The sequence below is a fragment of the Theobroma cacao genome, chromosome 3, assembly GCF_053813885.1.
Source record: "Theobroma cacao isolate CCN51 chromosome 3, ASM5381388v1, whole genome shotgun sequence".
Taxonomy (NCBI): domain Eukaryota; kingdom Viridiplantae; phylum Streptophyta; class Magnoliopsida; order Malvales; family Malvaceae; genus Theobroma; species Theobroma cacao.
This window is the reverse complement of record NC_142641.1, coordinates 32,601,811-32,667,921: the sequence shown is the minus strand read 5'-3', so window position 1 is coordinate 32,667,921 and position 66,111 is coordinate 32,601,811. Positions and strand designations below refer to the sequence as shown.

Genomic DNA, 66,111 nt, shown 5'->3' with positions numbered 1-66,111 from the left:
CTGGTCGGATGAATTTGGTTTGAATCAGCTCGTCTAGTAGTTTCCTTAGCTCTGTTAGCTCTAGAAGAACCATCTTGTATGGCCCTTTTGCAGGTGGCTTGACGATTGGGAGTAATTCTATCTCATGATCAACAACTCATCGAGGTGATGGGCTTTAGGTAACTATTCTAGCATCATATCTTGAAATTCTTTCAAAACCAGCTTCACTTTCTCGGGTATTGGATTTATACTATTTTCGCCTTTGTAGATAGGCATGGCCACATAAAAGGGCTCTCTTTTCTTAATCCCTTTCTTAAACTAAATAGTCGATGTAATTCTCTTCCCACTCTTGGGTAGAATTATAGTTGTTGTAAATTTTGCACACGTAAGTATATATATTGAACAAGTAATATAAATAGTAAGTGCATTATTCAAGAAGAACTCAATTTAAGAAGTTGGGTAAAAGTCAGCTTATTCCACCACCTTGGGTTAAGCAACCACCAAATCTTAGGTTAAAGCCATTACAACATCATCGTAGGAGGAGGGTACTTTCATACTTCAAGCTTTTTTCATGTAAACTCAAACCTCTTTAAAGGGTGAATGAAGACCTCAACCAAAGTCAAGCTATTGACTATAAAGAAGCGTTTCTTGATAGGCATCCAAGCTATATCTTTTTAGATTTAGTTGTTATTTAGTTAATTTTTGTTTTTCTGTTTAAATAAGTTGTTATAACCTTTCCCTAGCTTGTTTTGTTAAATATGCAAGTTTGGAAAGCATGAAGATGAAGACAAAGAAAATTAAAGCTTTCAATGCACTGCCACAATTGATAGGGGAGTTTATTTTCCTTATTCTTTTTGGCTTTTTACATTGAGAACAATGTGCAATTGAAGTTTGGGAAAGGGTTTTATTGTTATTAGTTTTTGTGATGTTTTTAGGTTATTTTATTTTAAATTAAATTTTGTTTTTAGGATTTATTTTAAGAATGCTTGAGATGATAATTACCTGTGCCGCGATAGTACCACTCCTAGGATGATATTGTGATATCTTGCTATTTGATTCTTGGTTTGATGTAGGCATGAATTGAGTGATTCTGTATTCCTTTGTTAGTTTAATTGTAGAATGTGATTTCCAAAAATCGTGTATTAAGAATCTTTTTGCTTAGAATTCTTATTTGATTTAGAGAAAGATTATGTTAGTGTTAATTTTTGGTGAAGTCAAGAATTCTAGAATTTGTTTGATTCTTTCTCGGGGTGAAATTCTAGACAACACTTAGGATGGGACATGATTTAGGCTATCTTTGGAGCATTTAAGCCTTTCAAGCTAACCTTGTTAAACTTTTATTCTTAGTATACCCCTTTGAGCCTAATTTTCCTTTTCTTTGTTTAACCACATAATAATAAGCCTAGCCTTAAAATAAAATTTCAAATTTGCAACCCTCACTCTTAAGCATGTATATTGTTTTAGGAAATTAAATTGAGCTAAATGTTGAAAAATGTAGAAAAATGGAGTTGTTGAAAAAAAAATTTTTAATTATTAGAATTCACCCCACTACATACAATAAAAACAAATAAGTTTGGGGGTATGAAATTGTGATAAAAAAAAAAGAAGAGAAAAAGAAGAAATGTTGAACAAAAAGAAAAAAATTGATGAAAATGTTGTACTTGGTGAAGGAAAATAAAGCTCTATAAGTCCTAGAATAATTATGTGCTTAGGGTGATATTGAGCCACACTATATCCTTTATCATATTTAGACTCTAGCCTTTTATTACAAGCTTAATAAAGACTTATTGATTTTTGAATAAGTGTTAGTCTACATTAATGAAGAGAGAGAGATGAAAAGCAAATCTACGGAACTCTAGCACTTAGCTAAATTTTGCATTGGCATAATCTCATTTGGATTGTATGATATTTTTTGTAAAAAGATCGTTCACACACACATAAATATTGTGAAATCCATTTGAGAATGAACTTGCACTTCACTTGAGCATGATTTAATTATTATCTATGTTTCACCTTATGTTAAATTATGAGATAATTTTTTAGGGGAAAATGGGGAATTCATGCTTTGGCGAATTACATCTCTAGCTTGTTGTTTTGTTTTTAGTTCTTCCTTTTGCTTGGGAACAAGCAAAGATTCAAGTTTGGGGCTATTTAATGCGTGTGTCAATTACATATATTTAATGAAAAATTAAATACCTAATTAGGCTAAGTTAGACTAGATTTAGAATCGGATTTAGGTGTTTTAAGTTATTTTATTAGTTTAGTTTAATTTATGTTTAAATGTTTATTTTAAGTTAATAATGTTAGTTTTATATTAGTTATGTTTATTTTTATGTTTTTGTAAGAGTATGATCGAAAATAACTTCAATTAGTGAAGAAAAGTGCATAATAGACTAGTGTTTTGTCTATACATGTTTCGGTTTTTTGGGAATAACTCTAGCTACATAAGCCCAAATGGCATGATTATTGTACCTTTGGAAAGCTAAGAGACAAAGCTATAACTATGATGTTTTTTTTTTGTCGAAGTGGAAGCACTACACTAGGAGAGTTGAAGTCAAGATAGAACTTTTGAGAGTAGTGGCTCCCAAAATGAGAGCCGCGACGCTCAAGGTGTTTTTCAAAAAATAAAGATCTTACATGATTTTGGAATGTAGGGCTTTTGGAGGCTATTTAAGGGGGTTTTTTTAGAGGTTTTTGGAGGAGGCAACAAGCAATTTCTTTGGGGAAAAAGAGTTAAAAACAAAGTAAGAAAGTAAGAGAATTTGAGGAAGAATCAAGATCACAAAGCTTTAACTATCAGTTTTCTCTCTCTACTTTTGTGTTTTCCTTATTTCTTGGATTTCGATTAATGGTTAATTTTCTTTGGATGAAGTTTTTATTAGATATTATAAGTCAGACTATTCTTCTACGATTGTGGTGGCTTTCAACATGTAATTTAAATATTTGTTTCTCTTTTATTTACTATGAATAAGTATAGTTTTGCTTATTCAAATATGTTCTTAATTTTTTGATTGTCTAGCCAATAATTAACTGATTTAAGAATCTAATTGACACAACTCGCATGTCACAAAAGGACTCCGAAAAACATTAACACCCCAAGTGTTAATTCTTTGAGACAAAGCATCTACTTAGATAGTCAAAGCACTGATTACCAATTCATAATTGCTAGCAACCCTTCTAGGCACAAATTGTTCAGATGAGCGTTGATAGTTATAATAATTCATCACTTCAGCTCAACCAAAAGTACCTAAAAATAATAAAAAAAAAACTCAAATTAAAATTAATCTGTGAATATCAATATTATCAAAACAGTGCCAAAGATGTCTCTATGATGAGCTTAGGTTCAACAAGCTTTGTCGGCTACATAAATTATGCAAGTTATTGATTAGTAACAAATGAGACTTGAATGAAAGAAGAATACATAATAATTCTTTTTGGCTAATTAAGTGAAACGTCAAAATAAAGTCATTGTCACCAATCTAAAGCTTGCTCCTCCTCAAGCATACACATAAGAATAACTCACAAGCCATATTTTCGGTCACTATAAATCACACCCCTTAAAACATCATTTTTTGTAACATATGAACATTTGAGTTGATTAAAGAGCCAGTACCAATGAATATCTCAAAATTTTAATTAGCTTCGAGAGTCACTCATGATAAAATGTCACATTAAACAAGTTATATTTTCAAAGAAAAGAATGCCACTCCTGAGCAGGACATAGGTTCAAATGCAGTCACGTCTTATCTTCTAATTTTTTGAATGGTTCTAGAGATTCTATCAGCTTAATTTACTCCTCAGTCGGCATTGGGGTCGCATAAAGCCGTTCAATTAGCCTATGCATGTGGTCATGTTCGGAGGGGACCATGAAACGTAGTCCACACAAACCGACTATTCCATGTGCAGATGCACTCACAAGAGACATGCACTTAGATTCTCATTGCCCTACAGAATTCCAGGGGAGACAATCCAATCCATCAAATTAAATAAAAGAATTATCACCAATAATATATAAGAAGAGTTCATCAGCAAGAAAATTCTTTTCAACTATTAAAACATTCCTTTCAGCCTTTCTTATAATTCATAGAAATTAACATTTGGTGGTATTAAGAGTTCTAACAGAAACAACTTGAGGAGAGTTAGCAACTGAAGGAATTACTCATTTAAATCCTAAGCGATGTGCATATTACAGACAAAACAAAGTTTCCTTTTTTATATATTGTGTATCAGATTTCAAAATTGCTCCACATTGTTGTTACTAACTGGATATTTTATATTCTCTAGAAAATATCAAACTTCTCCATATTTTTGTTATTAACTGGATTTGGATTAGATGTCAAACTACAAAGAAAGGTACTAGGAGTATTACATCACAATTATACCTTGGACAACCGTGTCGTTAAAACTTGATCCTGCACAAGTTCAACTTCTCATTGCCTATCACTTGTAACGCTTGGCCCTAGATTCACATTAAAATCATAGGATATATATAGGTTTTATTTTTGCCGAAGACAAGTGACAATCCCTAATTTCTATATGATGTTATTTTCTGACAAAATGTGCTAGTCATTTGTGTGGCAGCTCAGGGAACAAGAGCGGTATCATGGGCGTAAAGTGTGTTCTTGAGAAGGTTATGGTAGGCTTTCTAGCTCTCTCGTCAACATCAACATTGCTCATAGCTGCAACCCAAATGGCTTGCTAGTCTCAATCTGTTATTATTGTGAAAGGAAGATTGACAGTGACTGCAACCAAAGGGACCCAGCTCAAATTTTAGATGCAGCTGCACATGATTTTCTCCCCATACAATTTGTTTCTATCCATTCCTCTAAACTGTTTTCTGATATGTTCTAGTTAAAGAGAGGCGGAGATGTAAATATGACAGTCTCAGGGCCTTGGTGGAATTTTTCAAGGTTTCAAGACACAATCCTTATCTGAATAATCTAAACAAGGAGAGGTGCAAAAATTATAGGGAACACAATACCAAATGAAAAAATGATATGGAACCTATTTCATGTCACTGCAAAATTAGAGAGTTTGGTCATAAGAAGCTCACCATGGATCTAACATCTTAATATAGTTAATAGATACCACAAGGATGCCGTGGTCATACCCTTCAGGGGACCATAGCGTTATCAAAAAGACATTCATTTGGGTTGACATTCTACTTGAAGCTCCATTTCCGGTTGACAATGCATGTAGCAAATCAATGTTGTCTTTAATTAGACAGAATTGGACAGAATGAGCCTAAGAATAGAGTATTGGAGCAAAGGCTCACCTCACATTATGAGTTGAATTTCCTGGAGTGTAGAGTGAGGACCAATAGCATCCTCGCCACTGATTGGATATAAGGGGACTGGTCAGTGAAAATTTTGTACACCCTCGAATAGGTGTCAGTTCTAGCATAAGAGTGACCTTCCTCATTTAATTTCTATCTCCTCGCTTGATGTATCCAGCTCATTCTTCCAACTCCAATCCGTTTGAAGATGGAATGAATTGAACTAGGCTTAACGTGAATGAGAAGAACACTGGTGAGGGCTTCGTACTTAAAGTAGAGATACTGGGTTCATTCTACTGCTTGTCCATGAGAACTGAGGGCTATTCAGGAGCGAACTCTTAGCTTACAAGTTAGCCCAACGGGCTGCTGCTTGTGAGTTGTAGATCCACTTCTTTCGTAGTTTAGAAAGAAAATATATTTATTTTATCAAATATCATTGGCTATGGCATGTCTATGTTTTATCAGATTTTGATAAAATTTCAACAACCGATTCTCTAGCATAAACCAAACGTAATTCTCTGACCCCATCATCCAAAGTTTCTCTAACCAGAAAAGAAAAAGGAAAAAGTAATAGAATTCCATTGCTAAGTACTTTTGGGGTTTGCAATGTACATAAAGCTCAAATATATGCACATTTAACAAGGAAAAATATACAATAAGTTTAAACTGAATGTCCATCCGTATAACTTAAAAATTAAGGAAACTTTGAAAATCTAAATGCTTGTTAGAAATATATAATCCTTTGTTTAAACTCTTATCAAAAAGAGATTGTAGAGTTAAATAGTGAATCTTGTTAAGATATTTTAGGCATTGGCTTATCTCCAAAGTGTAGTTCTGATTGCTCTCATTACTCTATGTGTGGTATTATATTTACTGTAAAATAATTTTTGGAGGAAAAATAAGTTAATAGCTAAAATCAAATATCTACACTAATAAATATTTTTAAATTTGGGTTCTTCACGTACATAAGACTCCAAATATATGTACATTTTGTTAAATTATATATACACGTTTAAAATATATTAAAAAAAATTGCTCTAAACCCTGAGTCATAGTATCATTATGAGATTATAATATAAGTTTTTGAGCTAGCAAAAGGAATTGACTTTGTTTTTGTATATATGAGAAGATTTCTCTCATAAAAATAAAACAAAAAGGCTCAGCACAAAGTGACAGAACCAAATGTACATTCTTCTTCTATTATATGTACAGAACCATATGCAAAGTCTATAATTTCTCTCAACATGGTCAAAAGAGTAAAAGAAATTTCCTCTTAACCAATTCTGCAGCTTGGCCTTGGCATTTCCTTCCTAATAAAAATTTTTGGGCTTGGTAGCAATCAACCATTATTTTAATTCCACCGCCCCAATTTGTAATTCCCCCGAACTTCATACAAACTAATATTAACTTCAAGGTTGCCATTCTTGACAGAGTGTACCTTGAATCTGTTACTGGCTTACTGTTAACCCTTAGCATTGATAGTGGAACTTCTTTTTATGCTTATCGGAGATGAAGCTAGGAAGCAAAATTCTCGGATAAATTGGGAGCCACCTCTTGCGTGGATGGTGGAACTTGTTTACCGGGCAGTAATGGAAAAATACAGTACTACCATCACAAGGATTTCTAGAACAATTTGAGAAATGGTAAAACTTCCTATCCTCTATGACATTAACTTGCTCATATATTAAAGGATTTGTAGAACAATGAATCGATTTCTTACATAATTTTAACAATTCTATATAGTAGAACAAGGAGAAAAGAACAGCAGCTAGCTTGTCTTCAAATGCATGATGCACAATACCATACATTTATCGGCCGTCATTGGAAATATGTTCTTGAATTCTTGCATATATCTAGTTTAGAAAAATTGATTGTAGTGATCCATAAATCACCTTGTCTAGTCAAGAGAACACAGGACAGATTGTTTATGTACAATCTCCATTAGATCTTTGGTACCAATAAATCCGTCATCCCTATATATGCTTCCTCATTGCAACTAAAGGATCAATGTATGCTGCATAATTTTTGGAGAGTACTTATCAAATACTATAATCTGACCTTATAAATTCACAATGCAAACTTTCATCTACTCTAAGTAATTCAAATAAGAGAGGGCAAAGAAGGTAAAGTTTATTCGCTATCCCATAGTTAAATACCATCCGATGCAAGTTTTCATTCTCTATAGCAGATGTACAGGAAAAAAAAGCAATACAAAGCAAAACTGCTTTAAGGCCTAATATACAGGGCAAAAACACAAGGATAACTCTTAATTACTCAAAACTTTCCTCACATTATAATACTGCATTTTCCTCAGAAGTTAGTTATTTCGTATCACCTTTAAATTTTAGTTTACCCTTTTTTTTCAGTATGTACAGTAAATCAAAGACCTTCAGTAACTCCGCATATGTTATTAGTTTCTGAGAAACTAGTATCCAGAAGAGAGATGACAGATTCAAAAGCACTAACCAAAGCCTTCACCTTGCTCGACTTGGTCCTCACAAGCCTACTTGCAGTCTCTTCAATCATATTGTTGTACAAAATCCCTGAATTTTTCTTCTCTTTAACATCATTGTGTCTCAAAGAAATTTTGTCAGATTGGACTTCCTGGCCAATATCAGCTTCTTTTCCTACAGATTTGTTCTTGCTTGTGTAACATTCACTATTTAGGATATTACCATTTTTGTTGTCACCAAGCACTCTTGGCCTGAACTTAAGTTTCCTTGGGGTATAGTCCTCACCTCTACCATTTTGGTTATCAGAATTTCCATTGTCAACAAGAGCTCTCCTCCTGAACTTGAGTCTTCTTGGAGTAAACTCCTCACATCTACCATTTTGGTTATCACCATTTCTGTTGTCAATGAGCACTCTTTGCCTGAACTTGAGTCTCCTTGGAGTACAGTCCTCAACTTCGCCTATTTGGTTATCATCATTTCTGTTGTCAGCGAGCATTCTTCGCTTAAATGCAAGTCTCCTTGAAGTGCAATCCTCAAGCGGAACTTCAATCACCTTTCCTCTCTGAAAATTCAGCTTTTCACCTTGCAAATGTCTATTATTTAAAGTGGTTACCAAAGCCCTTTTAGGTCTACCCTTGCACATCATTTTTGAGCTGCTTTTTTGCTTTTTTGCAGCCACTTCATCATGTTCAGATGAGTCATCACTATGGATAGACTTGGATGATGCCAATGACAACGAAGAAGTTAAAGATGGTTGAGTGACATTCAATCCATATGGAATGGATGTCAAGCCTTTCTTACCAGGAAGTAAGGACAAGGATGGAGGCAATCCACAGGCATGAATTCCTTTTGGCCTGTATATCATGTTCTTCTTCTCATATGATTGGGGAGATTGGCCTGTAGGAATTCCGTTTCGAGTGTGTTTCACGCTCTTGTCCTTAGAAAATGAAGATGGCATTGTGGACAAATCACTGACATGAAAACTACTTTGAAGGGATTTTGCAGGCTTGTTCTCAGGATTTGACTCAATTATGTACAAAGTCTTCTCAGGAATATCTGAAATGCTCGTTTGCTTAGAATAAGATTTCTGAACATTCTCTTGATCTGTCAAATGAGAAACTCCTGTTAGGTTCTTGGACCCTATTCCATCCTTACCGCAGGACTTCTCAGGCTTAATTTTCTTTGAATTCTCCTGCTTCTTTGAACGACAAACTCCTCTTGACTTCTTTTTTCTGGCATTCATGCTTGAAACACTGGTACTGGATTTTTTGGGAGACAAGGAAACAGATGATGGCACTACATTTTTCTTCTCACCAATCATAAAGTTTCTCATTCCTTCACTTATTGTCATTTCACCTTTATTTCTGCCACCTGAAACTCCTAATGAAGTCATGGACATAACATTTGTTTCCTTGCTTTTGCTGCCTTCAAGGTTCTGTTTGCCACTCGAACATGCCTGTTTTAGAGGAGAATATGGCTTTGATTGGGGCTTCAGCTTTGAGTCTCTTGCATGTGCAACTGCAAAATCAGTTTCCCTGAGAAGTAATGGCACTTGCTTTTGTGAGACAATTTCTTTATTGCTCCATGATGATACTTCCCTTTCAATGCAATCAGGATCAACAGGTTTCTGGCTTTTGGAATCAGGAGAAGGCTTCTGACTAACATCTGGTTTCTTATCCCCTTTTGATAATTTAGTTTCTGCATTTTCTTCATCTGGGACTTCACCTTCTTCTGCTATAGTTTTGATGTCAACCAGATCATCAGGAGAGGGCTTAAGACTGACAACAGAATAGCCTGGTTTCTGGTTGGTATCATCAGAAGGCTTGAGATTAATTTCTGATTTCTTTCTATCTGTTAAATTTGTTTCAGTGTTTTCCACATGGCGTCCTCCTTGTCTTTGTGCACTCTTAATGACAACAGGATATTCAGGTTCCTCGATATTGAAATCAGGAGAGAGCTTAAGACTAACTTCTGATTTCTTCCTTCTCTCCCCCAATTTACTTTCAGTTCTTTCCATAGTTTGGCCTGCACCTCGCTTTGCTGTAATAATTTTAGGCATAGAACTCCTTCGACTCTTTGACTCTGTTTCAAGATCACACCTTGTTCCATATTTGCAAATGTCATGGCAAGAACCCTGTGAAGTTCTGAGATAACGTGAAATAGCTGTTACTCCACCACTTGGCATGATAACCTTCCCAGTAGAGTGCCTCCTTGTGGAAACACTTTCAATCTCATTTATCTTTGGGGTAGCTGGGATATCAATTATAGCTTCTACCTTCATTATGACTTACAAGCCTGCAGTAGATCAAAAGGATTTTGTTAGAAGCACTTACACAGTCCTATACACAGACACAGACAGCCTTGAAGCAAGGTGTTAAACAATTGTCTGACAAAAGTAGAAAGAAATATTATCTCGTCCTGCTAAAATTAGAAAAATGTATTCAGCCTGGAAAAAGGAATAGAGTTAAGAATGTCTTCAGGGATCTTATGATACTCACAATTTCTAAATAAGTTATGCAAAGTTGGAGCCACTACTACAACAACCTCGCAAAGGAATGTATGAAACAAATTAATCCATTCTCCTCTACCTCATATGAGTTCATTCAGATTTTCAAAGTGCTTAGTTAAATAATTTGTTTCCTCAAACACCTGCTGAATTCAAGGCATTTTAACAACAATTAGGCCAATTTTTGTTTCTATTGTTCTTGATGCAGCCAAGAGCCAGATATCACAGTAGATTGAAAACAAGACTACAACCCATAAAATCGTTGGTCCTTCATGCCACAGTAAAGCAATGATTATTAGAGGATAATTCATGGTGAGGAAAGCCTATTCAACCAGATTATTGTTGCAATACCAATTTCAAGGATAAAAAGTTTTTTTCTTTTGCCAACATTAAGCATGGTACAACCACATAGCAGCCGAGAAGAAAATTCATGAAATCCTAAAAAGCCTTTGCTCTCAATTTTGGTGATGGCTACAAATTTCCACAACAGCTACTACATTTTATGTTGCACTTCAATTGCTCCACAATATACACCAGGTAATTCCATGTCCTATGGTGGCAATGACTAATAATCTACGGAAAAGCAATGTCTCCAATCATTTTTGTCATAAACTTATCAAAGGATTGACAGACAAATTAAAAATGGAGGTTTCAGAGTAATTATATCATCTCAATGCAATTTTTTGAAACAATGCAAATAACCTATAAGAATAAAAAACAATTTTGCAATTCCCTGCACCAATATATTGATCAAAACTATATATTTGACTACAATGAAAAAGAAAAAAGAAGAGAAAACAATACACGACCATTTGAAGAAAAAAAAAAAAAAAACTTTCTCATCAACCAAACACATTCATGACCAAACAAAGAGAAACCCATATGTAATTGACATGCCAAAAGCTCAAATTCATATTCAGAACAGAGACGAACTATTTGCAACCCCCACATATTCAGAAGCCAAAAAATTTAAAAAAAAAAAGAAACCAACCCAAAGCCACAAGTATGAGAAACATTGCAAATAAACAACTGAGAAAAGGTTAATGTGCAAAAGCAAAAGGCCAAACCTTTGTGTTTTTGCAAGTTTGAAATGATAGAAGAAAGGGTTTGTCAATGCAAACATTCTTTAGGCAACAGGAAAAGAAGGAAGAAATTAGCGGCTGCTGCCGTTTCGTTTCGTTTCTTTTCTATTTTTGACAAACGGAAACGCGTTTGTTGAAAACAAATCTCGTTCCTTCAAAATGAAGCCTTAATCTTGACTAAGCTAACATTAGTGTTTCTTTTGGATATGGAGTTTGCATGGTCCTTTTCCCTTTTGTGTTCTTTTTTTTTTTTTTTTTTTGCGGGAAAAATATATACAACGTTGGCAGAAACAATGTTTCATAGAGAAAAAGCAGGGGATCTCACCATGAAAAAATGATCTTTGATAACGATGAATCCTTTTGTTGCATAAAAAGATATATATTTTATCTATAATTCTTTAAAAGGCACATAGCAAATACAGACAAAGCCTTCATTATAATTAAAATAACATACAAATTGATGTACTTGTCAACCATGAGGATTATTTGAAATTGATCTTAAGATAGCAGAAGAATAAGGGTAGCAGAATGACTAGCCATCAGAGGTCTGCTGCTGTGCATAGCCAAGCAGTAAAAAAATAATATGCAAAACGCACCGGATCAATAAAAGACTGAGGAAGAAAGAACAAGCTTCAAGGTGCACCGTTTTATTAAAGATGTAATTAATTAGGATTCTTTAAATTTTTGTTAAGTTAGTTAACAGAGGATTAGTTATACTATTTTGTCTTTTTCTCCTCTATACTGTAAATATACAGACCTTTTGTAACTTTTCTCTGCAAGGAATGAATCTGAAAATTCCTCAACATTCCCATGCCGTCATACAATGTCTGACATGGTATCAAAGCCGATGGTTGCTGGAAAATGAATTTCTTCATTCCTTGAAACGGTAGCTCTTTATCACTGGTAAGGTAATCTCTCATCAGATCATTTGCCATTTCTCAACTTGGTTTACTCGATCCATTGTGAGTTGATATCTGTTTTCATTTTAAAAAAAAAAAATTATGTCTGAATCAACTGAGTCAAGTTTTCAAGGGTCACAGACCATGTCTCAAACTTCACCCATTGGAGATCCCCAATTTCCTTACTTCCTTCATCATACTGACCATCCTAGGTCAGTCATCATCAACCCCAAACTCACCACTACTAATTATGTAACCTGGAGTAGATCCTTCCTTCTAGCTCTCTCAATCAGAAACAAAATGGGTTTCATAAATGGAACTATCTCTAAACCTCAACCAACTGATCCTTTGTATCCTTCTTAGATACGTTGCAACAATCTCATAGTGGCCGGTTGCTTGACTCTATCACACCTCCAATAGCATCAACCATTTTTTACATGGATTCTACTGTGGACATCTGAAATACTTTGAAGCAGAGCTTTACACAGCTTGATGACAGCAGAGTGTGCAATCTGCAATATACCTTAGGCAATGTGACCCAAGGAACACGATCTGTTGATTCTTATTTCATTGAACTTAAGGGTATCTGGGAAGAGTTGAGAAATTACAGGCCTTTGCCTCATTGTGTGTGTGGGAAATGCAGTCCTGAATGTTTCAGAAGGTACTCTGATCAATATCAAAAGGACATGTTTTCAGATTTCTTGATGGCTTGAATGACTTTTTGTCAGCTGTTAGGTCTCAAATTATACTCATGGATCCTATATCGTCCCTTGACAAGGTGTACAATCTTGTACTGAGAGAAGAAGCTCAAAGGAACCTGCTATTTTAGACCCAACCTGCCTTAGAATCTTCAGCAATGTTGACTGCTAGTGATGGAAAGAAAAGACTTAAGAAAGACTTGACTTGCTCACATTGTGGGAAGAAATGACACCTCAAAGAGAAATGCTACAGATTGGTGGGCTTCCCTAAAGATTTTAAGTTTACCAAGTCCAAGACAAACTCCAAGAAAGGGAAGTTTGTAGCAAACAATGTTACCAGTATGTATGAAGATGAATCTGCAGTGGTACAACCAGAACAGGAAGAAAATTCAACTGGAAATGGAACTATGTCCCAAATATCAGTCATCAAACAGCAAGTTAGCAAGCTAATTGAACTCTTAAATGAGAATGGCATCACATGTTCTGATGGTAAGGCTTCTTCACAAAACAGTCACCAAAACAAACCATCCTTGGTCAACTCAATCTTTACAAGCACTATCTTAAATCATCACTGTTTCAATTCTCAAAATAACATGCCATATGATTTTAGACACATTAATAATCTCATACTTAAACAAAATACCTAGATCGTGGACTCTGGTGCTACTGACCATATCTGTCATTCTTTAAACAAATTTGTCTCAGCTGAACTAGTTATTGATTGCTTTGTTCGATTACCAAATAATGAGAAGGCACCTGTTTCTCACATAGGAACTGTTAGAGTAACCCCTCTGTTAGTGCTTAAAAATGTATTATGTGTTCTTAGTTTCAGCTTCAATTTGATATCAGTAGGAGAATTAACCAAGTCAAGAAAAACATATCTCCTTTTCACTGATGCATATTGTATTATCCAGGACCTTCAATCATGGACAGTGACTGGGGTAGCTAGAGCATCTTCAGGGCTGTACTTGATGCAGGATAGTCAAGTTGAACAGGATTTGTCCCAATTCTCTTTCAAAAATCTTGTTAAGAATTCATTTGTTTCTTTTGTTGATTCCTTCAAGTCAAAATACAAGGACTTTGATTTATGGCATTTCAGGTTGGGACATGCCCCAATAGAAAGGATTAATGTATTGCACAAAAATTTTCCAGAGATTAATTGTTCAAATGATTTGTTGTGTGAAATCTATCCTTCAGCAAAGCAGAAGAAGCTGTTATTTCCAATTCACACTCAAAGCACAAAAACAGCTTTTGAGTTGGTACATATGGACATATGGGGTCCATATGAAGTTTCAACTCTTAATGGTCACAAGTATTTTTTGACTATTGTGGATGATTTCACACGTTTTACATGGGTGTATCTAATGAAAAACAAATCTGATGTTGGAATCATCATACTTGCTTTCAATAACTTGGTTGAAAAACAGTTTAACAGTTTTATAAAATGTCTAAAAACAGAAAATGGTTAAGAGTTTAAACTCATTCATTTTTACAATGAAACCGGTATTGTACATCAGCTATCCTGCACTGGTACACCACAGCCAAATGGTGTTGTGGAGAAAAAACATCAACACATTCCAATTATAGCTAGAGCTTTAGTGCATCAGTCTAGTGTTCCATTAAATTTTTGGGGTGAGGTAGTCTTAACAGCTACTCACATTATAAATAGGGTACCAACTAGAGTCCTTTCAAATAAGTCACCGTATGAGATGTTATTCAACAAACTTCCTTCATTTGATCACTTCAAGGTATTTGGTTGTTTGTATTTTGTATCCACACAAACACAGCATAGAAAGAAATTTGACAGCAGGGCTAGTAGATGTATCTTTATAGGATATCCTAATCATGTTAAAGGGTACAAGGTATATGATCTTGAAGCACAAAGGGTCCTGGTATCCAGGGATATTGTTTTCCATGAAGATGTCTTTCCATTTAAATGTTCAAAACATACCAGACAAGAATTTACATTTAATCAAACAGCTAGTATGCATGCCACTCCTTTTAATATTACTGATCCTGATTGCACAAATTTCCAATCCCATGACCAACATCAAGCTGAACCACATCCTGATATATCCTCACCATCATTTAAACAGCCTACCACATTACAATTCAATAAGATATCATGTAATTCACCTTCTATTGATAGTCTGCCTACTGCAGACAGTACTAGTCCAACAGAAGCAAATTATGACATTGATCCAAATCAACCAATCAGGAAAAGTACAAGAACTAGAAACCTACCAAAGTACCTGGAAGCATACCAAGTTGATCTACCATCACATGCAAGTGCTGTTACTTCACATCCCATAGCCAAATTTGTTTCTCATCACAATTTATCACCTACTCACAAGGCCTTTACCATTTCATTGACAAGTATTCAAGAGCACAAAACTTACCATCAAGCTGTGACACATTCACATTGGAGACATGCAATGGCAGCTGAATTGCGAGCTCTAGAAGACAATGATACTTGGAGCATGTATCGTTACCAGTTAATTACCATTCTGTTGGTTGCAAGTGGGTATACAAAACTAAGCTAAATGCTAAGGGAGAAGTGGAAAGATTCAAAGCAAGACTTGTTGCCAAAGGCTACAGTCAGGTAACTGGTTTTGATTACCAAGAAACCTTCAGTCTAGTGGCCAAACAGTCAACAGTTAGAATTTTTCTTGCTTTGGCAGCAACAAACAACTGGTTATTGTCACAGTTGGATGTAAACAATACTTTTCTACATGGAGACTTAGATGAAGAAGTGTATATGGATCTTCTTGAGGGTTATGTAGTTCAAGGGGAGTATCTTGAAGGTTCAAAGTTAGTGTGCAGACTGCACAAATCCTTATATGGGTTGAAGCAAGCATCTAGACAATGGAACACTAAGCTTACATCTTCTATCATCCGGTATGGTATCAAGCAATCAATTTCAGATTATTCACTTTTCACCATGAACACAAATGATGGTGAGTTCATAGCATTGTTGACTTATGTTGATAACATATTAATTGAAAGCACTTCTGCTCAAACTGCTGCAGCTGTAAGGAATTATCTAAGTTCATAATTCAAGCTCAAGGACTTGGGAACTGTGAAATACTTCCTAGGACTTGAAGTGGCCCGATCACCACAGGGTATTTCAGTTTACCAGAGAAAATATACTCTTGACCTGTTAGAAGAGTATGGTCTGCTTGGGGCTAAGCCTGCATCAACTCCTATTGATTACAATACCAAGTTGACTAAAGCAAGCCAAGAAGAAGAGATAATAGACCCCACAAGGTACAGACAGCTCGTTGGAAAGCTTCTCTATTTAACATTCACAAGACCTAACATTTCATTTGCAACGCAAACTTTAGCTCAATTCATGGATAAACCAGCACATGATCATTACATGGCAGCATACAAAGTATTGAAGTACTTGAAAGGAGCACTTGGTCAAGGAATTCTAATGGGAGCAGACTCAACCTTGAAGATTTCAGCATACTGTGATAGTGACTAGGCAGGTTGTCCTAACACCGAAAAATCCATCACAGGCTACTGCATATTCATTAGAGAGTCTTTAGTGAGCTGGAAGTCCAAGAAACAGCAAGTGGTAGCTCAAAGTTCCACCGAGGCAGAGTATAGAGTTATGGCATCCACATGCTGTGAAATCATTTGGATAAAAGGCTTATTAGAAGACTTTGGAATTGATCACAGCAAAGTAGTGAGACTTCATTGTGATAATCAATCCTCAATCTACATCAGCAAGAATCTAGTTTTCCATGAAAGGACAAAACACATAGAAATTGACTGTCATTTTTGTAGACACTAAAAAAAATTTATAATAAAATTTTATAAACGAAAATAAATAACAAATAAAGAAAATGAAAATGAAAATGAAATAAATGAAATAAAAAAATAGAAGAGAGATAAGGGTACGATTGGCAGGGTGCAGACACACCCTGCCAAGCACCATCTTCTCTCTGTCAAACGCGAAAACTCGCATCTGGCAAAGTAGTGGGAAGACACCCCTACAGGAGCCAAAAATCGAGTATAAAGGAGCGGCAATCGGTAACCTTAAAGAACCCTAGTAACCTGCAAAAATCCTAGTTCTTTAGCAGCCAGAAACAATCCACAAAAAAATAAAAAAATACCAAACAATACCCAAAAATACAAAAACAAAATGTGTGCAGTGAGAATGGGTTGCGCCGCCGGTTGGGGAGTAAACTAGAGAGAGAGATTTGGGTCTTTGGGTTGGCCTGATCGGTGTCGAAGAGAGAGAAAGGGTCAAAGACCGATCGACACCCAAAAGGGAAGCCGAAGGGTAGTCGGTTGGGGTGTCGCCAACTGTAGAAGTCAGATCCGGCATTGGGGAAGCCAGATTCGGCTTTTGGGAAACCTGAATCGGAGGTGAATCGTCGGTATCGAGGAAAAGAAAATTTAGAGAGGGAGAAGAGAGAAATTGGAACGATAGTGAGAGAGAAAGAAAAGATTCGACCGACGGAGGGAGGTCCGACGCAGGGTAGCAACCGACGGTAGGAAGAGAGCGGCAAAGAGAGTCCCATTGTGGGGTGGCCGACTGTTTGGTAGAGAAAAGGGAGAGAGTTTGGGTTTTAGAGAGAGAAATAAGAGGGAAAAAATGAAGAAAGAAGGGAGGGAAAAGAGTTTAAATACTTAGGGTTAGAAGCATTAAACGACGTCGTTTTGGGCAACAGGTGGACAGTAGGCCTTGGAGCAGATCCACGGGCTTCCAGTGACGGGTTGGCTGAAGTGGTTTGGTCATTTGGGCCAGTTTAGCCCAATCAGGTAAAAATTTTAACCTTTTTATGGATATGTTTGTGTTTTAGGTAGGCCCATTTTATATGTTTTTAGGAATATTAGGCAGAATTAATTAATTATTATAGTGTAATGTTATGAATTTTTAGATGATATTTTAAACTAGAAAATTTATACAGATATGAGAATATGGAAATAATAAAGCGTAAAAAAATAAAAAAATAAATAAGAAAAGAATAAAAAATAATATATATATATATATAATATTTTAGTAAATGTTTAGTTTTACAAAGAACTTATGTTTAGGAAAATATTTATTACAAATGTATATTAAAAATATAAAAAAATAATGATAAAAAAGGGGAAAATGATAATAATATTCCATGACATTAACTATAAGTACTATGAACCGATGATGGGATAATCGTTCGGGACGCGAGAAGTTGCAATCCCGGACCCATATTCCCTAGGTTTGGAATCCGAATCAAGGCTCCACCACTATGATGGGAGGGCCTCGATTTCAAGATCCCGAAATTTTTAATAAATAAAGAATTTGACTATACAAAAAATTACTCAATAAAAATAATAAATAAATAACAATAGATAAAAAAATGATAAAAATAATAATAATAATCCAAATATATAGTAAATAATTAATTTGTGAAAATGCAATATGCATGACATTAAATAAATAGAAAAAATAAATAAAAAAATAAGGAAAAAATCCAAAACAATAGCTAATTTAAAATTAATCATTAAGTATCTAATGGTATAAACTATAGATTAATAAAATGTTATGTAAAAGAAAAATAAAATTTTGTTCACTAAAATAACATGGAATTATAAACAATTTATCTAATTATAAAAGGAAAATATAATAACTTAGAATAAAAAATGTAAAGTACGAAAAAATAATAATAAGAAATAAAATAGAAAATATGATAATAAAAAAATAAAATGAAAATAATAATTAAATAATAATAAATGACAAAAAAATAGATAATTGCATTAGCATAGCATATATATATATTGCATCATGCATATCATTGCATATAAATATTTTTGTTTCCGAGTTTAAGGCCCGATAATGGGATCTTCCCGAGATCTTGCAAAGGCGGGTATTCCTCGAAAAGTTTTCTAGATGAAAAGGTATCCCCGGGTCCCACCAATATGATGGGAGGGCTCGAGAAACATCTTTAATAATAGGCTTTTGCTCGTATTAGGTTCATTATTCACGAAAATATTATTTTTTAAAGAAAAATATACGATAACCCCGATGATGGGAATTATTCGTTGAATTTGCGAATGCGAGTTTCTCGGATAATTCCCTAGGTGAGAGAACACCCAAAATCCCACTAGTATGATCGGCGGATTCGGGAGAACGTCCTTAATAAAAGGTTATTCATCCGAGATTTTTATCTCACGCCATGCATCTCATCTTTCCTCACATTTGCATTCCATTTTAGGTTAAATATGAGATAAAATTGGAGATATAATAAGCAAGTTATAGCTAAGGAAATAAAATGAACTTAAAAAAATAAAGCTTAATAGGATGATCTAAAAATGGTACCGTTCATGGAACGGGTATTCCGAGGGTGCTAATCCTTCCCCGGACGTAACCGTACTCCCGAACCTAGGTCTCGAAAAAATGTAGACCAGTTTAAGGTTCTTTTCGGTGGGCTTAAAATTAATTTAAGGCTTCATCGATTAGAATTGAGTCATTAGATGGCCAATCGCACCTAGTAAAAAAGATTGGTGGCGACTCCTAATTTTTTAAAGTTTTTGTCACGACCCGGAACTCCCATCGAGCCCGTGACAATCGCCGCGACATCTCAATCGACATTCATTACCCGGAATGTCAACCGGAACCCCGCAAGGCTTTAATATCAGCTTCTCATTTCCCCTGTGGGTAACTGTTGTCAAATACCACATTCTAAAAGATTTTAAACTGTTTCCAACTTAAACAAATAAAATAATAATTTTCGTCTCACAAGGGTATTTTGGTCATTTATTCCAAAAATCTCCAAATCAGTTAAAAATATAGTATGTAAGTGGAAAACACATATTTCATAATCAAAAATAATTTTGGATGTCTAAAACATTCGTTTAAAATGGAATTATGATTGATAGAATAAAATAAAAATATTAAATAAAATATTTAATTTTCACATAAAACAATAATTTAAGAACACTGCATAAATAATTTTTACAGCGTAAAACCAAAATAAATTCCTACATACCGTAATGCAGATAACCAAAGTATAGAATTTAATTTACAGTGACACGTGGGCCCACGAATGACCAAAAATATCAAAAGAAATGAACCTACAGTTTTTGGATGTGGCAAGTTCAATTGTAATCCTCGCCGATATCAGTTATCTACAATCTATTGTGAACTTGAAATGGGTGGAAAGGAGAGTGGTAAGATTATAAAATCCCAGTGAATAAACAAACATCACTCAAAATATCTAAAGTCGAGTAAAAGGAGACTATTAAAACATTTCATCAAACTGTAATTTATCATCTTTCAACTTATTTCAATCAAATGAAATCAATTTATTTAAAGCAAGTAATCAGTATGACTTATGAATTTCTTAAAAAGTTTGGCTCATGCCAAAAATTTTTATCATACTCAGTTATCTGGGATACCTTGGCCGAGGGCTATCCCAACTGAGTCTGCCAAGGCTATTAGAAAGTCATGTTTTTATTTTGAAAATATAGTCGTTCATTGGCGTTGGCCGAGTTCCCCTTCACGTGGTGGTTTTGCGTGAAGTGAACTCTAAAAGTTATACCTCGGGAGTTACCTTACTCGCCTTTCCAATCGAGGTAAAAATATAACAGGATTTCGTGCCCCTCTAATAGGCTAGTCCACAGAACCCAGCCCACTGCAGTAGGTCAAACCCACCATACAATAAATTTGACAGCATGACAGGGCTAATATATTACTACCCAGCCTGCAAGGGTAAAATAAAGCAATTCATACAATTCATAAAAAACACAGCCCAGCCAGTCATGCCAATACAATAACATAAGCCATTAATTCAATTTTAAATTTACAACATATCAGTGGTCTCCAATTACTCTATTTTCAAAATTGTTATTTCGTTTCAAGACAATTTATATAATATTTTCATTTAAACTCATTTTGTTTACAAAATATAAAAATTTACCATTTGAACTCATTTTCATAAAATTCATCAAAATCGAATAAAAATATACTTTAGATAATTAAAATGATGGTAAGGTTACTCACCGTGTCTAGAGTTGGGATTTTCGAAATACTCAGACTACTGGTCCTCGGGTGCAATTCCCTTGCCTTTATCGAAGGACTCACCACCTTGACATAGTACAAAATCGAGAAATTCACCACATTGGTACTAAATTGAAATTAAATTAATTTAGACTATTAATGCTTGATATGGAATGCAAAAATGTCTAAATTTTTACCTAAACGCGGTGTTAGTCTATTTCGGTCTTTTACCCGATAAATCGATATACGCATCCGTTTAAACTCCAAATTAATTTTTTCAGTTTCTATACCTCAATTGCACCCAAATTGACTTAATGTCCCTCAGTGTGGTGCAAATTATCAGTCTCGACAGCAAATTACAAAAATACCCCTAGTGGGTAAAAATTCGTATTTTTGCTTCGAAAATTCTCATTATTTTTCTAGGCTCATAATTCATCATTATTCATCATAATTCCTCAAATAAATATCAAGATCAGCAGCCAATATTCCCCTAGAAAATTTGGCATAATGGGTTTCAATGGGAGAAAATTATATCTCTAACTTATTTTTGCTATATTTCAATATAACCTAACTAAAATCACTTAATTCAATTAAAATAAACCAAAACTCAAGCTCAAAACTCATCCATGGAGGTTTGGCCAGCATGGGTGTCCATACCCACTTTCTAATTTTGCATGGAAATGAGAAAAAATGCATGGGTAGTGAAAATCACAAGAAAAATCAATGAAATTTACCTTTTTAATGCTTGATTTCTTGATTTCTCTTGATTTTCTCCAAATTTTTTCAAGTAGGGTTCTTATTTCTTTTCCCTCTTTTCTCTCCTGGTTTGGACGGCTGAAGAAGATGAGAATTCTGAAATTTTTACCTTTTTAAAGGCTAAAATAATATAATATTATTTTATTTTATTTTTTAATGTTTTATTAATTCCTTAAATTCTAGCCATCCATTTGTTTCCAAATTTTCACCATACTCTTGTCCCATATATCCATAGCTTAGATAAAATTCTCAGACTTATCCAGAGTCTTCGTGGAGTAATTTTTTGAAATTTACACTTTTGCCCCTGTAAAAGTCAAAAATTACATTTTTGCCCCAAAAATTGAAAATTTGCCCATAGACATATTTTTCATCCCTTATAGTCATAACATTCTCCAATTTATCAAATTTGATCTAAATTCTCTCAAAATCTTAAATTTTATCTGTAAGTGGTAAAATTACGATTTTGCCCCTACACTCTAGAAATCACCGAAATTAAACTTTTTCACTGCCAAACCCTCAAATTATACTCCAATAAGTCAAATGGGGCCAAAAAAATCTTTTCTAAAAATTCCCATTGTGTCCCTAGGTGGCAAATGACCATTTTGCCCCTAGACAGTGAAAATTTCGATTTGACTCCAAATTGATTCTCAAACTCAAAATCACCATATTAAACCATTCTGGAACTTTAATATTCTTAATCTCATTTTAAATTCTCTATTTGATCTAGTTCGAGGCTTAAATTAACTTAATTGTACCATTTGGTACATTATCGTCTTTTAACGATTTTTCTTTCGAGGCTTTCCAAGTATGCAAGCATATTGTCAATCATATGAATGACATGGCAAGTATTTTATAAGGTCGGACTTGACAGTTTTCACTCACGTCTGGTGGTCAGGTTCCCGGACCCGCACGTTACGATAGTTGACGACTCCACTGGAGACTGCCGAGAGTCGAACCATTAAATAATAATAGGCTATCCAAGGCTTTAAATAATTCAATGTTTCCTTAGTATTAATGAGTTGCTCTGCATATTTTGTTCAATGTATTTATTTATTTCGTTATTATTACTTTATTGCTTTTAATAATTACAGGGATTTAGGACAGAGGGACATGAGATTATTGGTCCAAAATTGATATGTTCCTTCACGCACACAACACGATTTGCATTCATGCATGAGCTCTCTACCCGGGCTATGTCCATATTTAGGAGGGAGTTTAGTAGCTACGCTCTCGTGAGGTGATAACCTCCGCACGGGCTAGTGAAGACTCCCACTCAGATCGAACCTAGTCTGTTCGAAGCCTGTAATGGGTGAGGACTATGGTGCCTTACTAGTTCGCATTGACGACAGTGAGGAACGATTTGGGAACCTTTAGCTTCGTTTGTAACCCAAACTCAGCATATAGAAAATTGTAAGTAGCCTTCCTTTTGGTAGAGTCATTCCAACATACTGTGAAGAAGGTACCCTTAAATAGGAACACATGAAGGATTACTTCTCAGTCTCTCTATTTTGATTTCTTGCATAACATTATGAAAATAAAAAAGAAAGAGAAAAATAGTAAGGAAAATAAAACAAACAAAGTCTTTTTTTTTTAATTTCTTTTGTTCTTTAAAAATTATGAAAATAAAAAAAAGAATAAAGAATTAAGACCAATATTTCTGTCAAAAAGAGGAAAAAGAAAATAAAAAAAAAAGAAAAGGAAAAACAAAGATCTTCCATTTAAATAGGAATGAAAAAAGAAATAAAAAGGGTTTTTCATTTCTTTCATTATGTTCAAAAAAGAGAAAAAGAAAAAAGGGATTTTAATTTTGAATAAATCTTCCATTTTTCATTTTTACATGATTTTTAAATGGTTTTTGTTGTGCTCACATTACATGTACAGTGTTTAAATTTTCTTACATTTTGAGGGTATTTCATTGCATATCATTTCATCCATTCATCAAAACATCATTGCATTTCATGCATTCATACACAGACATATTTGCATCAATATCCATACATTTATCTTTCTAGAACCACATAGTTTTATTAGGTTTGAAGGAAATAGAATAAATTCACATTTATGGAAAACATCTAGAAAGGTTTAGTCAAATTTCAAAATTCATTTTCTAATTTATTTGAGTTAAAGGGGTTGAAGGATATGGAACATCAATTGGAAGCAAGGATAAGTGCATTAGAGCGCAATCAAGAAGAGTTCGGACATGATCTTCAAGAGATGAAAGGACAGATTGCCAAATTGATGGAAATAGTTGAATGTCTCAACAGAACCAATGGGATTCACCCTCAAGAATTCCAATCGCTTCAAACCGAACCACGCCTCAAGCAGCCATTGAAGGAAGGCCAATTTGTCCTTGATAGGACCGATATTTCACTTAGTGACCCAAGTAAAGATCAAGGTTTGGAAAAATTTATGAAAGGGATGGACGAGTTGAATATGCAGATGGTTGAATTGATGACCTCAATATACAAGATGGGACCTCTAGGCCCTACACCACCTCCAAACAGTGGTTTTCCACCAAGCACATACTTCCAACCTACCACTTTTCGACCAACTTTTCAACCCATGAACATCGGTTTGCGTCCAAGTTTTCACCCTTGCCCAAACACCTTTCAACCACCTTTTCAACAAGCTCCTCGAGCCCAATTGTTCACACTATCACCTACCACCCCTGCTCCTAACCTAGGTGTCATCAAAAAACAATACAAAAAGAAACTACATAAACAATTGGATCCCATTCCCATTTCTTATGGAGAACTTTTCCACCAATTGGTTCAGGATCACCTTGTTGCTACTATGCCTATAGAACCTTTGAAACCTCCATATCCAAAGTGTTACAATCCAAATGCAAGATGCGATTATCATGGTGGAGTCATGGGACATTCCATTGAAGATTGTACTGCATTCAAACATAAGGTACAAGCATTGATAGATGTAAAGTGGTTTGATCCAGCAAAGATGGTCGGACAGGGTGATAAGGTATCCAAATAGGCATCTAGGTGGCAAAAGTGGACTTTGTTAGGACTTTTTCTTCTTGGGTAAAAGTTTTTAAGGTGTTAGGATATTTAATGTTTAGACATAGTTGTGCTTAATTTCTTTTGAAGTTTGGATTTATGTTAGTGAACAATTATTAGAAAATGAATTTGTTCCTTGAATGATGCAAGAAAATTATCACAATTTGGATCAAATGTGTCAATGATTGACTTTTCAGATTCCATTTAAGCATACTCTGAATTTTGTTTCATAACAACAAGGAGGATTTCTCAAAAAAAATAATAAAAATAAAATAAAATACAAAAAAAAACCCACACCAAAAAAAATGAATGATGATTAATGGAAAAATAAATGTTTACACAACTTAGATTATGTGGTAATCTCATCATGCATAAAAAGTGCCCCGAATCATTCATCATCTATTGACTCATAAGTCATCTTGTCATGCATTTAAACATCCATTGATTTTGACACCCATGCATTTATCATTCATCCACCTTTTTGTAAGCACTGTCATTTGACTTCACTATATACAATGAAAAAAGAGGCAACAATGTCATTGGTTTCATGGAATGAAAGATCTTTTTCCAAGTATTGTATAAAGAAGGAGTACAATTAGGAAAATCTCTAGTAAGGAAGAACTTATCACCCAATCTAATTTGTTTCCATTTTGTGAAAAGATAAAAGCTCGAGAAAGCCTTTTGGCTGTTTGTGTGATACGTGGACTCAAATTAGAATCATGGGAGATGAGCAGTGAAAAAGATTGGACAAGATTGAGAGCGCCAAGACGAGATAAAGAAATAGTTAGAATGGTTAATGGAGATGATCACTAGTAAAGAGGATAGATCTTTTGAGGGATCATCAGGTTCGCAAAGACAGAGTCAATTGCCGATAAAAAGGCAAACTGTGTCGCTTCTGGGGGCAAATTTCTCTGACCCAACTCCTATTCCTGACTTAGATAACCTTGAAAAGCAAGAAAAATTGAAAGGAGAATCTTCTGAGCTAAAGAAAGAATTGCAAATGCAGCAAAAGCATGACCTTTTGGATGAGCGCCTTAAAGCTATTGAAGGGATGGACATCTATGGTTCTATTGATGCAATAGATTGGTGTTTGATACCTGATGTGATCATCCCACCTAAGTTCAAAGTACCAGATTTTGAGAAATATGATTGAACTAATTGCCCAAAAGCTCATATCGTTATGTATTGTCAGAAGATGGCTGCACATGCATATGATGACAAGCTCCTAATACACTACTTCCAAGACAGCCTCACTGGTGCTGTAGCAAAGTGGTATGTCTAGCTGGATCGCAATCGAATCCACACATGGAAGGACCTGGCTCGGGCGTTTGTAGCTCAGTATAAACATGTTTTGGACATGGCCCCAGATAAGCTTTCTTTGCAGAACATGGAGAAGAGAGACACTGAGAGTTTTAAGGAATACGCTCAAAGATTGAGAAATGTTGCTGCACAGGTTCAACCACCTCTCACTGAAAAAGAAACAACAATGTTTTTTATTAGTACTCTACCCCCACCATACCAGGAACTTCACTGACATAGTGATTTCAAGAGAGATGATTGAGAATGCAATTAAGAAAGGTAAAATCAAAGAGAATAGTGTCATTAGCCTGAAAATTTGTAATGCCTCAAAGAAAAAGAGAGGGGAGGCACGAGTTATCACATGTGAAGAACAACCATGGGGCATCAATCCATACCATCTTCATTCTGCATACCAACCTTCCTACCCCGCTCAGAATCATATTTCCCATAGCCTGTGTCCCTATCAACCAATTTCGTAACCAATTTTTCATCTAAGAGCACCCACACCTTCGCTTATGCCTCAATCATTGCCAAAACCCAACCTTCACCAATTGCCCATGTCAATCTCGAAACTTTTACCTATACTAATTGAGAATCAATATCTCAGTCTGGTGCCAATGAAGATAATTCTAAACCCATCGACCAGGAATTATGACCCTAATGCTAAATGTGACTATCAAATAGGGGCAATTGGACACTCAACAGAGAAATGTAGGTAATTGAAAGAGAAAATTGAAAATCTCATCAAGGATGGCAGTTTGACTCTTGAGCTTATGGAACGTTGGAAATCGGCTATGCCATAGAGTGGGCTCTCGTTAGGAAGTTGAAAATGCCTCAAGTCTCAAGAAAAAAATAGATGATTCGGAGTTTTTATTTTGTAGTTAGATGCATGGAATGAGTAGAATTCTTGTTAAGAGTTGTAAGTGTTAATGTTTTTGTTGAATGAAAATTGTTAAAGTTTTATGAGGTGATACGATTGTTTCAATAAAGGTTTTATAACATCTTTTCAAGATCATAAAATCAAAAAATTTCTCAAAAAAAAAAGAGAAAGAGAGAAAGAAAGAACGGTCATAAACGAAAAAGGTTTTAGGCAATAAAATGTGCACATGATCTCGAAAGAATTGATGGTTACTGTTTGGAACAAACTTGTCCATGCAAAAATTTTCTAACCATTTCTTCAAACACTTTGGAGCCCAAGACCATTCAAATAAGGATATTCAAGAACTTGAGTCCAAAAGGAAACAAAGGTTTGAAGGTTTATTAACCATATCATGTGATACCAAAAGACAATGATCTTTGTCTAGGCAATCACCAATGTTATAATTGATTGTTTTGCAAAATTTTTCTTTAAAAATCAAGCAAATCAGGCACTTTTGTAAAGACTCTGAATGTGGTAGGTTAATAAATATCAAGACTATGTTAAAGTCTCAAATATGCCAAAACCTCTCCAATTTCTTTCAACTGTATGCCAAATGTAAACCTTTCAAAACCATCCTTGATCTTATTCTCAGGCATGATGACCAAAAACAAGATTACCCAATACCTTCAAGACACCTTGGCTTTAAAAATAGCCCTCTTTCCCCTCTCATTTAGCAAAAGTGTTTCTTAAAAGAGTTGACCATGAGAAGGTGTTCTGATATTAGATCTTTGAAGGCTTCTAAGAAACCTTTATTGTTAAAAGTTGTCTCCTGAGCCTTCATTTGAGTGGTTGATTAAGAAAGAAAACATTCTTGATGAATCCTTTCACTTTGGAAAGGTTGATTCAATCTTCAGTTGTGAAGTGAAAAAAAGAAAAAAAAAAGAGAAAGAAAGTGAGAGAGTGGTAAGGAAAGTTGATAGTGACATTATGCACTTGAAATACTCAAATGATGTCAAATGTCAAAAGAAAAAAGAATGAAAAAATCGAGCTTTGATCTTAAAATATTCCTTTCTAGGGAATTGCTCTTCAATATAAGTAACCATAGTTGAGAGGATAAATGGCCATGTTTCATTTTCCATTCACAAATGAGAAATTATCCACTTGCTACCCTTTTGAGCCTATAACATTGTCTCTAAATGCACCTCAACCAAGGATCACCTCCCACATTGGGGGGCAATTATGAAGAAAATTTTTTGTCAAAAGCATGGATGATAGAAGATTCATTTTGAGGGAAAAACGAACATCTGTTATATTATGGGGAACAGATGCGAAGTTGAGTTCTTGAAAGTTTTGAACTCAATCCATCAACATGAAGATTGAAAAAATGAATGAAGAAGAAAAAATGAAAATGACAATTGAAAAAAGAAAGGAAGAAAAAAGCATAAAAGATAAATGGTGGAAAAAGCATGCTTTGAGAAAGGACAAATGTCTTAAAAAGAGTCCTTAGAGCAGTAATGAATGATCCTTGGTTTAATCACTTTTAAACACATGTTTTGAGCCTTTGTATCCATTTTTTTCAGAACCCTTAACCGTAGCCTACATTACGTGCTTGAAGAAGTCCATTTTGATCAAGTGTGAATACTTAAACTGAAGAGCTATCTTATAGAAAAAGATTATCACTTAGAAAATGAAACCTTGACTTCTTTTCTTTGCTAAAATTACCTTTTTGAGTCCCTTAAGTCATTTTGGACTAAGTTTGAGTTTTTCAAGTGCATGATGGAACAATCAATCAGAAAAAAAAAAAAAAGCAAGTGAGAAAGATGAAGCTCTAGGATGAAAACCCTAAAGAGCAATTTAGAGCGAAGACGAAAAAAAAAAGAAAAGAAAAAAGTGAGTGAAAAAGATGAAGCTCTATGGTGAAAACTCGAAAGGGCAGTCCAGAGCGAAGATGGGAATTTATGAAGCCACTCATGATTCCAACTAAGGTGATAACAAGAAGCATTAGAGATAGACCATTTCAAGACAGTTGAACGCATTGGACACCTTCCTAAGGGTTTAAGACTCTCAAGCACCCTTAAAGATTCAAGCTCATTTGGAAAAAATCCATACTGAATTTTGAGCCTATCTTTGTCAAAATAGCCTTCTGCAATATTAAGCCTGTAATAGCTGGTCTTGACATTTATCATTTTGCCACATATCATGAGGTTTAGAAAGTGTCAAATTTGATTGTGATTTGAAAAGAATCTTTTTATAAAAATCAATATACCTTTGTGAGCTTAGACAAAGAAACTTCAACTTTTCTTCTTTCCCTCATGAAATGGTAAAAATCTTTATTGATGACCAAACCCTTGATGTGTTAAACCGTCCAACCCATATGAAAGACTAGATTGTCATTTAGCTCATCCAAAATCATTTCAAACAGCAATCATCAATTTTCAAGAGATTCAAATATCACATGTTGAAAAAATATCAAATTGACTCAGTTTTGATCCAAACTTTAATTACCTTTAGTCATAAAATTTAGTTTTATGGAGCAATTTCATCAAAATTCAAGATGCTTTGAAAGTAATGGAGAGTTCTTTATTTTTGTAAAGTAACTTCTGTTATTGTAATATGAAGATCAAAAGTTTTAAATGATGAGACAAGCATTTTTGTGAATCTTTTCTCAAGGATCAAGAGGTATGGAATCTTTGAAATCAAGTTTGAATTGATATACAATCTCATAGGGAGATCCATCTTTGGGAAATAACTTCAAGAATTGGGAATGATATGACAAGATTAGCAAGAAAGTTCTTTTGTGATAAAGTGATTTGGCAATTGCACAAAAAGATTATACAAAAGTGTGCAAAGATAGGAAGAATGGTTTTCAATAGAGGAAGACACTGAAATGAAATAATGAGAAACAAGTAATTTTTCCTCTTGTCATGTCATCATGCATGCATGCACATGACCATGCAACAGTGAGGTTGGAGATTTTCTGTGCAATAGTCAATATTCACACATATTTCTATGCATTGGGAAAGGAGAAAATCCATGCAACACAAAAAAAAAAAAAAACTTTGCAAAGACATCAAGCTTTGATTAATTTGAGAACCACTTTGAAACATTTCAGATAATTAATGTCAAGATTTCTAAAGTTACGTTGCCTCAATTTTCGAGGATATTTCCTAAATCCTCCGGATACATTCTGAAGACCTCTGGGTACATTATTCTCTTAAATTCTCCGAGTGCATTTTCTAAAACCTCTGGGTAATTAGTGTCAAGATTTTTTAAAGTTACGTTGCCTCAGTTTTCGAGGAACCACATTTCTTAAATCCTTCGGGTACATTCTGAAGACCTCCGGGCACATTATTCTCTTAAATCCTTCGAGTGTATTTTCTAAAACCTCTGGGTAATTAGTGTCAAGATTTTTTAAAGTTACGTTTCCTCAGTTTTTGATGAGCCACATTTTTTAAATCCTCCGGGTACATTCTGAAGACCTCCGGGCACATTATTCTCTTAAATTCTCTGGGTGCATCTTCTAAAACCTCCGAGTAATTAGTGTCAAGATTTTTAAAGTTACGTTGCCTCAGTTTTCGATGAGCCACATTTCCTAAATCCTCCGGATACATTCTGAAGACCTTCAGACACATTATTCTCTTAAATCATTTGGGTGCATCTTTTAAAACCTCCGGGTAATTAATGTCAAGATTTTTTAAAGTTACGTTGCCTCAGTGTTTGAGGAGCCACATTTCTTAAATCCTCCAGGTACATTCTTAAGACCTTTGGGCACATTATTCTCTTAAAATCTCAGGGTACATTTCCAAAGTCTCCAAGTAATTAGTTTCAAGATTTTCTTAAAGTTACGTTGCCTCAGTTTTCGAGGAGGTATATTTTTCTCTCAAAACCTCCGAGTAATCAGTTTCAAGATTTTTAAAGTTACGTTGCCTCATCTTTGAGGAGCCTCATTTAAACGACAAAAAACAAAACAAAACAAAAAAAACAAAAAAACCAAAACAAAACAAAAAAAAAACAAAACAAAAAAGAGAAGAAAAACTTTGAAAGAGAATTAAAGAATTTAGTCAAATACAGTGTCTATGTCTTTGCACTATTTCGGATTTCCGAAATGCGCAAAGAAGGGTAGCTGTAGATACTAAAAAAATTTATAATAAAATTTTATAAACGAAAATAAATAACAAATAAAAAATAAAAATGAAAATGAAAAAAATGAAATAAAAAATAGAAGAGAGAGAAGGGTACGACTGGCAGGGTGCCGACACACCCTGCCAGGCACCACCTTCTCTCTGCCAAACACGAAAAACTCGCATCTGGCAAAGTAGTGGGAAGACACCCCTACAGGAGCCAAAAATCGAGTATAAAAGAGCAGCAATCGGCAATCCTAAAAAACCCTAGTAACCTGCAAAAATCCTAGTTCTCTAGCAACCAGAAACAATCCACAAAAAATAAAAAAAATACCAAACAATGCCCAAAAATACAAAAAAAAATGTGTGCAGTGAGAATGGGTTGCGCTGCCAGTTGGGGAGTAAACTAGAGAGAGAGATTTGGGTCTTTGGGTTGGCCTGATAGGCGTCGAAGAGAGAGAAAGGGTCAAATACCGATCGGCGCCCAAAGGGGAAGTCGAAGGGTAGTCGATTGGGGTGTCGCCGGCTATAGAAGTCTGATCCAGCATTAGGGAAGCTAGATTCGGCTTTTGGGAAACCTGAATCGGAGGTGAATCACCGGTATTAAGGAGAAGAAAATTTAGAAAGGGAGAAGAGAGAAACTGGAACGATGGTGAGAGAGAGAGAAAGGATTCGGTCGACGGAGGGAAGTCTGACGCGGGGTAACCACCGACGGTAGAAAAAGAGCGACAAAGAGAGTCTCGTTTTGGGGTGGCCAGTGGTTTGGTAGAAAGAAGGGAGAGAGTTTGGGTTTTAGAGAGAGAAACAAGAGGGGAAAATGAAGAAAGAATGGAGGGAAGAGAGTTTAAATACCTAGGGTTAGAAGCATTAAACGACGTCATTTTGGGCAACAAGTGGACAGTAGGCCTTGGAGCAGATCCGCAGGCTTCCAGTGACAGGTTGGCTGAAGTGGTTTGGTCATTTGGGCCAGTTTAGCCCAATCAGGTAAAAATTTTAACTTTTTTATGGAAATGTTTGTATTTTAGGCAGGCCCATTTTATATGTTTTTAGGAATATTAGGCAGAATTAATTAATTATTATAGTGTAATGTTCTGAATTTTTAGATGATATTTTAGACTAGGAAATTTATACAGATATGAGAATATGGAAATAATAAAGCGTAAAAAAATAAAAAAAATAAATAAGAAAAAAATAAAAAATAATATATATAATATTTTAGTAAATGTTTAGTTTTACAAAGAACTTATGTTTAGGAAAATATTTATTACAAATGTATAATAAAAATATAAAAAAATAATGATAAAAAATGGGAAAATGATAATAATATTCCATGACATTAACTATAAGTACTATGAACCGATGATGGGATGATCGGTCGGAACGAGAGAAGTCGCAATCCCGGACCCATATTCCTTAGGTTTGGAATCCGAATCAAGGCTCCACTAGTACGATGGGAGGGCCTCGATTTCAAGATCCCGAAATTTTTAATAAATAAAGAATTTGACTACACAAAAAATTACTCAATAAAAATAATAAATAAATAACAATAGATAAAAAATGATAAAAATAATAATAATAATTCAAATATATAGTAAATAATTAATTTGTGAAAATGCAATATACATGACATTAAATAAATAGAATAAATAAATAAATAAGAAAAAAAATCCAAAACAATAGCTAATTTAAAATTAATCATTAAGTATCTAATGGTATAAACTATAGATTAATAAAATGTTATGTAAAAGAAAAAAAAAATTGTTCACTAAAATAACATGGAATTATAAACAATTTATCTAATTGTAAAAGGAAAATATAAGAACTTAGAATAAAAAATGTAAAGTATGAAAAAATAATAAGAAGAAATAAAATAGAAAATATGATAATAAAAAAATAAAATGAAAATAATAATTAAATAATAATAAATGACAAAAAATAGATAATTGCATTAGCATAGCACATATTTATATTGCATCATGCATATCATTGCATATAAATATTTTTGTTTTCGAGTTTAAGCCCCGATAATGAGATCTTCTAGGGATCTTGCAAAGGTAGGTATTCCTCGAAAAGTTTTCTAGGTGAAAAGTTATCTCCGGGTCCCATCAGTATGATGGGAGGGCTCGAGAAACATCTTTAATAACAGGCTTTTGCTCGTATTAGGTTCATTATTCACGAAAATATTATTTTTTTAAAAAAAACGTACGATAACCCCGATGATGGGAATTATTCGTTGAATTTACGAAGGCGAGTTTCTCGGATAATTCCCTAGGTGAGAGAACACCTCGGATCCCACTAGTATGATGGGCGGATTCTGGAGAACGTCCTCAATAAAAGGTTATTCGTCTGACATTTTTATCTCACGCCATGCATCTCATCTTTCCTCACATTTGCATTCCATTTTAGGTTAAATATGAGATAAAATTGGAGATATAATAAGCAAGTTATAGCTAAAGAAATAAAATGAACTTAAAAAAATAAAGCCTGATAGGATGATCTAAAAATGGTACCGTTCATGAAACAAGCGTTCCGGGGGTGCTAATCCTTCCCCGAACGTAACCGTACTCCCGAAACTAAATCTCAAAAAAATGTAGATCAATTTTAAGGTTCTTTTCGGTGAGTTTAAAATTAATTTAAGGCTTCTTCGATTAGAATCGAGTCATTAGGTGACTAATTTCATTCGATCAGGTTCATTCGTGATCAAGTTCTTGGATCCGCATGTTACGACAATTTCATTCGTTAAAAGGTTATTAAGGGGGTGATTGAGTCAGTCTATATTCCAACAGAACTGCAAGTTGCTGATGCATTCACAAAGGCCTTACAACCAAGACGGTTCTAGAGTTTGTTATGCAAGATGAACATCCATAATGTTCATGCTTCACCTTGAGGGGGAGCGTCAACCATGAGAATTATTTGAAATTGATCTTAAGATAATAGAAGAATAAAGGTAGCAGAATGACTAGCCATCAGAGGTCTGCTGCTGTACATAGCCATGCAATAAAAAAAAATATGCAAAATGCACCAGATCAATAAAAGACTGAGGAAGAAAGAACAAGCTTCAAGGTGCACCGTTTTATTAAAGATGTAATTAATTAGGATTCTTTAAATTTCTGTTAAGTTAGTTAACAGAGGATTAGTTATGCTATTTTGTCCTTTTCTCCTCTGTACTGTAAATATACAGACCTTTTGTAACTTTTCTCTGCAAGGAATGAATCTGAAAATTCCTCAACATTCCCATGCCGTCATACAATGTCTAACAGTACTGGTTGTGTATAGTTTCTATATCAACTTACCAAATACTATTATCTAAAAATAAAATATAAAATTTTAGAGACTCGAAAACTAAACATTAAAAATTTTCTTAAAAGTACTTTAAAAAATTAAATAAATTTTTTTCTCAAACTCCTTAGCAACTGTTCTTCCTCTTTCCATCGCTCTCCAACTCCATCATCTTCTTCTCTTCTTCTTCTTCTTCTTCTTCTTTCAATAAAATTAAATTTATAAAATTATGCAACATCAAAAGGAATAAAATGATTAAAGATTTCAAGGTAAAATTTTAACCCAAGCCAAAATTCCGAAGCATAGTCTTAAACTTCATTAGTAAATGATAAGTATGCTACTTGTTAAGTTTAGGTTACTTATCTAGAAAAAAATAGAGAAATTATCTTGCCACGTTATTATTATTATCTATAATTAAGACAATATCATCATAATATATTATTATAATTATCAATCAAGTAACTTTACTGTTGACATCTTATAGAGAGTCATAAGTACTCCTTAATGGAATTTTTTATAAAATTATGAACTGTTTAAGCACCATTCCTCGTCACCAGCATCTCACCTGCACCATAGAACTCAGACAGCAACAAGAGAGATGCTGCAAAACAAATCAAGGCAGCAGAAGAATCAGTCAAGTACACGTCATAATGCAGTTAAAACCATATAACTTAACACATGTTCAAGGCAATACAACATACTACACAAGACAGGTTTATCACATTTGTAATATTTCGAGAACAAATCAAGCAAGTATTGACATTAACTTTAGTTTAGGGATTAGATTACATTACACTCAGGGCCGGCTTTAGCATAACGCCAGCAAAGCCTTTGCTTTAGGCTTCACAATCTTATAAATCTCATAATTTTATATAATATAATTAATTATATTAAATATATATAAATTAAAATAATTAATAAAATATTTCTTAAATTAAATATCTATTAAATATTATTTTTTATCACTTCCTACCTCCTATTAATTCTCAGTTATTTATCTCACTTCTTCACTTACATGAGAGTGAAGATAATTAATAAAATTACATATTTTCTTACTTTTCTAATTATATACTTAATAAATTTCTATTTTATATTACTTCTCAATTCTCATAATACTATTAATTCTCAATTATTTTTTTATTTTCAATGAACATAATATGCTCTTAATGATCTCCAATTAACGGTAATTTTTTTTAATTTTAATAAAAAATGCCTTAATTTTATTTTTTTTTTCAATAAGAGCTTCATTTAAATATTTAATCACTTTAAGCCTTTAAAACTATTGAATCGCTCTTGATTACACTTAAATAATTGTACCGTTGGGAAAAGTTTCATTAAAGAACCTCCCATTACTTGTATTGCTTATATAAAAAGACGAGATGAACTCACTCTTAATGCATTATCAATATACAAAGGCTTAAGTTGTTATTGCATTTGCCCTTATCTCTTTCCTCTCTTCTTTTATTCTTGTTTAAATTTAAACATGGTATTAGAGCTTGTTAATGGTGAAAATTAATCACCCTTAATCCTTCTTCCCTTTTTAACTTATCAGTAGAAATCCACTCACCTCTATACCTTATATTTGTCTGATGAGGAAGGCAGAATCTTCTATTCTGTTACTCTTATTCTGTTGTTTCAATCTTTGTACTATTTTATATTACCATTACTCACATTGTTTATAAAACTCTTCTATATCTTCTGCATGCATCCCAATTCAATTTCTACCTTAATTATTACACATTACATCAACATATTCTTTTTTTTTTTTTCTCCTAGGGCACCTTTAATGTATCCCTAACCCTCCACCCACAATGTTGGAAACTTTGTTTTCCTATGACTAAATCAAGCTAATTTCCTCATTCCAAAACCATGGGGATCATTGAAAACCAAGATATATCAGGCTTTGTTGATAAGAGACATCTCATGACCAAACAGCTCACTACAAATTCCTCTCAATCTTCAGAATTCCCTGGTGAATGAATTTAATAAATTCAACTAATAATAAAAATGGGTTATGAAGGATTTGTCAAATTAGGTTTCTTCTTTCTTAAAACTTAGAACAGCACGTCATTGCCTTGGAAAATAGAATTCCTTCTTTAAGATTGAATAAACTGAAGTTCAAGCAACCAAGTTAATTCATTTAACACCAAAATTAAAGCCACCCAACACTTTATGTTTATTTATGTTGCCTTATTTATATCCAAAAAATGGCTGCACAAATTTGTAGCAATCTCTTGGTCTATATTCTTTTTCTCAATTTGAGAAAAATTAAAGGATTGAACCTGCTCTTCGAGTAAAAGACACGTGCACCTACCACTAAAAAAATGTTTGGGCCAGACCAGAAATGAAAAGAGGAAAAGCAAGAAAAAGAATATCTGAATGCTGCTTCTTCTTTTTCGTTTATCTTTTTCAGCTATCAAAGCTGAAGCTGAGCAAAGTTGAAGGGGAACGTCATAGCTATAAAAGAAACAAAATAAAAGTAAAATGAAATGGTCCTTGAAATCATGAGTTTATGACCTCCTTCAAGGGTTCCCACTTGCAGCCTTCAATATGTGGCCAAAAATGAAAGAGTAGCATGCAGTAACGTAAAGGAGGGGAAGAAAAAGCAGCTCTGGGTGGTTCGAATTGCAATAATGGTATCACACAGCCTGACAGCCAAATATTAAGGAGAAGATGCTTGAGCTAATTGCTCCCAGATTATGGCATGGACCCCAAACCAGAAAGAAGCTCCATTCTCTACCATGATAAAGATACTACAAATTTTGTCCAAGTAGACTTCCTTCTAACTTACCATTTTTTTACATGGCTATCCTTGAGAATTAAGACTGAAGTCCAAATATCTCTATGTTGACAATAGGGTCATTGGCCTTGTGGGGTATGAAATTTGGTACGTGGCCATTTCTTTTGCAGTGCTAATATTATCTCTCAAATGATAAAGGAACAATTGTTGAATTCTTCCGAGCTTTCTTTGGTCCCCACCTCATCATTCATGTTTCATGGTTTTAAATTGAATTGCAGTGTACGAACTAGTTCAGTTTCATAATACAACTCTTTCATGCTTGCTAAAGCTAAACCAATTTTCATTCACACTTTGCATTCCATTGTATCAAAGCCACCACAAGGCCAATGACAGTAGAATTAGATGCTAAGACTATCCCACACCTTCGTCTTCCTATGTCTTCCTATCATGAACTACAAATAACGTACGAGCTGCAAATAGAGACCTGAAGTTCATTGACTCCCCGTGACAGCAACCAATATAAGGCCCTGGAAGCGACTGCTCATAAAGGAAATCAGTTTATGAGGAGCAACCATATAGATCAATAATTCATTACCTTTCCTAAACTCAGGTTCCAAGTTAGTCTTTTTGCTTTCCATGTCTTCCTAAAACAGAGTAGGTAAAAAGCTGATAAAAGAACATTGCTGCAACAAGAGATTGAAGTCCCAGAACTTTTTAGCACAAGGGTTTGGCACAGCAGCCTGTTAAGAGAAATTGGAGCTGCAAGCCTTGATCGTATTACACCTTGTACTTGAAAAAATCAACCATCCAAACTCCAAGGCAATATGTTGCTTTGCTTTTATACTGAAACTACAAACGCTGAATTTAACCTATAAGATACAAAAGCAAGATAAAAATAGTCCAATTAAACCATTAATTTTTTACATACAAAACAAGGGTAATTTCCCTAGGTAGGGAGCAAAATGCTCTGTGCATATATACAATAGATTTTTGACATCTTTAGCAGGACAAGAGTTGATTCTATTGGAGATCTTTATCTCTGCTGCATATCAGGCATCATTCTGGCAAGCAATTGACCATCCAAACATCCATTGCATTAAAATAGATGCTAAAATCAACTCAAATGATCTGCAATCCTGATATATTTTCATAACCGAGCTTGAACTACATGGTTACATGGCATCTAACATGGAGAAGTCGTCAAATTGCACGGGGTTTTCACATGGAGCAATTCAATGCTACAAGATTTTATGGCACAAGAAGGGAATGTTAAGGGCAATTTAATTGATGATTTCCCTAACCAGCCAATCCAAGCTTGGGAAGGCAAAGTACAAAACAAGAAAAGAAGGGACGGCAAACACAACAGTGATAAGAATATACAGGGCCAAAATGGCTGCACTGGCAGGTATGGCATATAAGACCATCAACAGAAATATGACAATCAAAGGGAACTTAGCTGTTAAGTGCAAAAAGAAAACCAAGGACTTACGGAGTGATAATTGGAGTCTTTCAGCACTGAAATAGCTAGTGATCAAGCTGGACTCTGAATGGTGAGTAGAACATGAAGCTCGCCTGTTGTTTACACGCCTAAGCTGATTTCCTGCATCTATTATTCTATTTTTAGAGCAGGCAGGTGGAACCCCATGAAAGGAAGAATGAGACTTTGCCCTATCACCATTCATGCTCTCAACCATCCAGAGGAGAAAGTAGTTCTTGCTGGGAAACTTGACATTCCCCTTGTAGACCAACCTCAAAGAGAATAGATTACACCATGGGCAAGAGACAAAGAATGGAAGATGGATTGGTAATGTAGGGAACTTCACAACAGCCCGTTGCAGCCCTAAGACGCAATTTTTACATAGAGTATGGCCACACCATAAAACATAGGGTATGTTCTCTACAATATTGAAGGATTCCCAGCATATTGGGCATTCCAACCTTTCCTCTCCACTGTTGTTCAAAGATTCATCATCTGAGCATTCTGAAGAAACCTGACTTGGTTTCAATGAATCAGTCTTCAACCCGCTGACTCCAGGAAAGGCCTTTGTAGCAAAATTCCACATAATGAATGCGGGATTGGTGGGCTTTAGATGAAGGTACTTGTTCAAGTGAGCTTGGTCATGGATTGTAAACCTGAATTAGTGATAAAATGGTAAAGCAGTGATTGCCAGTTACTGCTGACTCTAAGGTTCAAATTCCACAAAATCAGATAATTAATCTACGCTGTAATCACCGAGAATTTTGCGCATATTGAACTATTATGTGCCCAAAATGAAGCAAGTATTACAAAATCAGGCAACCAGTCCAGCAAGCATGTTAAAAATAAGCTATATTGCACCTGAGCATTTGTCACAAGGGAAACTGCATGTATTTCCTAACCCAAGAAGCACGTTCGAATCCCACTTCCCCAGTATAAAAATTAAACCAAGAAGCTCTTTTTCTTTTTCCCCCACTCCTGGATTTCTTTTTCTATCAAGTTTAAGCAAGAACTCAAAGACAATACCATATTTAGATTGAGTACTATTATAAAAATTTACCTAGAACTCTAGCAAAGGGTGAAAAGCAATGGCATTTAGAATAACTTGAAATGAGTTCTTTCTCCAGCTGTCCCTTAAAACAATTGCACAAACAGTAAAACCCCACCAAGATAACTGGGTTTTATTCATTATCATGCAAAATTGGAGTCATTATTTCAAATCTTCCCTTAAAGTACCGACATCAATTTTCTCTAGATCCATAGATGAAGAAGAAAAAAAAATAAAAGCTAAAACGATTCAGTTTCTCTTTCCAAGTTTAAACCAAAAATTACTAACTAGAAGAATTAATTTCAGTCCAATTACTGGTTCAAAACCAAGCAAAACCCTCACCAACATTAAGTCTTGGAAGAAACAAATCATTACCCATTAAAAAGAACAACACAACAGTAGGAAGAAAAAGCCTTACATAGTGATATTATTGTATAGATGCTGAAAAATTATCTGAAAAATGAAAAACAGAAGAGAAGAAATACTCACCAGAAGAGAAGATGAAGAAGAAGAAGGAGAAGTTTATTTCATTTTGAATTCTCCTTTTTTTTTTCTTCTCTTTTATGGGATTTGGGAGAGAGTGGGTGATGTGTTTAGAAAAGAAGCAAACAGAGGAAGAGATGGGTGACCAGTGATGACATGCACTCTGTGTTTTGTCTTAGCCTTTTGGATGACTGATGACGCAATCAACACAGCACTTTCCCTGTTTTAAAGCCGTAACTTTCCATAATGATTAATAAATGGGTAATGAAGGAGTTGGTACTTGGGCAGTGTTTGGTTGAAAACTTGAGCTAACTTCAATTAATTCCAAAATTTCCTTTAATTCATTTGAATTCAAATTTTATCTAATTAATAATTCGAATCTGTCCCACCTAAATTCGAAACCACCCAAACTTATATAGAGTATAATTTTATATTTTTAAAAATATTAATTTAATTATAAAATGACAAATTATTAATCTAATAATATTTAATAACTTTAAATTTATTTTTCAAAATCTCTTTCTCTAATCTTGTATTTTAATATAATTCTAGATATTATCCTTTTTAGTTATGAGTAAAAAAACAAATTCTTAAAAGTTCTTAAAGTGAATATTAAATATTAGAAAGAAGTTATAATGTGAATTTCATATGCTAAACTTTTACTCTTAAAAATAGTTGTAGAGAAAATTAAATATTATTTATATTTAAAATTTTCAAATAATTTTTATTTTTTATCTTGAAATAAAATTCTAAAAATTCAAAAACTAATTAACATCATTTTAGACTTTTGAAGTTATGGTTCACTTTGTAAGCCGTAAGCCATAACCATAATCATAGTAAATCACTAATAGAAATAATCGATGGAATAAAAAAGAAAATTAAATATCAATTAATAAAAAAATTAGTGATAATTTTCTTTAGGTAGAGAATTATAGTCTTTTTTATATAAAATAATCTCTTGTTCTTTTTTATATGATTTAATTATATTTTAAAAAATTATTTTTATGATATCAAAAATCAAAATCACATATATGTTACGTATTAATAAAAATGTAATTTTAAATAATTAAATTGCCATTAAAAATTTTAACTTGATCTGAATAGTCCGTTCAAAATCTTAATTTAATTCGATTTTACTCGAAAACATCCGAATGACTTAAACATAAATAATTTTATTTCAAAATAACTGAATTTGTAAATGAGAGAACTTTCTCTGCCTAATGCACCTCTAATGTTTGGTATACGGTAAGCAACCCAATGGAATGTAGCCCATCATTTTGGATCTTCATCACAAGTCCTAATGGACTATATGCCCATACCATTATGGTTTTCTTTCTTTAATTGAAATCAATAACAAGTGCATTACAAAGCATATAATATATATATATATATAATAGTAATATATTCATTTTTCTTCTTAAGTTGTACCAAATGCATTAATTGTTTCTATGGAAATTATAGAAAATTTATTACAAAGTAACGTAAACTTGAAGCCTATTTGGTCATTTTTTTTAATTTAAAAGCTATTATAAAACTTTTATGAAAAGTAGTAATTTTTAAAATTAAATTAATACAGTATGGTAAATTTATTTTTATAAGCTCTTTTTTATAGATAAGTTGTTTGGCAAAAAAACTTATATAAGCTCTAATTTTTATTAAAATTACCATAAAAAGAATTTAATAAAGATTAAATTATGCAATTTGTCTTTATACTCTAGCATAGTGGTAGATTTAAAGACTGTTTGGCCTGGTTTTATTTTTTTAGTTTAAAAGCTATTATGAAGTTCATATGAAAAATAATAATTTTTAAAATTAAGCTAAAACTGTTTGATAATATTACTTTTATAAACTCTTTTTTTATAGATAACTTGTTTGGCAAAATAACTTATATAAGATTTAATTTTTGTTAAAATTACTCTAAAGGATAATGTTGAATTTTTTTTAATAGATGAGGATATTTTTGAAATAAAAATATCTCTTAAAAAGCTGACGTGTTTTTTTAAAAAAAAATAAAAGAAAGCTCATCTCTAAAGCTTGTCTTGAAGTTTTTTTTTTTAGATTTTGTTCTTTAAAAAAAATATTTTTTTAAACGTTTCTCAAAATCTTGTTTGTTTACTATTTACTTTTAAGAAGTAGAAAAGCTGAAAAAAAATCAGGCTAAACAAACACAATTCTTGTACAATAATTTGTGAAAATTGAATCCTTATATTTTTTTAAAATTAAGAATGTCAGTTTAATGTGTTAAAACTTTTTCATTATTTATGTTGATATGACGATTTGTTGTATTTAAGTGATATTTTTTAGTTGATATAACATTCAATATAATGACATAATAATAATGATGTAACATTTCACAAATGATACAATAGTAGTGTTGCTATAACATGACCAAGCACTGACATGGATTTTATAAGTGTAGATATGAAATCATTCAATTTGAGATAATGATTTTAAATAGGATTGGAAAAGAAATAGATAAAAAATACGAATAAGTTTTTAGGATTTAGGAAAAGAGTGTTATGAGATACAAAAGAATTAAATTTTTGTGATCCATAATTTAAAGCGGTGAAGAGAATGTTGTGAAATAGATTAAAAATGTCATATCAACATTAACACGTCATCATATTCAATGTCACATCGACAAGAAAATGCCATATAAGTATAGATAACAAAAAAAATTTAACATATTGGATTAATATTGTTAATTTTAGAAAGTACAATGACTCAATTTTCACAAATTATTGTATGAGGACTAAATCCACCATCTTGATAAAGTACATGAATTAATTGCATAATTTAACCAATAATGAATAACTTTCTATTAATCACAAATTTTTTTATTTACAATGGAAAAAAGCTAACTTTATTTTTTATCCATTTAAACCAAATTTTTAAAAATATAAAAATTATTTTTATATAATACAATATTTATAATTAATAATAAATTATAAAAAAAAGAGTTTCACAAATAATTTATAACTAATACGTAATTTATAAATAACTCATAAATCAATAATTTATATTTTTCATCAATGTTGGGTCTTCTAAAAAAAGAAAAGAGAAATCTCCTTAATGTAGCTTTTTTTGAATTTTTTTTTTTTAGATTTTATTCTTTAGAAAAATTGTTCTTTTAATAATTTTTTAAAATCTTATTTGATTTGACTTCTGCTTTTAATAAGTAAAAAGGTTAAAAAAAAATCAAACCAAACATACACTTAATGGGTGATACCATTACATATGTTTTGGTACCATATCATTATGTTTGATACTATGTAAGAATTCGTTTGAAATATGTTTTTATTTTTTTAGTTTTTGATATTTACATTTTTTGCAAAAAAAAAAAAGAATAAAAAAGAAAGAGTAAAAACATCAACTAAATAAAATAAACCTAAATCTTTTTCATCGTCGCAATAAATGAAGAGATGAGCATATTTCTTGTTAGTAATTGACATTCTTTTAAGGACGACCAGTTGACGATGTCCATGGTCTCTTGTTTTACTCTTTTCCATCGTGAGAATGAAGCTTGTTGAATCGAAATGTGGTGACGAAGTTGCTAAAAAGGAGAATATCAAAGAGTTGATATGAGAGAGAAGGAATGAAAGGACGTAGTGGTGGACCCAAGAAGACAATGGGTGGCGGCCACTATCACAGATTAATTTTTTAATTTTTTTATTATTATATTTATAATATATATAAAAATAAGATGTTTTAATTTTTTTTAATTGAGTTTTCAATTGAATAACAAGTGTTATTCAATTAAAATTTTTTTTTTATTTTTTTGATCTTTCATTTTTTATTTAATTAATTTTTTTTACACTTTATGTCAAAAATAAGTTATTTTTTACATTTGAAGGGTTTTTTTTTGTTTTTTTACTTTTATTTATTTTAATAAAAAAAACTTAAAAATAATAATTTCTAACGTTTAATGCTTAAAAAGATAGATTCATTTAATATTTATCAATTATAATTTAATATTATTTTTTATCTATATTTTTTTATTCTGCATGAACTTGAATCTATAGTATATAGAGATCTCTTTTATACTTAAATGTTTAAATTTCAATAAATATTCATCCAATTCATTATATAAAAGTAGGATAATTGATTGAGTCAATTAATTGACATTTGTCAATCTTAATTAAATTATTTTTTTTACACTTTATGTCAAAACTACATTACTTTTGACATTTTAAGGGTTTTTTTTTTCTTTTTTACTTTTATTTATTTTAGTAAAAAATATTTGAAAAAAATAATTTCTAACTTTTAATGCTTATAAGATAGATTCATTTAATATTTATCAATTACAATTTAATATTATTTTTTATCTATATTCTCTTATTCTGCATAAATGTGAATCTATAATATATATGTCACGACCCGGAACCTCCCACAGGCCCATGACAATCGCCGTGACGTCCCGATTGACACTCATTATCCGGAATGCCAACCGAAACCCCACAAGGCTTACATATTAGTTTCTTTCCTTTCCTCTGAGCAATCATTGTTAAATATCGAGTTTTTAAAAAATATATACTATTTTAGATCAAAAACAATCAAAATAAAATTTTCGCCACACAGGGGTATTTTGGTCATTTTTTTCTCAAAAATTTCGAAACTGGCTAATATGTAATATACAAGTACAAAACACATAATTCATCACATTGATGCTAAATCACTATATAATTAACTTAAATCCTATACTAATGCATGGTATGAAATGCAATAGCCTAAAACGGCTTAAACGCGGTATTAACCTATTTTTGGCACTTTGCCCGATAAATTGCTAACGCGCTCCATTTTAGCTCTAAATCATCCCATTCTCTCTCCAACATTTCTAACCATTAAATATCAGCCAATAACCTTCTAAAAATAACAAAATCAGCTCACTCCCTTCCTTGGAAAATTCGGCAAAAAATGGGACATTAACTCGGTTAATTTTCTACTTTGTTTTTCTATCACGTTTAATCGTTTTTCATCATTTTCTCTTCATTTCCCTTAGAATAAAATCAATTCATCATCATTGTACAGCATTGAGCATCCAGCCAAGAGTGGGTATTGTGAAAATTTAATGATTTCATCCTACAATCCCTATTTGAACTAGTTCGAGGTTAAATCAATTTAAGTGTACCGTTAGGTACAATATCAGGTTTCGTCTATTCTTAGGTGCTTTTCTAGCGTAATAACATGCTACTCAATGCATGTATGTCATGACATGTATTTATAGGGTCGGGTTTTACAATTCTATCCCCCTTAAAAATAAATTTTGACCTCAAAATTTCACTTACCAGATTCGACAAATAGATGCGGGTATTGGTTCCTCATCTGATGCTCTACTTCCCATGTCATTTCCTCCATTCGAGCACTTTTCCACAACACTTTGACCATTGAAATACTCTTGTTTCTCAGTACTCGATCCTTTCGATCCAAGATACTCACAGGTTGTACCTCAAACTTCAAATCGTCATGCAACTCGATCGGAAGTGCTTCGAGGACGTGAGAGGGATCTGGTACATATTTCTTAAGCATGGAGACATGGAAAACGTTGTGGATCCGATCTAACTCCGGAGGTAATTCTAACCGATAAGCCACTGGTCCAATCCTTTCAATGATTCGGAATGGTCCAATATATCTCGGGTTGAGCTTTCTCCTCTTCGCAAATCGAATCACACCTTTCATTATCCAATAAAACACCATAATTTATCATGATAGTATAATCAATAAGATTTAATACTTCAAAGTATTCAAATTATTACCTTTCCAAGGAGAAACCTTAAGAAAAACTTTATCATCGTTCTCAAACTCCAATTCTTTTATTCGTTTATCTGCATAGCTCTTTTGCCTATCCTGGGCTACCTTTAGCCTCTCTCGTATAACCTTGATCTTGTCATTAGTTAGCTCGATCAATTCCACACTCACTAACTTTCTTTCACCCACTTCATCCCAACAAAGTGGAGTACGACATTTCCTTCCATATAAAGCTTCGTATGGTGCCATACCAATGCTAGACTGAAAGCTATTGTTGTAAGCAAATTCCACCAATGGCAAATATCTGTCCCAACTCCCAATAAAGTCAATGACACAAGCCCGTAACATATCCTCCAAGGTCTGAATAGTCCTCTCTGACTGACCATCCGTCTGTGGGTGAAAAGCAGTGCTAAATTTCAATTTGGTTCCGAGAGCTTCTTTAAATTTTGGCCAGAATCGAGAAGTGAATCGAGGATCTCGGTCTGACACTATAGAAACGGGAACTCCATGTAGCCTCACAATCTCATCTATATAGAGCTGAGCCAGCTTCTCAATAGAGTATGTACTATGGACAGCTAAAAAGTGAGCGGACTTAGTCAACCGATCTACGATCACCCAGATCGCATCCATTCCCCTCTGTGTCCGCGGCAATCCCAAAACAAAATCCATAGTTACATGCTCCCATTTCCACTCGGGAACAGGTAAAGACTGAAGTGTACCTGCTGGCCTCTGATGCTCCGCCTTAACTTGCTGACATACGAGACACTTTGCTACGAATTTTGCTACGTCTCGCTTCATACCCGGCCACCAATAATTCTCCTTGATAGTCCTATACATCTTGGTGCTTCCGGGATGTAATGCATAGGCAGATGAATGGGCTTCTTCCATGATCGCTTGTCTCAACTGGTTTCCCTCAAGAACACAAACTCGATCTCTAAACATCAAGACGTTATCCTCTCCAAATCTGAACTCACTAACTCCCCCATCGGTCAGTTTTTGAATTTCTTTTCTTAACTCATCATCAGACCTCTGAATGTCCTTGATCTGATTAAGTAACGAAGGTCGCACAATGAAGTTTGCCAATAAGGATCCGTCCTCACCATTTCTCAACTGGACCCCAAGAGATTTCATCTCTATTAATGCTGGAAAATAACGATTCTGAAGTGCTGCTAAAGACGATGAAGACTTACGACTTAAGGCATCAGCTACAACGTTCGCCTTTCCCGGATGATAGTCTATCACCAAGTCATAATCTTTTATCAACTCCAACCATCGCCTTTGCCTCAAATTAAGCTCCTTTTGGGTGAGCAAATATTTTAAACTCTTGTGATCCGTAAATATCCGACAATGCTCACCATACAAGTAATGCCTCCAGATTTTTAAAGCAAACACCACTGCTGCTAACTCTAAATCATGGGTAGGGTAATTTGCTTCATGCCTCTTTAGCTGTCTAGAAGCATAAGCCACAACTTTTTCATCCTGCATCAATACGCACCCCAACCCCAACTTTGAGGCATCACTATATACTACAAATCCCTTACCATTAACAGGAAGTGTTAAAACAGGAGCGGAGGTTAACCGGTTCTTTAGCTCCTGAAATCGATTCTCACAAACATCATCCCACACAAACTTAACTCCCTTACGAGTTAGACGGGTCAAAAGAGCTGCTATTAAGGAAAACCCCTGAACAAACTTTCGATAATAACCGACTAATCCGAGGAAACTACGAATCTCCGTCACTGTCTTAGGTTGCTCCCATTGTAAAATTGCCTCTACTTTCTTAGGATCAACATATATTCCAGTTCTCTATATTACGTGTCCCAAGAATACCACTTCCTATAACCAAAACTCACACTTCGAAAACTTTGCATACAACTGTCTTTCCCTCAAAAGTTTGTAATACTATACGCAAGTGGGCAGCGTGCTCATCATTATCTCTCGAGTAAACCAGTATGTCATCAATGAACACAATAACAAACTTGTCTAAGTAAGGGTGGAACACCCTATTCATGAGATCCATAAAAGCTGCCGGTGCGTTAGTTAACCCGAAAGACATGACCAAGAACTCATAATGACCGTACCGAGTCCTGAACGCTGTCTTGGGTACATCCTGTTCTTTAATCCTCAACTGATGATACCCAGACCTTAGATCAACCTTGAAAAACACTGTAGCTCCCTGTAATTGATCGAAAAGATCATCAATCCTCGGTAACGGATACTTGTTCTTAATGGTCATTCTGTTAAGCTGTCGGTAATCGATACATAACCGAAGTGTACCGTCTTTCTTTTTCACAAATAAAACCGGTGCTCCCCATGGAGATATACTAGGGCGTATAAAACCCTTGTCCACCAACTCTTGCAATTGTACTTTCAACTCCTTCAACTCTGCCGGAGCCATTCTATATGGAGGGATAGAAATAGGTGTGGTACCTGGAAGTAAATCAATAGGGAACTCAAGCTCTCGATCAGGAGGCAGTCCCGGTAAATCATCAGGAAATACATCAGGAAACTCACTTACTATCGGGACATCCTCTAACTTAGGTTCCCCCTTTGAAGTATCAATTACATATGCCAAATAAGCCGGATACCTTTTTTGCACTAATTTCGAAGCTTTGATGGTCGAGATTACACAGGACGGTAATACTCGACGTTTCCCTACAAACACAATCTCTGCTCCCTCCGAATTTCGAAGAACAACTTCCTTTCGGAAACAATCCACGTTCGCCCGATGTGCAGTTAACCAGTCCATACCCAATATTAGATCAAAATCCAGGATCTCTAGAGGAATTAAGTCACCCTTAAATTCTTCTTCGCCTACCCTTACCCCACAGTCTCTATAACAACTGTTTCTAACTAGTTTTTCTCCTAAAGGGGTGTGAATTACAATTTCTTCCTCTAATGGTGACAAGTTTCTATCAGCAATTGATGCAAATGTGGTGCTCACATAAGACCTATCTGAGTCAGAATCTATCAAAACATAAGCATCTTTATCAAATAAAGACATAGTACCTGTCACTGCTCCAGGTCGGACTTGTGCCTCATCTTCCGTCACAGCGAAAGCTCTTGTCGAGGTACGACTCTGTGGTCTCGAAGGTGGATATGTCGGGGTATTACTCTCCACACCGGACCGTATGGTTACTCCCTGTCTCGGTGGTAACCCAGAAGAATCTCTCCTCTGCATATCAGTGCGAGCTGGTGAAGATGATGCAACTACCGTGGCTCGTCCTAACCGTGGGCAATTACTCCTAATATGACCCGTCTGTCCACATTGGAAACATCTTGTTGGCTCTCTACATAGCCCACTATGATAATTCCCACAATTTCTGCATCTGTTAGAACCTCCGAAACTCTTCCCAGAACCAGTCATAGCAGATCTGCTAAACCTCGAAGGTCTCTATTGTGATGGTGGAAATGGAGGTCGAGGAGATGTCACGGAAACAGAAGTAGTACTCCTTGAAATCGCTGAGTCATTGCCTCTTTTTACTGACTGACTAGAAGACATACCAGGATTCCTCATTTTTGCAAACTCAGTCTGAATCCTCCTATTCTCAGTCGCGAGCTTCTCAGCTCGTAAAGCCATCTGTACCACCTCCTTATGCGGCTCCCTACCAGTCACTGTCATCCGCTCTCTAATCTCATTACGGAGCACTTCCTCGAAATAACTGGCCTGATCCTGCTCAGATTTCACCAGATCCGGCACATATAACATTAACTAATTAAAACGAGTCTCGTACTCCTCTACAGTTAGATTTTCCTGTTTCAAACTCAGAAATTCTCTCTTCTTTTCTTTCTGATGGAAATAAGTGAAATACTGACCATCGAATTCCCTGAGAAAATCAGACCATGTCTGAGGAGTAGCGGAACGGGACTTCACCGAATTCCACCAAGTACGAGCCTTCTTCTCTAATAATCTCGTAGCCACCATCAGCTTCATGTCGTCGTCTAATCTCATATCAGAGAGAGTCTCTGAAACCTGATTAATCCAGTCCTTTGCCACAGTGGCATCCAACTCACCCGTGAAAGACACACAACCGAGCTGTCTAGCCTCCTTTAGCTTTTTGGAAATGGATACATCTTGTACCGGTGGTGAAACTAAAGGAGTAACTGGTGGTACTATAGGTGGAACTTGACCAGTCGGAGCTCCACCAGCCATTGCGGTAAAGAAAGCTGCCAATCCCTGTGCTGCCTCAATAGGCATGGTGGGAATACCCGTAGGTGGCGGAGGAGGTGGAGGATGTGGAGGACTATCGACCTGCTCAGCAGTAGGTGCAGCCCGAATGGTAGACGCAGCCGATTCTTCCCTTACTACATCTAGCTGACGACGTTGGGAACGACCTTTTCCCCTCCCAACCGATCTAGTGAGAGGTGGGCGTCCGCGTCGAGGAGGTATAATAATCTATAAGAGAAAACGAGCAAACTTAGGAAACTTTAGGCTCTATATGAAAATGCATGCATTCTATTCAACCTAACTTAACTTAATCCGGGGCCACACTGATATTGTAATATTTTAAAACCATTTTAAAACAAAAAACTCTTATCTTTAAAACCAAAAGCTCTGATACCAATTGAATTGTCACGACCCGGAACCTCCCTCAGGCCCATGACAATCGCCGTGTCGTTCCGATTGACACTCATTATCCGGAATGCCAACCGAAACCCCACAAGGTTTACATATTAGTTTCTTTCCTTTCCTATGAGCAATCATTGTTAAATATCGAGTTTTTAGAGAATATATACTATTTTAGATCAAAAACAATCAAAATAAAATTTTCACCACACAGGGGTATTTTGGTCATTTTTTTCTCAAAAATTTTGAAACTGGCTAAAATGTAATATACAAGTACAAAAAACATAATTCATCACATTGATGCTAAATCACTATATAATTAACTTAAATCCTATACTAATGCATGGTATGAAATGCAATAGCCTAAAACGGCTTAAACGCGGTATTAACCTATTTTTGGCACTTTGCCCGATAAATTGCTAATGCACTCCATTTTAGCTCTAAATCATCACATTCTCTCTCCAACATTTCTAACCATTAAATATCAGCCAATAACCTTCTAAAAACAACAAAATCAGCTCATTCCCTTCCTTGGAAAATTCGGCCAAAAATGGGACATTAACTCGGTTAATTTTCTACTTTATTTTTCTATCACGTTTAATCGTTTTTCATCATTTTCTCTTCATTTCCCTTAGAATAAAATCAATTCATCATCATTGTATAGCATTGAGCATCCAGCCAAGAGTGGGTATTGTGAAAATTTAATGATTTCATCCTACAATTCCTATTTGAACTAGTTCGAGGTTAAATCAATTTAAGTGTACCGTTAGGTACAATATCAGGTTTCGTCTATTCTTAGGTGCTTTTCTAGCGTAATAACATGCTCCTCAATGCATGTATGTCATGACATGTATTTATAGGGTCGGGTTTTACAATATAGATATTTTTTTTATACATGAATGTTTAAATTCTAAAAAACATCCATCCAATTCATTGAACAAAATAAAAAAATCAAAAAGGTCTACTCATTTCTCAATATACATGGCACACAGTCATCATTAAATAAATAAATCAATTGAATTTGATAACTTTTAGTCATTCATTTTATATATAAAAAACATATAATACTAGAAATTCTTAACTATTTTATATTGATAGGATCTTTACATTATACTGTTGCCTTATATTCTATAACTGTTTATTTTAATCTATTAACAGTATAGGTTATATACTTTCTCATTCTTAATAGTTTATTATACATTTAATAATCTTTGATAGGATTATCATCTTTTTTGGATAAATTCTGTTTTAAATAAGATAACTAATTGGATCAATTGGTTGTCATTCTCAATTGAATTAATTTTTTTTATACCTTATGTCAAAGTTGTGTTGTTTTTTTACATTTGAAGGGTTTTTCTATTTTTATTTATTTCAGTACAAAAAATACTTGAAAACAATAATTTTTAATTTTTAATATTTAGAATATAGATTCATTTAATATTTATCAATTAAAATTTAATATTATTTTTTGTTTATATCCTCTTATTCTGCATGAACTTGAATTCATAGTATTTAAACATCTTTTAGCTATTCATTTTATATATAAAAGATATATTATTATAATTTAGTAACTATTTTATATTGATAAGATCTTTATATTATACGGTTATCTTATATTGTACAACTGTTTATCTTAATTTGTTAATAGTACATGTTATATACTCTCTCATTTCTTAATATTCTATTGTTTTATAATCATATATGTAGGTGCAAGTTTTTGATAATTGAAATCAGAGTAAATAATTATTTTCAATTAATACCAATTTATTTTTTTCTCTATCAGTAAAAACTGGATATTAATGCAGTTGATTAATACAATATTACTTTCCCTATAAACTCTTTTAAAGGTACCAAATTGAAATCAATTCTAATATAATCAATATTTTCTGTGATTTTTTTCGTAGCATAGCTACGGACTCTATCCTAGTATACATAATTTGAGATATTTAAATTTATAATTTTATATAATTATTTTTTAATATTTTTTTATAAAATCCTAAATTCACAATTGAAATAAAAAGGATGAAAAGTAAAAGAAAAAAAATTAATTAATTGATTAAAGGGAAGATGCCCTTGGCATTGATAGCTGCAGATGAACAAGAGTAAACAAGGAAAGAATACCATCAACCATGCATGTCTATGGTAAAAAGGCCCCATTTATTGCTTGAAATTAGTTGTCAACTGAATGATTAAAAAACTGGTATTGATGCGACTTGTTCAGTTGTTTTTGTCCTACGTGAATACAACATGAGTCACTATTAGTTAATGCATACGAGCAGGGCGGAGCCTAATATATATTTTTAATATTTTTTAAAAATAATTTTTATTTCATAATTAATATAAAATAATTTTTTAATTATATTTTTTTCTTTTCTCTTCTTTTTAACGAATATACAGGTTCTGGTAAGATTTATGTATCACACTTTCATATCCGTTACCGAACCCGTTTATAGATACTCGTTAATATATTTTTATATTATTAAATAGTTGAATAAAATTGATTGTGTTTGGACTCGAACTCACGCCAAAGAAGAAAAGCATTCACCGTCTCAACCATCTTGGCAGTAGTTTCTTTTGTTGTATAGTGACAAATATATTCAAAATATAGTTACTTAAATAACTAATGTGATGATTGAATATATATAAATAAAAAAAATTAGATTATTAATTATGTTTAAATAATATAAATATCATATCATATTATAAAGAAATATAATTATTATTATATACATTTTTAATAAAAATGTATTTACTTGTTATTTTGGGTCAAACCTACAAAAATTAAAACTTATAATATATATACTTAAAGAAAGTCTTTGAGTTTAAAATAGTTTTGGAATCTAACTATTATTAATTTCATATAATTAAAGACAAACTCATATAGTTAATTAAATTAATTCATTAAATTATGATTATTAATTAACTTGGAATGTTTTTAAATATATATATTATATATATTGAGTAATATTATAAGAAATATAATTACTATATTATATATATACTAATATTTTTAGTATATATATACTTTAATGTAAATATATTTATTTTTTATTTTGTGTTAACGTTATAAAAATTATAACTTATAAAATTATTAATTGTAATATATATATATATATATATATATATATATACACCTTATAATTACTAGAACTTGTAATGTCTTTTAACACATACATTTTATATTATATATTATGTTTATTTATTAAGAATATAATTACTATTATATAAATTAATTACTAAATAATATATATACCTTTGTTTATATAAATTTACAATATATAAACTTAATTATCTAAAAAGAAGTTGTGAGATTAGAATAGTTTTGAAACTTAGCTATTTTTTTAAATTTCATGTAACTAAGGGCAAATTCATATAATTAATTAAATTAATTAATAAAATTATAATTATTAATTAAATTGCAATGTCTTTTAATATCCATACTTTATACACATTTGGTCATTTATAAAGAATATAATTACTATTTTGTATATACACTATAATACTTTTAATATATATACTTTAAATATAAATATATTTATTTTTTATTTTGTGTTAATATTATAAATATTATAACTTATAAAATTATTAATTGTAATATATATATATATATATATATATATATATATACACACACTTTATAGTATATAACTTGTAATGTCTTTTAACACATACACTTTATATTATATATTATGTTCATTTATAAAAAATATAATTACTATTGTATAAATTAATTACTAAATAATATATAAAGTTATTATCTAAAAAGGAGTCGTGAGATTAGAATAGTTTTGAAACTTAACTATTTTTTTTAAAATTTCATGTTACTAACGGCAAATTCATATAATTAATTAAATTAATTAATAAATTTATAATTATTAATTAAATTGTAATGTCTTTTAATATCTATACTTTATATACATTAGGTTCATTTATAAAGAATATAATTACTATTTTGTATATACACTATAATACTTTTAATATATATACTTTATAATATAAAACTTGTAATGTCTTTTAACACATACACTTTATATTATATATTATGTTCATTTATAAAGAATATAATTACTATTGTATAAATTAATTACTAAATAATATATAAAGTTAATTATCTAAAAAGGAGTTGTAAGATTAGAATAGTTTTGAAACTTAGCTATTTTTTTTAAATTTCATGTAACTAAGGATAAAATCATATAATTAATAAAATTATGATTATTAATTAAATTGTAAGGTCTTTTAATAACTATATTTTTATATAAATTGAATTTATTTATAAAAAATATAATTACTATTTTGTATCTACACTATAATACTTTTAATATATATTTACTTTTTATTTTATATTAATATTATAAAAATTATAATTTATAAAATTATAAAATTCTTATAACAAAATTTGTTTTTTTGTGCTTATTAGAAAAAGACTATTAACTTCACAATTTCCTAATCCAAATGTGAAATGTTTATATAATTGATGTTAAAAAAAAAGACAGAAAGATTAAAAAATAAAAACCCTAGCCACTCCCTTTTTTTCTTTCTTTTTTCTCTTCTAGTCGGTAGCCGCTCCTTCAGTTGAATCAGTCCTTGTTCAGTTGTTCTTCCCCAAGAGCTGAACTGCCGGCCTACCACGCCACGCTCAGCTCCTTCATTTCTCCCTAGCCACCTAGCCACAGCCACCCCCTGCCGGTTGCCTCGGTGTCTCGCTAAGCCCCATGCCCTTGTTCTTCCCTAACTGCCAGCCTGCCACGCCACGCTCGGCTCCTTCTTCTTTCTATTCTCCCTAACTGCCCAGCCACAACCACGCCCTGTTGGTTGCCACAATGTCGGCCCAGGCCCCACGCCCTTTGACCCTTGTTCTTCCCCAGCTGCCAGTTGCCACACCATGCTATATAAATATTTAAGATCTTTGTGTTTGATTATTTAAATTTAAATTTTATTATTTTTGTTTTTATTAATTTAATTAGTAGTTAATTTTATGAAATACGTAGAAAAATATTATTGTATATGTATACGAGTTCAAATAATTGGATACCTATGAAGAAGATTTTAATAATTTTTTAATCTAATTAGGTTTTTAAACAGGTTAGGGTAATTATAGGGTAGTAAAAATGTAATAGGGTTAGGGTTAGGGTAGTAATTTTAAAATTATTAAGGTAGTTAATAGGGTTAGGGTTTGAATACCTCAAAATTATAGGGTACCCGACCTGTTGACATCCTTACAGTTTGATCCATTTGCAGCCTTTTCTTTCTCTCTCTTTGCTTCAATATCTTTTCTCTTTCACTCTCTTTGCCCTCCACGTGGTCAATTCTTGAAGCCCTATTGGGGCTTCTTTTTAAATATGTTACAAAAGGCACAACTTTCCACATGGCAGCTTATGAGAACAAAAACGTGACCAAATATAGAGTTAGTTTTGGGTTTTCAAATTATATAAGTTATAGATTATTATTTGTTTATTTTTTCACTTTTATTCTGTTTGCTCATATGTTAATAATTTTCATAAATTTTCTTTTTAAATTTTTACGAACCATCAACTATATATTTTTTTGTTACATAGTTTTTATCTTTTACTTGTCATATTTTTTTTCTTCTGTTATATGTATTTTATTTTGTATAATTTTAATCTTTAAAAATTAAAAAACTATTATGTAGTTATCAAAATAAGTTATTATGATGTGCTGTTGACTATTACTTAAAATTTTATTAATATATCATTTTTTTCTTAATCCTACTTGATAGATTAATTCGTCTTATTTTAACTCTTTCGGTTTCTATAAAAACTATAAAGAAAATCTTTTTAGCAATGAAAATTATAAAAATAAGACTTTAAAACAAAATAAATAATAAGTTTCTTATAGATAATTTAGTTGTTTATATTGAAAAAGACATTACTAGTTTTTTCAATATAGAGTTAATAATTGATGAATTAAAATTCAAAAAATATCATTGAGCACAACTTTTTCTAAAAAGATTATCATAAGTTTTTCCTTTCTTATTCTTTTTATTTACTTATTATATTAAATTATTATCTATTATGAATCTTTTGATTTTTGGTTAAATTCAACATATTAATTTTAAAAATTTTTAAAACTTATTTTTTTTTCACCTTTGACTTCCCCAACAAAAATTGGCAAGCTCCGACTCTACATACAAGCATCCTTATTGTATTAAGAGATACTTGATATGGAAAGGAGATGAAGGAATACCATGGTTAAGGTGTTTAACTCTAAAAGTTTATGTTATAATAAAATATAAATATAGAGACCAAGTTACATGCCATTTAAAAAAAAAATGTTGTTATTCATCATGTTGAAAAAAAAATTATTACACGTTATGTTTAAGGTGTTTAACTTTAGGAGTTTATATTTTAGTGAAATACAATGATAGAATGCCATGTTGAAAAAGAAAGGTTGTCACACACTATGTTTAAGTTGTTTAACTCTAAGAGTTTATATCATAGTGAAATACAAAGATAGAGACCAAGTTACATGCCATGTTGAGAAAAAAAATTATTACACATCATGTTAAAAAAAAGCTATTATACGCCATGTTTAAAGTGTTTAACTAGAAAAGTTTATGTCTTAGTGAAATACAAAGATATAGACCAAATTATACATCATATTTAAAAAATATTATTGTTACATGCCATGTTTAAAGAAAGTTATTACATATTATGTTGAAGAAAAGTTGTTACATGTCATGTTTAAGGTGTTTAACTCCAAAACTTTATATTATAGTGAAATACAAGGATAGAGATCAAGTTACACGTCATGTTGTTACATATCATATTTAAGGTGTTTAACTCCAAGAGTTTATATTTTACTGAAATACAAAGATAAAAATAAAGTTATACACCGTGTTTAAACTATGCCATATTCAATACATTTGTTACACGCAAAGTGCATTAGAGTTGTTACATGCAGGCATGATGTGTAACAACTCTAAAAAGTGTTTTAATTTATAAATTTTACTCATAATTTCAACGTATCAACTTTGGGGTTCTGAGGGCACCCAAGCATTTAGCTTATTGGTTGGTGCATAATCCCTCTATCTAAAGAACAAGGTTCGAATCCTGCTTCTCCTAATTAAAAAAAAAAAAACTTTGAGGTTCTGTAAATGTAAACCAATAAACCCAAAAATATACATTGATTTCATCTCTACTCTTTGGTTTGTAGATTGACAATGATATGGCGAGAAATAAACACAGAGAGATGGCGATGGTGGTAAAATTAGAGAGAGTTGAATGACGGGAGAGAAAAATTGAGAGCACAAGTAGACGAATGCGAGAGAGAGAAATCGCTAAAATTAGAAAGAACTAGATGGCGAAAGAGAAATTGAGAGTGTAGGAGAGAGAAATCGGGAGAAAAAATTATAATAAATTATTTAATTTGTCTAAAATGACTTCAAGAATATTTTTGTCAAATCATGATAAAAATTAGATAAAAACAGTTAACTTTATTTTGGAGACTATTTTTGAAATGGTCTTATGAGGTTGACCATTTCTCACAATTTTCTCTAATAATAATAATAAAAGTAAATAAAAATAAATTAGACAGAGAAAAAAGAATTAAGGAAAAATAAGACATATGAAATAAAAAATGAAATGATGAATAATGTCTAAGGAAATATAAGAATAAAATTTAAAATTAAGGTTTAATAGGACAACATATGATTAAATGGTACTGTTCGTGAAACGGATACCATGAGATGCTAATCCTTCTTGTTCGTAATCGTACTCCTGAATTTAACTTTAAAATTCATAGACTAAGTTTTTTTTTTTTTAGACAAACTTAAAATCAATTTAGGATATTGTAGAATAGAATAAATTTAATAGATGACCAATTCACACTTTATAAAAAAGATTAATGACAACTCTTAAAATTTCCACATTGAGACGGACGGATTTTCGAACCCCGCACGTAGCAACAATACTACTATATAATAAAGCATTACTACTAAAGAAATTCTGGATGATTTCACATTAATGATAATCATCCATCCATAATTAACGTGATGTATACAAAATACCTTCGGGAAGATACATGGTCGTGGTGGTCAGTATAATTAATTAATTAGTAAACACTTGCTAATAAGATGTATGCCTAAGGCAGGATTAATGATTCGGTGGTTGTTCAAGTTTTGTCTTAGCCTTCATATGCGTATTGGGGTTTTATCATTTCAACATTCCAATGGAATGTGGTTGTTGAAAATTTTATTATTAAAAGAATAATATTATATCGTTCAATATATGTTAAAAAATGTTAATTAAAATTTTTTAAAAAATAATATTGTAATGTTTGATTTTCAAGAAATTTTTTTTAGAATGTGATGTGAATTTCTTGACAATCTTTTAATTGACATCAACGACATTTTATTTATTTAAAAAAAAACACTTGCTTTTCATAATTAAATTAATTAAGCTTTAAAAAAATTAAATTAGTTTATTTAAATTAATTTATAAATAAATTTGTTGATTAAACGAGATTTATATTCTTTTTTACCATTAAATTAACTTGAAAATTCCTTTATCAAACATGCTTGAAAAAGTACACCTAACAAATTCTGGTATGATCATCAATCAATAAAAATCGAGAAATATCTGTTGAGTTTAAGAGATGGCATGCGCATTTCATCCACACACTGGAATGAACAAGCCAAGAGCTGTGAGGAGGAAATGAGGGCTTACTTTACTCGCCAAACTGGCAAAAGTCATCGTCTTCATCATGAATAGCAGGCATGTTCTGATTGGCTAGCTAAGCAAAGCTGCAAGAGGATGTGCTCCGTCCTCTTTCGAGTCGGGATAAATGTCCAGCTCCATAACAAGTTTTGTTTTGTTACTGTTAATTCCGTGAGTAGCTGTTTTGCTGTCTCGAGATGGTTGCAGTCTTGCTTCTGTAAAAACCATAGTTCTGGTTGAATGAAAATTCTGCTTGTTTGTTGGCCAAAAGGGAAACTTCAAAAAGAATCACTATCTATCATTGTCTAGACTCTTAAGCGTTTTTGTTATTAATTGAACTGTGATTGTGAGTTGTTTGAATTAAATTTCAGACAACCCAATTCATCTTCCTCTCTCCCTAGTTGTCTTATCCTTTCAGACTTCGTCGTGCATTGCTATCAAGTACACATCAAGAAAGCAAGATAAAATAATGGAGAATGAAGCTGCAATAATCCCCTGTTTCCAAGGCATATACACAAAGCGTGAAGTAACATACTAGGAAATTTCTCCTGCCTGTAAGAATACTCAATAGATGCAGTACGTTTAAAACAATTACAGCTCGTACATATTTTAGATGTATTGCAGATTTATATTTGGGACAAATACCTAAGATGGTTAGTTGGATCTATATATGTTTTAGCAAAATTTAATTTTAACAATTACTTTGACAATGACCATAAACATCAAATCTTAATTTTTATATTTATAATGAAAGTTTGCTTAAACGTCATTGTAATTTACCCTTTACAATGATCACGAGAATTAAATTTAATCGAAAGCACAATAATATATTCTGTTTTGAATTTTCCTTTGAAGATTCTTTATTTTCATATATAAATAATGTTTAATTCTTAATATTAGACAAACAAAATTTTGATCAATTTGTTATGATATTGTCAATAACTATAATTTTTACACAGCTATCTGCTCATTATCAAAGATTTAAAATTTAAACCTTGTTAAAATTCTATTTTTAAAATTAATATATTATATAAGGTATGAAAACATTTTATTGAATCAAAAAAAATTTATTTATCTGTATAAGGGCAACCTAAAACCTGAAATAACTTGAATAGATTCAAATTATTTTTGTGCAAAAAGAATAATATTGCTATAATTCAAAACACCCAATAAACTTTATAAGTTGCCTTCATTGACATTGTTGAGGTTAATTATGAAACGAGGAGGGAAAGTATTTTGGTGAAATTAGTGACGTAATTATGGAAGTTAAGTTGTTAATTATTGTTTAAATTAATTTGAATCGTATTGAGTTATACCAACGTATTCTTGCATTGTGATTATTTTTTGATATTAATTGCGGTTCTCGTGATAGTGATTTTGTTTCAATGAGAGTCTAAAAGGAAAAAAATTAAATTAAATAATTTAAGATGAGATAAATGAAAGCAACTAAATAATTTAATTGCTAATAAAAATAAGTATAATGATCTTCAATAATCATTTATAGCACTTTAAGAGTTCACACTTCAATATAGAAAATATATATTCGATTTCAATCCTAAAAGATCAGCACCATCACACCTCCCAAAATATCATTCATATATATATATCCTATTAAAGGTCTTGTCCATGTAAAGGTTTTACTTTCATATTTTGGTTCAGTTGAAACGTCACATACAGTGATACAAAGCTTTCATTCAGTCATTTCGGAAATTGTGGTGGAGAAGTTGTGAAAGGCTCTAGTAATCTTCTCTAGTAAGGAACTTTATAGAATGGCCTAGAATTTACTTTCTTCTTTTCATCGTTCCACTATTCACGTCCATTAAATAATAGTATGCTCCTTTTTTTTCCAAAAAAAAAAGGCGATAGTATGCTCCCTTCAATATAGAATTACCCATGAATCGAGAAAAAAAAAGATAACCATGAGATTAAATTTTAATCATCTTTCGTCATTACATAATGAGAGATGATTTTTTTTTTCATTACATAATCACATTTTTTAACCCAAGATATATCAAATTCTAAGTATTTCAATATTTTTATTTAAAATCATTACGATCACAAAATGAACCGTCATTTAAAATGTTAGAAATCAATAGGGTAACCAGAATCTTGGAACAATTGGGGAGTACTTCGAAACGAGACAGGTAGTATCCTTGTCATTTTTTGAGGTCATAATGGTATTTCGGATGCTTATGCAATTGAGGTAAATGCTATAAAAATAGCATTGTAGTTGTTTTCCAAGTCACCCGGGGTTGGTCAAAAAGCTCTGGCGGTGGAGTCGGATTCAAAAATTGCAGTTTCATGGGTCCTAAGTCCGCTGAAAAGACCGTAAAAATTTTGAAAGATCATTCAACATATTGATTAATTATATGATGTGTAGACACTAAAAAATAATAAATAATAAATAATAAAGTAAAAAATAAATATATAAATATAAAATATAAAAAATATGTAAATAATTAAAAAAAAAGAAAAGAAAGGTACGACTGGCAAGGTGCGAACGCACCCTGTCAGGCACCACCTTCACCCTGCCAGACGAGAAAAATTAGCGTCTGGCAGGGTAGTGGAAGCACTACACTCAGCCAAAAGCCGAGTGTATAAAGTACTGTAGCATTCAAAAGGAAAGAGGGGGGGGGGGGGGGCATTCAAACTCGAGCAAAATCCCGAAACAACTTGCAAAAAACAAAAAAAAACCCTAAAAATCCTAGCAGCCAAGAAACCACAACAAAAAAAAATTCCTAAGTTCTCTAGCAGCCCGAGGAATCCACAGAAAAATCAAAAAAATATACCAAACAATACCCAAATATATAAAAAAATGTGTGCAGTGAGAATGGGTGGTGCCGCCGGCTAGGGAGTAAACTAGAGAGAGAGATTCGAGTCTTTGGGTTGGCTTAATCGGCGTCGAAGTGAGAGAAAGGTTCAAATCGAAGGTGAGAGAGAGTTTTGGCGTCGACGATAGAGTGGGAAGAGAGAGAGAGCTGCTGGCGGCTTGGTAGAGAGGAGGGGCCCGATAGCCGGCAAAGGGACAGAGACAGCTTTGATTTTTAGGAGCCGACAAAAAGAGAGAGAAAGAGCTCGATTCTTGGGTGGTCTATCAAACCCTGCTTTGTAAAATAATTATAATGTCATTCACATGCTCGATAGAATGTTTGTATATTTAGGAAGTTCGAGAAATCGTTAAAAGACGATATTGCCCCTAATGGTATCATTAAGTCGATTAAGCCTCGAACTAGTTCAAATAGGAATTTTAAGGAGAAATTAAGAGTTTCACAGTTCAGGAATGACTCAAAATGGTAATTTGGAGTTCGAGGATCAATTCGGAGTCAAACCGAAATTTTCACTATCTAAAGGCAAAATCGTAATTTTGCCACCCGAGGACAAAATTGAATTTTTCGAGAGAATTTAGATCAAATTTGATTAAATGGAGCATGATATGAGTATAAGGAGTGAAAATTATGCATTTTGGTAATTTTTCAATTTTTGGGACAAAAATGTAATTTTTCACTTTACGGGGGCAAAAGTGTAATTTTTAAAAAATTTGCTCCACCAAAACTTTGAAAAAGTCTAGAAATTTCATGGAAGACATGGATAAGTGAAGAGGATTGAGTGGTAGAAAAAGAAAGTCAAAAAGAGGGCTAGAAAAAAATAAAATAATAAAATATTCAAAAAGTAAATAAAATAATAATATTTTATTAAGCCTATTAAAAGGCTTAAAAGTTTCAGAATTCTTCATTGGGAGGGTCAGCCAAAACCAGCAGGAGAGAGAGAGAAATAAGAACAAACCCTAGAGTGAGAAAATTCAAAGAAAAAGTGTGATTTTTCAAGGAATCAAGTGTTTAAAGGTATAATTTTTCAAGCTTAGCTTAAGATTTATCATTTTCATGCATTTCTCCTTATTTTCTATGGTTAAATTATGTGTTTTGATGATGGATTCAAATCTGATCATATGGGTTTAGAGAGAGAAAGTTGTTAGATTAATTTGATTTTGAACTATGTTAGTGTTTAGTGTTAGTTTAGCATGTTTATGAGTAAAACAACAAGAAAAATATTCATTTTCTCCATGAATTTCTCTAGCCCGAATCTAGCCAATGGTGTGTGAGGATGAGGTTGACTTTATTTTAAGAGAATTAGATGGAAAAATGATGAATTATGAGGTTGAAAATTTAATGGGAATTTTTTGTGCAAAAAATTAAAAATTTTACCCATTAGGGGTAAAAGTGTAATTTATGATCCGAACTGATAAATTGGACCACATTCACAATCATTGAGGTATTGTGGATATAATTGGATAATTGAAATTAAAATGGATGGAATTGGAGTTGAATTGGAGATTTTAGAAATTTACACCGTGTATAGGCGAGTTAGGTCGGACACTGTGATTAAGCGATTGTCCAAACATTTCACACCATATCTAGTGCATACGCATGGATAAGAGCCTGAAATAATATATATTGATTTGACACAAATTATTGAATTTTTTGTATCATGTATTGTGGATAGGTGGTGAGCTATCTGATACGGGTAAAAGACTACACCCGAGGATCGAGAATAGGAGTATATGTACTCCTATTACAGTGAGTAAACTTACTATCGTCTTAATTATCTAGAGTAGATTTATTTAATTGTGTGATTTTATGAAAAAATGGTTTAATTGGAAAATTATTGTGTTTTATGGGAAAATGAGATTTTATAAAATAATTTTATAAAATTTTTGAAAATTTAATAATGATTTCAAAAATAGAGTAATTGGAGACCTATACTATGATTGTGTTGTTTATCCATGATTTTACATTAAATGGCTTATGATAAATGTGGGTATGACTGGTTTTTTTTTTATTTAAAGAATATGTGAACTACTTTGATTTGCCTTGAATGTGTTAAGTGAGCCATGTCATACTGTTGTGATTTTATTGGTGGGTGGATTATAAAGTGGGCACTGCAGTGACGGGGGTTCCGTGGACCAGCCTAATTAGAGGGGCACGGTTCCCAATTATTGTGCTTACCTCGATTGGAGAGGCGCGTAGGATAACTCCCGAGGTAGGATTTGAGTACCCTTCACGCTGGCCACCACGTGAAAGTGGGACTCAGCCAACGCCAAGGAACGGCTGTGTTGTCAGAGGTGAAATGTGTTTGTGTGTGTGACAATAAACAGCCTTGGCGGTCTCGGTAAGATGCTTTCGCGAGGTATCCCCGAGAATGGATTTTTGCCAAGGGCCAAGTTTTTGAAAAGTGCATAAGCCATGTTGAGTAATTGGATGAAATCTAATTATTTATATGGGTTGGGATGAATTATTTTAATTGTCTCCTATTACTCGGCTTTAGATTATTTTGATGATGTATGTCTACTCACTGGGATTTTATAATCTCACCCCTTCTTCCTATACATTTTTCAAGCTCAGAATAGGCAGTAGACTGTCAATTGCATCGAGAAGTAAATTTCGGAGTTGCATCCTAGAAAGCAAGGTTATAGATTTAAACCTTCTCAGTTATTTGGGGGCCCACGTGTCATTGTAATTTAAATTGCATACTCTAGTTTTCTATATTATAGTATGTATAAATTTATTTTATTTTATGTGCAGATAATTAATTTTTGATGTTTCAAAAATATATATATATATATATTGTTTTACATTAAAATAGATAATTTTAATTAATATTTTTATTTTATTTTATTATTCAAAAAAAAAAGGAAAAAAGAGAGAGGAATGGAAAAACTGGTACAAAAGCCTTGCGAGGTCTCGAAAGGTGTTCGGGGGAAGAATGTCTATCGAGGCTTCGCGGCGATTGTCACGGGCTAGATGGGAGTTTCGGGTCGTGACATGGTCGACAAAGGGGAAGAGTGAAAAAGAAAAAGAAAGGAATGGGTAGAGAAAAGGCAAAGCATCTATCGCTAGAGAGAGAAAATAGGGGAGGAAGTGAAGAGAGAGAAAAGAAAGTCAGTTTATATAGCTAGGTTAATGGGTAAAACAACACCGTTTTGCTGGTAAGGAGTGGGAGTTGGAGAAGAGCTCAGAACGACAACGTTTTGGAGGAGGGAGGCTGAACTTTGGTGCAAAAAAAGGCTCCAAACGACACCGTTCAAGAGGGGATAAAATCATTTCTTCAGCTACCCACGGTGCGCATGGTAAAAGGGTTCAGTGGGTCGTGATTCTCCCACCCGGGCTGCCATCTAATTCCAAGTGAGGTACAAAAAAATCACATTCCTTTTATAATTTATTGTGTTTTGAATGGATTGGGTTTATTGTGGTAATTGATGATATATAACAAAACTAAATCATTTTAGTATAATGCTTTAAAATCTTCAAATAGCATTATGTAATTTGGGAAATTAGTGTGAGCAAAAGTGCAAAGATGCAAAGGTTAGAATAATAAGAATTTCATTTTAAAGATGATTAGTTAAATACAAAAATAAAAAAATGAAATAGGTAAGAATAAAAGTAGAGTGTTTTATGATATAAAAAATGGGGGTAGATAAGAATATAGGAGTATATATATATATATATATATATATATATATATAAATTTAAATGTATAATAAGTAATAATAAAATTAGGAAGAAATAGATATTTGGTTATGAAAGTAGATCAAAAAATATATAAATAAAATATATAACAAAACAAATTAATACATTTAATTGCTAAAACTGAATATATAAAATATATACATGTAAAATGTAATAGAATAAAATCGGTAAATGACAAGCAAATCAAAGGAGGTAATTTTACGTAAAATATAGAGTTGATGAAAATGGGATGAGATAATAAATTATTTAATATAGATAAAGAATCATTTAACTTGGTACTGATGATGGGATGGTCGGTTGGGTAGCGAGAAGTCGCAATCCCGGGCCCATTTTTCCTAGATACGGGATCCGAATTAAGACTCCACTAGTATGATGGGAGAGCCTCGATTTTGAGAGCTCGAATTTTTTTGTTATAAATAATAATTTTGACAACACAAAATCTTCAAAAAAAAATATAAACAAAAAAATACTAATAAATAGACAAATAGTATAAACTATCAAGGACGAAATTCCAAATAAATAAGTAGTTTAGAAATTAAACATTAAATATTTAAGGGTACAAACTATAGATTAATAAAAATGTTAAGTAAGAAAAAAAATAATAAGATAAAAAGTGGAGAGAACAAAATAGAATTCAATATA

At 32.8% G+C, this 66,111-nt stretch overlaps 2 protein-coding genes across 4 annotated transcripts; both read right to left on the bottom strand.

Annotated features, from left to right (window-relative positions):
• Positions 1-7,359: 7,359 nt before the first annotated feature.
• LOC18604774 (uncharacterized) lies at positions 7,360-11,657 on the bottom strand. The gene is made up of 2 exons (XM_007037407.3): positions 11,281-11,657; positions 7,360-10,002 (listed from the first exon to the last, which is right to left on the bottom strand). Exon 2 carries the CDS (start codon positions 9,986-9,988, stop codon positions 7,634-7,636), a length of 2,355 nt encoding a protein of 784 aa, XP_007037469.3. The 5' UTR covers positions 9,989-10,002; positions 11,281-11,657; the 3' UTR covers positions 7,360-7,633.
• Positions 11,658-37,261: 25,604 nt separating this feature from the next.
• LOC18604770 (uncharacterized) lies at positions 37,262-40,174 on the bottom strand. 3 transcript variants are annotated; one of them, XM_007037403.3, is made up of 3 exons: positions 39,965-40,173; positions 38,440-39,083; positions 37,262-37,819 (listed from the first exon to the last, which is right to left on the bottom strand). In XM_007037403.3, exons 2-3 carry the CDS (start codon positions 39,011-39,013, stop codon positions 37,815-37,817), a joined length of 579 nt encoding a protein of 192 aa, XP_007037465.3. In that variant the 5' UTR covers positions 39,014-39,083; positions 39,965-40,173; the 3' UTR covers positions 37,262-37,814. The 3 variants fall into 3 exon arrangements, with proteins under 3 accessions (XP_007037465.3, XP_017973955.2, XP_088661125.1); XM_018118466.2 differs by lacking the exon at positions 37,262-37,819 and having other exon boundaries at positions 37,836-39,083; positions 39,965-40,174; XM_088804999.1 differs by lacking the exon at positions 37,262-37,819 and having other exon boundaries at positions 37,836-39,063; positions 39,965-40,174.
• Positions 40,175-66,111: the final 25,937 nt, after the last annotated feature.

Coding starts and splice junctions, on each gene's coding strand:
- LOC18604774 (XM_007037407.3), bottom strand. CDS start 9,988: ATGAAGGTAGAAGCTATAATTGATATCCCAGCTACCCCAAAGATAAAT.
- LOC18604770 (XM_018118466.2), bottom strand. CDS start 39,013: ATGTGGAATTTTGCTACAAAGGCCTTTCCTGGAGTCAGCGGGTTGAAG.